Genomic DNA, 72,089 nt, shown 5'->3' with positions numbered 1-72,089 from the left:
TGGTGATTGCAGACTGAGCTTTGGAGAATTCTATGTACAAAAAAGATTATTTTATAATATTATAAAAATAAATTTGATAGTTACAGATAATGAGTGTAATATAAAAAGCCTTTGCCCCAAAGTGTTTGCTCTTCTGGCTTCCTTATCAGAAATCCTCAAATTTAAGTTGTGTATATGTATTATTTTTTTCTGTTTTATTAACTCATATCTTATTTATGAAGTTTTTGAGACATATAAATCTAGTCTAATTCAAACTAGGTACAGTTTGCCATTATATGAATAAATCTAATGTTTTTATTCTAAAATCCCTATTTTTTTTAATTGGAGTATAGCTGGTATACAATGTTGTGTTCGTTTCTGCTCTACAGCAAAGTGAGTCACCTATATATGTACCTATACCCTCTCTTTTTAGATTTCCTTCCCATTTAGGTCACCACAGAACACTGAGTAGAGCTCCCTATACTATACAGCAGGCCCTCATTGTATGCGTGCTCAGTCACGTTCAACTCTTTGCGACTCCATGGGCTGTAGCCCACCAGACTCCTCTGTCCATGGAATTTTCCAGGCAAGAATATTGGAGTGGGTTGCTATTTCCTACTCCAAGGTTCTCATTAGTTATCCATTTTATACACAGTAGTGCAAGACAGGAGACCTGGGTTTGATTCCTGGGCTGGGAAGATATCCGGGAGGAGGGCATGGCAATTCAACCCAGGGTTCTTGTCTGGCACAGCACAGTGTGTATATGCCAATTAATCCATGACTAGAAAATGAGAATAATAATCAATGACCAAATTGGGCGAGTGATAACAAGCCTTAGAGACGGATGATTTGCTCCTTCTGTAAAGGGACATTTCCTTCTAACCACCCAGATGAAGGCCTGGACTCCTCACGTTCCTGTTCTTTGGTCAAGACACTGAGCTGCGGCAGCACCATGATGATACGCTGGCTAACAGCACGTCTCCCCAGCCCAGGAAATTCCACCACCAGGTCTATGGAGGTGTGCAGGTCACCACACTTGAAGTACTGATGCTTAATGGAGTTTGGGTGTATTTCATTTAAGAATTGCTGTGAATTTTATTTTAGTCCTTTACATTCACTCCACATTGAATCTGAAAAGATTTTAAACAACAAAATACACCATGTGAACTTTATTTCAGGCTATCTGCAATACAGTTTTATTTTAACTTGGAGACTTACTCCCTTTACTCCACTTTATAATTTTTTCTTTGATAAAGTGTTATCATTTTCTAAAAACATCTCATATTTGCTGCTATTGTGGACTTAGGCCTGTCATTCTTTCTACTTAAATTGCTCATCCTCAATCTTCACCCATCACAAGTCTTCCAAGAACCCATTCATCTGCTAACTCCCCAATGATTACCCCACACAGACTGAAATTTCTTTCCACTCTGGATTCTTAGAGCAGCTGGGGCCACACTTGCAGCATGTTTTGTTTCCTGTATATATTTAGAGAGTTATTCTCAAGCTATTTATAGTAGGTGAGGTGGGAGGAAGAAGACGGGAGAAGGCCTATTTTCTCATCACCAGTAGGCCCTCAACACACACCTACTAGATGAAATAGTTTCCTGGCAATTAAGAGCAAGTCTCAGTGTTCATATATTTTTCTTACCAAATTCCATTTATTAACAACTGAAAATGTTTTCAAGAAAAATTCTAATAGTGACATTTCTTTTATGAATTTATTGTAAGCACAAAAGTGGTATGCTGCCTTTAAAATCACTATTAAACTTAACTAAAGTTCTATTAAAACTCTATGAGGACCAGAAACTACTGGCCAAATATGAAAACAAAAGGAAAAAATTCCATGACAAAGAAGAGGAGGAATCAGACAGAGTAGGACACCAAATGAAATCTACAACATGACAGGAAATGAGGCCTGAGTCTGCTGCTCTCAGCAAGCAGTGGATTTTACAATAGTGTCGGAGTAACAGATGTTGGCAAAATGAAAGGCAAACCAGTGGAAAAAACATCACACTAAAATGAATGGACTGACTCTCAGTGCTACTCATAAGTGGTTTGTAACCTACAAACCATCAGGACACACCTATACCCTCCACCAAATACAAAATGTGGCAGGTTTAAGCAAAAAACTTCAGTCATACAAAAACGCACGAGACAGGAGCCAGGTCAGACAGCACAGAGTGAGCTGGATGGCTGATGCTGCCCAGAGGAATCCTGCAGAAGAGAATGGATTTGAAGTCTTCAAGATGACAGCTAAGTCAAATGTCAGTCTACCCACAGTTTTCTTTCTGAGACATACCTATTTCTGCTGATACTCAGCTGTGCTGTGCAGACACGAATAATGAGTAGTTTTTTCAGATGGATTATTTGCTCTATTAGAATATCCCTATTTAGGACTAATCCAAGATGATTTTCACTTATAAATTTTGCCATTTTGTGATTTGAAACACTTCAAGTGTGTGGTTGCGTAGAATAATTATAAAGGGTTTTGTGCTGTGCTTAGTTGCTCAGTCATGTCTAACTCTTTGTGACCCCATGGACTGTATCCTGCCAGGCTCCTCTGTCCATGGGGATTCTTCAGGTAAGAATACTGGAGTGGGTTGCCATGCCCTCCTCCAGGGGATCTTCCTGACCCAGGAATCGAACGGGGGTCTCCTGCATTGCAGGAGGATTCTTTACCAGCCGAGCTACCAGGGAAGCTCATAAAGGGCTTTACCTTAGTGCAAATTAAAACCAGACTTTTCATAGACTAGTATTTTGATTTCATCTCCATTTATAGTTGGGTTTTCTTTCTTTTAATTTTCCTCTCCCCAAACCCACACCCAGCAGTACCAAGGCTGGAAATTCTCCTCTATGTCAATAAAGAAATTTTATTTGGACATTTGTGAATCAGTACCTTCAAGTTTAGCCTACTTAGCTGAGAAAGCTAGTTCTTGGTTCCCTTCCCCATTGCTCAAACCTGTGAGGCCTCCCAGCTGCACTCTAGGGTAGCTGCCTTATTCTTCTCGAGTTGGGATAAACTTCTACATAATAAGACCAAAAAGATCTAACAAAGAAACAGAGCTGTCCAAGTAGATGTTATCAAAGCCCAATTAGGAGGAACAGAGTATACCCGGTGATCTAATTCTCAAGAGATCAACTGGCAGAAAAACATGTTTTCTGCTAAATATAACCACTTGTAAAATCTTGTATATTAGCTTTTAAGATGTATTTCCGTTTAAAATAGCTTTCTGTAGAATTTAGTAGCTAAAAAATGTATAAATGAAGTCAATATCTCACTTTAGGCTCTGTATATCACCCATTATTTTGCTCCATTTTATGATTATAAAAATTGGGGTTAGGTATCAATGGCAGTAAAGTCTTGCATTTTACAGATCCTTCCAGGAGAAAGTAGACGATGACTATAAATACTTATTTACGGAACACAGTTCCTAAAGGGAGTTTTGCCCAAGTTCCTAGTACACACTAAATAAATTTTACACTAAACCTCTGGGGTCAAAAGTGAGGAAAGAAACAGTATTTATTGAGTTGTTACAGGAGCTGGGCCTGGAACTTGGGTGCGCCATGTATGTTTCAGCACTTGATTCCCTCTGCCCGGAAGGACGAGTTCATGGTCATCGTACAGACACTCAGCCATCGATTTTCCCAGGTCATCCAGCTACTCAGTGACACCACTGAGCCCGACGGCTCCAAAGTCTACATGCTTTCCTCCACAAAACACTCTTCTACTCATTAGAGTGGAGGATGAAAAAATATAAGCTTTGGGAACAAAAGGGCAAGAACAGGTTTGCTCCGCAACATGTATTTTGGCTCCAGACCTGAATCAAATACTCCTCCTCCGTCCTCTCCCCTTTCTGTGAGTCACTAAGCAGAACTTCCCTGTCCCTCCTAACACTGTTACTGTACCAAACAGTGACTGTACAAACTCCCTTCTTAGCGTCACCGCTTTTTACACTGGCTTCTCTAGTTTAATGGTCAGAATGTCAACTGATCAAGAGTCCAGGGGAGTCCCCTGGCCAGAGCTCGGTGGGAGTGAGAGCCCAGAATCCTTGGTAATGTCTCTACATTTTCTAACTACTGTCTCTAATCCTCTTTCTCCCTTCAAAAGGAAAAAGAAAAATGGAACTTTGAAGAGTTTGATCAAAATACTAAGAATAATTCGATAAATCTCATAGATACTTATGTTTCTGCGCTCTAAATTTGTCCCAGAGTTCCTCTTATCTACACATGCAAACTGTCAGATAGCTCTGTGGAGCCAGAGAATGCAAGAAGCCTGGGGTCCACACCCCAGGGAGAGTCCAGGGTGCTAGAAGGGTCAGGAGCCAAGGCCCAGAGAGCCTGGGCAGACGGGGCTGAGACAGCGCTGTGCTTTCTCTGTAACCAGGGCCAGGTGGGAAGTGGGCATATCGGACGTGGATCAGAAGTGAGCTGAATGGGGAAGCCCATGCAGGGTGACGACAGCTCATCTCGGCAGACAAGGGTGTGAGCAGAGACCCAGGGCCGGATCTGTGTCCCCAGCGCCCCTCCAAAGCCCTGTTATTCTCCGAGTTCCCAGAATATACACTCCACCCTTGGGTACAAGGCGGGAGGAGTTTCCGGTTTGATTGAATGTGTCTGCTAGGGAAAAGGACTGGCTCAAAGTATGCATCACTTCTGTTGAACAGGAAAATATAAACCCCCTGTTACATGTGTTGAGTTATAAATGCTGTATAGGAGTTAACTCAGTCTTCAGAAAAAGTTATTATTTTTACTGCCGATTTATTGTAAACACTTTACAGAAAGGAAAGACAAGTCAAATAATTTGCCTCAGTTCAGTTCAGTTCAGTTGCTCAGTCGTGTTTGACTCTTTGCGACCCCATGAATTGCAGCATGCCAGGCCTCCCTGTCCATAATCAACTCCCTAAAGTCACATATTAAATAAGTGGCAACGTTAAGACTTGACTCAGGCAGAGTCACTATTTACTGTCATCTCTTGCAAGTGTTAATTCATAGTGCTATTTACCAAACATTGACAATAAATTCCTAGTTCATAACACTAAAAAAAAAAAAAAAGTCATGGAAACGTTAGAAAAATTGGCTAATGAGGTCCATTTCCCCCTAAATAAATTAATCTAATTAGAAGCATGTTATATGTCATGCAGCATTCACTAGAAAGCAGCCAATAAAAATGCATATTATTGATATATTTAGTAGTATTTTACAATAACTACAATCTATCAGTTTTACTCTTTTAATGAATACAAAAAGGAAGTGTAGTAATATGCCAATCTTTATTACAGCCTCTCAACCCATTCATGTAAGACAGTATTTAAAGACATGGTATTATTTTCTTCCAGGACAAGAAAATAATGTTCTTTAACTAAAGCTCTAGTTTTCAGATTAAGATAGTTTAGCTCTTTCTTGCTACTGTCCAACTCTCTTTTAGAAAGCAACAGGAGAAGTAAGATACAGAGATTTCAATCTTACATATCTTTTAACTCTCCCTTCCCAGTTTCTCTTCCCTAACTTTTCCATAGTTAATGATGCACAAGAATCCTATTCCTTCAGTTCAGTTCAGGCGCTCAGTCGTGTCTGACTCTTTGCAACCCCTTGAGCTGTGGATTTGGTCATTATTTAAGTCATAGGCTCCATACTGAGTGGGGTGGATACCCCATCCCACTAACTATACCCCAGCCCTCTCATACAGGGCCTTGAATTTCTGATGAACACAAGGACTAAAGTTCTCCTAGGAGGCAAGAAAAGAGAGCAAGAAGGAGGAAGCCAGCTAATAAAAAACCAGCTACAAGCTAATGAAAACTATTATATAAAAGGAATACTGGAGGTTAGCAAAACACATTTTAAAAACTATTCAATCATCACAAAGTAAAACAGAGAAAATATATTAAGCTCTTAAATATGGAGGCTTTTTCCTAAATGGTGTGATAGTCACAATTAAATGAAGCAAATTAATAAATTGAATATAAACATTTTATGTGTTATTTGAATGATTGTAGTGGAGAAAAATGATTATTATGATGGGTAAAATGAGAACTCTGTTGGTATTATGAAAAAGAGGCCTCGCATTTTTAAAGAGTTATATGTTCTTTTTCCTATTTTAACACTTAGAAAATGTTCACCACGTGTGAGGTTCTTTGCAGGGTTTTGTAATAATACTAATCCTTAAGGAGCTCACAGTCTTGCTTAATAAGCATTTTCCCCCCAGAATAATACCAATAAGAATTTAGTTTTAGAATTAACTAACAAAATATCAAAAAGGTAACTTGGTTGCTCTAAATTCTTTTGTTCATAACTCCATAAAGGATTTAAGCTTACTTTCTTTGTGTTTCCCCCAATAATCCTCTGAAATCACCTTCTTTTGAAAGCATGCTATTCTACTTCAGTTTCTACTTCATAACTTTTCCCCAAAATAAACAAATATTATCTGAATTTAAAATGTGTTGATTGACATAAGCAGTGCCATTAACATTGGTTAACAGAGTTAGGGAAATTAAGTTGGGTGCATTTCTCAACTTTATACCATTCTGTTGTTTGATGTGATATCATGTGTATATGTCACTTTTGTGATTTTTTTTTAAAGGTATCTAATAGCAATGGCACCCCACTCCAGTACTCTTGCCTGGAAAATTGCATGGACGGAGGAGCCTGGTGAGCTGCAGTCCATGGGGTGGCTAAGAGTCAGACACGACTGAGCTACTTCACTTTCACTTTTCACTTTCATGTATTGGAGAAAGAAATGGCAACCCACTCCAGTGTTCTTGCCCGGAGAATCCCAGGGACGGGGGAGCCTGGTGGGCTGCCGTCTATGGGGTCGCACAGAGTTGGACACGACTGAAGTGACTTAGTAGCAGCAGTAGCAGCAAGGGAGGAAAAACAAAGAGAATCTGTTGAGGCAGGCACCACCAACCTTAACACCGTTCAGATGTTCTCAGAATCACACCAAATATGGATTCTGGTGACCTCCACAGTCAGCTGCCTTGCCACTGACTTGGACGGTGGAAGAACAGAATGCGTTTTGAAAAGAGTGAGCTCCCTGCAGCTTGCAACATAAATTTTGTTACTCGGCACCTTCAACATGATGGACAGTCTATGGTTTGTCTGAGCTAGTACTTACTGACTGCTCACTACATGCAGAAACTGTTCTAAGAACTTTATATGCATGACCTCATTTCATGCTGAGTTTCTATGCATGATACATGGTCAAGGTGTTCTTCTGTCTTTGTCTTTGTTATTTTCCTTTCTCAATCATTTTCCTGTTCTCTGTTGTTTATATGTCACTGAATTCACATTTTGTGTCTCAGAACCATTCTTACCAAAGAAGGATGTGCCAACATAAGCTCAGTACATCTCTGTTTTTCCTCACCACTTTCATTTTTTTTAAGAAAATTATTGTTCCCACTTTCTTTGTCATCATACCTATGTTCTTATGGTGGAGGTGGTGGTTTAGTCGCCCACTCATGTTTGACTCTTTGTGACCCCATGGATTGCAGCCCACCAGGTTCCTCTGTCCACAGAGTTTTCCAGAGAAAAATACTGGAGTAGGTTGCCATTTCCTTCTCCAGGGGATTTTCCTGACCCAGGGGTCAAATCTGCATCTTCTGCATTGACAGGGAAGTCCTTTATCACTGAGTCACCAGGGAAGCCTGATCTATGCCCTTATTAGCACTTAATTTACTATATTAAATACACTTCCCCTTAAAATAGACAGATTGGGTTCTCTTCACCAACCCAAAAGAAAATCTCTCCGCCTCTCTCTCTGCTTTTCATTCGTTTTTCATCTTGGTTTTGGAGTTTCTCCAAGTTCCTCTCAGCTCTCTCAGGCTCCCAGTATATTCTATCTCAGCCTTAGGAAAACAATGTAAAATACAGAGTGCACGGCTCTGTGGTCAGATAACAAGTACACGCTTCAGGCTTCTCCTGACAAGCCACACATCCCTGAAGGCTCTCATTCAGGTTCTGACTTGGGACAGAGACTGGAAGCGTCTGCCTTGGAGACGCAGCCAACATGAGACTGTGAGTGACCAGGACCCCAGACCCAGGTCAGGGGCTGCAGATGCAAGGAAGTTTCTGTCCCCTGTCTGGAGAAGCATCCCACTGCATCAGGGAGGGGACTGTTTCGTCAAAAGGTAAAAGGGGGACACGTGAATAAAGACAAAGCGTGTTGACACCTTCAGTATAAGAGCAGGGTTTCCCACCCGTAGCATCTCCTAAGAGGAGAGGTGGATCCCACGCCTTCAACAGAGAGGAATGGAGCCAAGACTCCCAATCCGGGAGTATCCAACTCACTGCGGAGTCCAGCCAGACAGTCTGTATGTCAGGAAGGAAGTGGAACATAAAAACCAAGCAACACAGTCAAGCAAATATGAACAACGGTCTCCTTGACTATTTCCAGAAGGAAAGTCTAAGACTGTACGTAGAACAACAGCATAAGTCTTCTGAATAAAGAATTCCACAAGCCACCGTTGCCTAGTTGTAGCAACTCTCGATCCCAGAATCCTGATTAATCCTTTTCTTCACTCAAAATGAAGGAATTAGAAAATCAGTACCAGGCATAATATATACTAAGTCTTCCCAGGTGGCTCAGTGGTAAAAGACTCTGCCTGCAAATGCAACCCACTCCAGACACTTTGGACAGTATTGTTGTCTGAAAAACCCCATGGACAGAGGAGGCTGGCGGGCTGCAGTCCATGGGGTCACAAAGGGTCAGACACAATTAAGCATGCATGCATAATATATACCAGGCTTAAGAGATTTTAGTAAATAAGACAGAGTGGCTCTCTTCCTGGAGCCTCTCCTATCATGAGGAACATCAGTCATAAACAGGAAAGGAAGAAAACAGCCATTTCCCATAAATGCTGAAAACACACAGGGTAAAGAAATAGGGGTGGTTAAGTAGGCTTGTCAAGGAAAACAGTTTTGTAAAGTTAGTATGTGAACAGAAATGGAAATCTGTGGAAGAACAGGTTAGCTGAAGATGAGGGAAGAGGAATCCATGCTTGGGGATAGAAATGAGCTGAGAATGTTTAAAAAAAAAAAAAAACTGCAACAAGGCACTTGGGGTTGAAGTGCAGAGAGACAGGGAAAGTGGACTGGGAGGAGGGACCGCAGAGAAGTAGAGTGATCCTAGCATGCCCAGAGGCCATCAGATTCCGCGGACGCAGCTCAGTTAGTATTCTTTTTATTTTTTTTATTTTTAAACTTTACAATATTGTATTAGTTTTGCCAAATACCGAAATGAATCTGCCACAGGTATACCTGTGTTCCCCATCCTGAACCCTCCTCCCTCCTCCCTCCCCATACCCTCCCTCTGGGTCGTCCCAGTGCACCAGCCCCAAGCATCCAGTATCGTGCATGGAACCTGGACTGGCAACTCGTTTCATACATGATATTATACATGTTTCAATGCCATTCTCCCAAATCTCCCCACCCTCTCCCTCTCCCACAGAGTCCATAAGACTGATCTATACATCAGTGTCTCTTTTGCTATCTCGTACACAGGGTTATTGTTACCATCTTTCTAAATTCCATATATAGGCGTTAGTATACTGTATTGGTGTTTTTCCTTCTGGCTTACTTCACTCTGTATAATAGGTTCCAGTTTCATCCACCTCATTAGAACTGATTCCAATGTATTCTTTTTAATGGCTGAGTAATACTCCATTGTGTATATGTACCACTGCTTTCTTATCCATTCATCTGCTGATGGGCATCTAGGTTGCTTCCATGTTCTGGCTATTATAAACAGTGCTGCGATGAACATTGGGGTACACATGTCTCTTTTCCTTCTGGTTTCCTCAGTGTGTATGCCCAGCAGTGGGATTGCTGGATCATAAGGCAGTTCTATTTCCAGTTTTTTAAGGAATCTCCACACTGTTCTCCATAGTGGCTGTACTAGTTTGCATTCCCACCAACAGTGTAAGAGGGTTCCCTTTTCTCCACACCCTCTCCAGCATTTATTGCTTGTAGACTTTTGGATCGCAGCCATTCTGACTGGCGTGAAATGGTACCTCATAGTGGTTTTGATTTGCATTTCTCTGATAATGAGTGATGTTGAGCATCTTTTCATGTGTTTGTTAGCCATCTGTATATCTTCTTTGAAGAAATGTCTATTTAGTTCTTTGGCCCATTTTTTGATTGGGTCATTTATTTTTCTGGAGTTGAGCTGTAGGAGTTGCTTGTATATTTTTGAGATTAGTTGTTTGTCAGTTGCTTCATTTGCTATTATTTTCTCCCATTCTGAAGGCTGCCTTTTCATCTTGCTAATAGTTTCCTTTGTTGTGCAGAAGCTTTTAAGTTTAATTAGGTCCCTTTGCTTATTTTTGCTTTTATTTCCAATATTCTGGGAGGTGGGTCATAGAGGATCCTGCTGTGATGTATGTCAGAGAGTGTTTTGCCTATGTTGTCCTCTAGGAGTTTTATAGTTTCTGGTCTTACGTTGAGATCTTTAATCCATTTTGAGTTTATTTTTGTGTATGGTGTTAGAAAGTGTTCTAGTTTCATTCTTTTACAAGTGGTTGACCAGTTTTCCCAGCACCACTTGTTAAAGAGATTGTCTTTAATCCATTGTATGTTCTTGCCTCCTTTGTCAAAGATAAGGTGTCCATATGTGCGTGGATTTATCTCTGGGCTTTCTATTTTGTTCCATTGATCTATATTTCTGTCTTTGTGCCATTACCATACTGTCTTGATAACTGTGGCTTTGTAATAGAGCCTGAAGTCAGGTAGGTTGATTCCTCCAGTTCCATTCTTCTTTCTCAGGATCGCTTTGGCTATTCAAGGTTTTTTGTATTTCCATACAAATTGTGAAATTATTTGTTCTTTTTTTTTTTTTTTTCTTCCTGAGGAAACTTGCTCTTTAGCTCCCCCACCACCACCCTTTTACCCCTCCCCCCCTTCATAGCAGGAAATAGGCTGATTAAATAACTAGGCAAACAACACAACAGAACAAAAGTTTAATTCTTAAATGTGGAAACCACGATATTACGAAGGGGGGTTGAGGGCTTGGTGGATTATTTTTGTGTTAAGGTCTATTTGTTCTAGTTCTGTGAAGAATACCGTTGGTAGCTTGACAGGGATTGCACTGAATCTATAAATTGCTTTGGGTAGTATACTCATTTTCACTATATTGATTCTTCCAATCCATGAACATGGTAAATTTCTCCATCTATTAGTGTCCCCTTTGATTTCTTTCACCAATGTTTTATAGTTTTCTATATATAGGTCTTTAGTTAGTATTCTTAACCTTTCCAGGTGCTTCTCAATGTGCGGTCAAGTTTAAGATTCTAGAGCTTTCTTGGCCAAAAAGGATTTTGGTCCAAGTGTTATGGGAAGCCAGAGGAAGTTCTTGTTTAGTTTTGTTTCTGTTCTTTTAACAGTGGAATGTCATTACCTGGCTTATATTTGTAAACAAACAAACAAAAACAAAAACCCAAACAAACAAAAATGCTATTTGCAGCAGGGACAGTAGACTGTAGGAATAGGTCAAAAGCAGCAAAGCCCGTGTGGACGCAGAGGTGCCCGAGGGTGGGCTGCTGTGGCCGAGCTGAGAGAGGGGCACTGGGAAGCAGAGAAGTGTTTGCACTTGGACAGTTTTATTAAGGCTCAGTAGGATTTGCTGATGATGGATTGGAGATGGACTTGAGGAAAGAAAATCAAGGGTGAATTCGAGGTTTCTAGTCTGAGCAGCTGCAGAAAGGTGGTGTCACAGAGTGGGGGTTCAGGGTCTTCTAAATGTTGAGCTAGATTAATTCTGAGTCTGAGACCAAACAGCAACAACAAAAAATGTTTCTACCTCATTATGCTCCCAGTGCAATTCCTGAGCTTATGGAGATGTAACTGACACTGTGTTTGCTTTCTCTGCCTGCAGATAAAGATCCTGAGACCCAGAACAGAGCTGGGGTCTCTCTCAGTGATCAGGGCTGTTGTATGACAAAGAAGATTTGCACACTGCTCAGGCTGGAATTTGCTGCAAGTTATGTCAGAGAGATTCTGAACTGTTTGTATTACATTTTTTGGAGCAGCATATTATGGCTGAGCTGGAAGCTTTGTGATTTTTTTTTTCATAATCTCTGTCAATAGCATAATACTGATAGTCGTCTTGAGTAAGTCTCACTGGAGACCAACTCATGGGCCATGTCTACAACTTGGTTTTGCTTTCTTGGTAAGATGGAGGCTTTATTGTGGAGATAAAGTAACATATCAGATGAACAAGGAAATAGAATTCCTACACAAAGAGACTTGAAGTGGATGATTTTCTAATGCTAGTTAATCTCCCTTCAGGCAGATATCTACACTGAGAAAGCTACTTCTTTGGCATACCTTGTTTAAGAGCAATAAAGTCACACTACAGAAATAAGTGCTGAAGTCTACCCAAGAACATATATAAGTATATAGGTTCCAAACTGGGCACAATGCATTCAATTAATGCTACAGTGGGTAAATAAATTGTAGAACAGTAGTCGGACACGATTGAAGCAACTTAGCAGCAGTAGCAGCAGCATGTTATACACCAGTGACAAAGAAAGAACCATGGTTCTATGCAAAGATGTAAATGAATGTGTTGGGGAAAAAAACAAGCTGGACATGAAAGATATAAACGGCATGGCTTCATTTGTATAAAGTTCAAGAACAGGCAAACTATTCTACAGTGATAAAGGTCACATTAGGGCTTATTTCTGGAATGGGATGGAAAACAGCTAAGTACAGCTGTTGGAAAAGTTCTGAATCTTGCTCTATGGGTGGTGGTGCTGTGGAAATATTTCTATATGCAAAAATCCATCAAGTTATTTAACTAATATTTGTGCATTTACACATACACACGCAAGATATACTTAAATATCTTCACCAGAAATAGCTGTAGATACAGAGTGCACTTTATATACCTCAATAAGAGTAAATAAACTGAAAATAATTATAATGGTCATGAGGAACCAAGTTCTTATTAGAAGAAAAGCTACTTATAAAGCCAGGGCCAGAAAGTTCTGGCTCCATGTACATTTTCCTGATAATATCTCATCATAGACATATATGAACCAAATCCAAATGCCTACACAATAGTCTTTAGCCCCAGGAGTTATACTCAAGCTATTTAATTTTGATACATCAGCACTCGTTAATCAGAATGGATACCTGGACTATTCAGAACGGACAGTAGCTATTATGAGAGAACTGGCTGCCCCGAGCGTCTACTCTGCCTTTCACGAAGATGATAAAAGGATCCACTAGAAAAGATGGAGTTCATCCGCAGAAATGTAAACTATCTACAATCAGTAATATGTAGTTTTACATAACAAACCACAAAGCTTGTACAGTGGGTTCATTTACATGTAGGCTGACTCCACAACACAAAATCTTAGCCACTCGGTTGTGCTTCTGATGCATCAAGACACCAGGAATAAGAATCTGGGTCACCCTTAGCCTCGGCTGGCACTTGCTCAAAATGGATTTTTTAAGCATGAATCTAAATCAACAAATATGCACAAAAGCTTTGTGTTTCTAATAGGCTCTGGGTGTGAGCATAGGGTTCTTCAGCTCTGTATTTCCAGCCTGAGTCCTGCATGCCTTCAATTTCTCAAGTGAAAAAGTGTTAGTCGCTCAGTCATGTCTGACTCTTTTGTGACTCCATGGACTGTAGCCTGCCAGGCTCACCTGTTCATGGGATTTTCAAGGCAAGGATACTGGAGTGGGTTGCCATTTCCTTCTCCAGAAGATCGTCCAGATTCAGGGACTGAACCTGGTCTGCAACACTGCAGGCAGATTCTTCACCATCTGAGCCACCAGGGAAGGCACTGCACTTTTCTGGGTAGAATGATGGGATATTTAGGCTGTTAAAATCACTCTGATAGGAAGCATCACCTACAACTCTTCCACTGGACAGACTCGGTATGTCATGACACTTCCTATTTGTCATCATTACACATTCTCTTCCACCCTGGGAATAGATACCATTTAATTACTTCATGCTCAATATCATACATGTCACACCTATATTCACGGAATGAGTTTTTAAGGTCATCTTTTCTGTTCCCAAGACTTCTGAAATTATTACATTTACTTCCTGTCAGATAAATGAGAATGTTTATAGCCAACAGACCAAAAAGGGTAATTTCTATTTTAATATCTAATAACCCTCATTGTCAAGAAATGTCTTCTGTTTAAATAACCTAATCCTTTAGGCCTCATCTTAACTGGATTTTCTTTCAATTTATCCTCAACAGTTACTGACCTTGAAATGTCACCAAAGCTGTTTAAAGGGGTGAAAGACTTTGGAAGATGGGATGAAATTTATTCCAATGACCTAGAATAAATTAGTGAAGATATGAGAACTTTTTAAAAAATTTGTTAAGACTGAACAAGTTGTATACATGTAAGATTATAACCTGACAGAACATAGATCATAGCGTTACTAATCCATATCTTTATATTTTTAAAAAATAAGCAGAATGGGGAACAAAAATCCTTTATGCTCCTTAGAGCCTTAGTTAACCAACAGTGGTGGTCTCACAACTAACAGTGGCCTAGAAAATGTGGCTAGTTCTGAGAACAGTATTATGATAACTGCTATTGTTTAGTCACTAAGTAATGCCCAACTCTCTGCAACCCCATGGACTGTAGTCCCCAGGCTCCTCTGTCCATGGGATTTTCCAGGCAAGAATGCTGAGTGGGTAGTCATTTTCATTTCCAGGGGATCTTCCCAACCCCAACATCAAATCTGTGTCTCCTGCTTTGCAGGCAGACTTTTCTACCAGTGAGCCACCTGGGAAGCCCAATTATGATACTTATAAGCTTAGTAAAACATATATTGTCACTTCTAAGTTTAATGAATGCTCCCTGAAACTTATTATTGGTAGTAAGGTCAAATAATTATTTAAGATAACTTAGTATTGCTCCAAAGAAAATTTTCTGTTGTTCTCTTTACAAAAAACTAACTCTAATGAAATGACTGCATGTATTTTGTATTAAAAATTCTTTTTTTTTTTTTTTTTTTTTTACATCTCAGTGACTTTATTTTATATCTGGACATTTACACCTTTAAATCCCTTTAACCTATTTTTCCTAGCATCCTACTCTGCCTCCTGTTTGGTGAACCCTTGTTTGTTCTCTGTATCTATAAATCTGTTTCTGTTTTGTTTATTCATTTTTTTAGATTACACATATAAGCGAAATCATACAGTATTTGTCTTTGTCTGACATTTCAATTGGGGCTTCCCTGGTGGCTCAGACAGTAAAGAATCTGCCTGTAATGCAGTAGACTGAAGTATAACTGCTGGGTATTTCATTTATCTTAATACCCTCCAAGTCCATCCATGTTGACCCAAATGGTAAAATTTCATTTCAAAATTTTCAGTGTCTGAGTAACACTCATCTATAGATGAACACTTAGATTGTTTCCATATCTTGTCTATTGTAAATAAAGCTACAGTGAATATAAGGGTGCACGTATCTTAAAAATTCTTAACTTAAAATCTTTACTTCATAGGAGATTATGTCTTTTCTTGGATTATAATCTTGGTGATTACAACCTTTCCTGGGAAGAATAAGTGTTTTTACTTAACCCAAATGACAAACTTGGCTAGAGGTTTCTAACTCATGAATAACTTAGCCCATAATTAATTAACCCATGTCTGGTTAGCATTTATTGAGTTCACCTCAGATATTAAGTAACTAAAAAATGTTTATAAAACACCACCATTGAGCGCTTATCAGTTCAGTTCAGTCACTATGTCTTTGCGACCCCATGAATCGCAGCACGACAGGCCTCCCTGTCCATCACCAACACCCGGAGTCTACCCAGACTCACGTCCATCGAGTCTGTAATGCCATCCAGCCATCCCATCCTCTGTCGTCCCCTTCTCCTCCTGCCCCCAATCCCTCCCAACATCAGAGTCTTTTCCAATGAGTCAACTCTTCTCATGAGGTGGCCAAAGTATTAGAGTTTCAGCCTCAGCATCAGTCCTTCCAATGACCACCCAGGACTGATGTCCTCTAGAATGGACTGGTTGGATCTCCTTGCAGTCCAAGGGACTCTCAAGAGTCTTCTCCAACACCCCAGTTCAAAAGCATCAATTCTTCGGTGCTCAGCCTTCTTCACAGTCCAACTCTCACATCCATACATGACCACTGGAAAAACCATAGCCTTGACTAGACGGACCTCTGTTGGCAAAGTAATGTCTCTGCTTTTCAATATGCTATCTAGGTTGGTCATAACTTTCCTTCCAAGGAGTAAGCATCTTTTAATTTCATGGCTGCAATCACCATCTGCAGTGATTTTGGAGCCCAAAAATATAAAGTCTGACACTGTTTCCACTGTTTCCCCATCTATTTCCCATGAAGTGATGGGACCGGATGTTATGATCTGAATATTGAGCTTTAAGCCAACTTTTTCACTCTTCGCTTTCACTTTCATCAAGAGGCTTTTTAGTTCCTCTTCACTTTCTGCCATAAGGGTGGTGTCATCTGCATATCTGAGGTTATTGATATTTCTTCTGGCAATCTTGATTCTAGCTTGTGCTTCTTCCAGTCCAGCGTTTCTCATGATGTACTCTGCATATAAGTTAAATAAGCAGAGTGACAATATACAATCTTGACGTACTCCTTTTCCTATTTGGAACTAGTCTGTTGTTCCACGTCCAGTTCTAACTGCTGCTTCCTGACCTACATACAGGTTTCTCAAGAGGCAGGTCAGGTTGTCTGGTATTCACATTTCTTTCAGAATTTTCCAGTTTATTGTGATCCACACAGTCAAAGACTTTGGCATAGTCAATAAAGCAGAAATAGATGTTTTTCTGGAACTCTCTTGCTTTTTCCATGATCCAGCGGATGTTGGCAATTTGATCTCTGGTTCCTCTGCCTTTTCTAAATTCAGCTTGAACATCTGAAAGTTCACAGTTGACGTACTGCTGAAGCCTGGCTTGGAGAATTTTGAGCATTACTTTACTAGCATGTGAGATGAGTGCAATTGTGCAGTAGTTTGAGCATTCTTTGGCATTGCCTTTCTTTGGGATTGGAATGAAAATTGACCTTTTCCAGTCCTGTGGCCACTACTGAGTTTTCCAAATTTGCTGGCATATTGACTGCAGCACTTTCACAGTGTCATCTTTCAGGATTTGAAATAGCTCAACTGGAATCCCATCACCTCCACTAGCTTTGTTCGTAGTGATGCTTTCTAAGGCCCACTTGGCTTCATATTCCAGGATGTCTGGCTCTAGGTGAATAATCGCACCATTGTGATTATCTGGGTCATGAAGATCTTTTTTGTACAGTTTTTCTGTGTATTCTTGCCACCTCTTCTTAATATCTTCTGCTTCTGTTAGGTCCATACCATTTCTGTCCTTTATCGAGCCCGTCTTTGCATGAAATGTTCCTTTGGTATCTCTGATTTTCTAGAAAATATCTCTAGTCTTTCCCATTCTATTGTTTTCCTCTATTTCTTTGCATTGATTGCTGAGGAAGGCTTTCTTATCTCTCCTTGCTATTCTTTGGAATTCTTATAGTTTGTTAATAATACTGTTATTCTTACATTTTCCCAATAACTATGCAGTAAACTTTAGTTTCTATTTATACATATCACAGCCATGTTCATACTGTTCATGGGGCTCTCAAGGCAAGAATAGTGGAGTGGGTTGCCATTTCCTCCTCCAGTGGACCATATTTTGTCAGAATTCTTCACTATCACCCAACCGTTTTGAGTGGCTGTGAACAGTATGTCTCATAGCTTCACTGAGTTACAAAAGCCCCTTTGCCCCAATAAGGCTGTGTCTTGATACTGGGAAAGATTCAAAGTAAATGGAGAAGACGGTGGCAGAGGATGAGATGGTTGGACGGCATCACCAACTCAATGCACATAAGTTTGAGCAAACTCTGGGAGACAGTGAAGGACAGGGGAGCCTGGCACACTACAGTCTATGCGATCAGAAAGAGGCAGACACAACTTAGCAACTGAAAAACAATAATCACAACCCTTATAATCAAGTTTGGGAGGTGGTAAAGAAATATGGCACTGCTGCTACTGCTAATTCACTTCAGTCGTGTCCAACTCTGTGCAGCCCCATAGACGGCAGCCCACCAGGCTCCCCTGTCCCTGGGATTCTCCAGGCAAGAACACTGGAGTGGGTTGCCATTTCCTTCTCCAGTGCATGAAAGTGAAAAGTGAAAGTGAAGTTGCTCAGTTGTGTCTGACTCTTCGCGACCCCATGGACTGCAGCCTACCAGGCTCCTCCATCCATGGGATTTTCCAGGCAAGAGTACTGGAGTGGGGTGCCATTGCCTACCCTTGGTCAACCTCCCAGTTTCCCCCTCATCAGTCACTCCCATCAGGAAGGTTCTTATCCTTATTCATCAGAGGGCCATCAGAATGAAAAACCACAAACTGATCATATGGATGACAGCCTTTTCTAACTCAATGAAACTCTGAGCCAAGCCATGGCCCTTGGATAGGGCCACCCAAGACAGATGGGTCATGGTAGAGAGTTCTGACAAAATGTGGTCCACTGGGAAAGGGAATGGCAAATCACTTCAGCATTCTTGCCTTGAGAACCCCATGAACAGTGTAAAAAGGCAAAAAGATAGGACACTGAAAGATGAACTCCCCAGGTCAGTAGGTGCACAATATGCTACTGGAGATCAGTGGAGAAATAACTCCAGAAAGAATGAAGAGACAGAGTCAAAGCAAAAACAACACCCAGTTGTGGATGTGACCGGTAATGGAAATAAAGTCCGATGCTGTAAAGAACAATATTGCACAGGAACCTGAAATGTTAGGTCCATGAATCAAGGCAAATTGGAAGTGGTCAAACAGGAGACGGCAAGAGTGAACCTCGACATTTTAGGAATCAGTGAACTAAAATGCACTGGAATGGGTGAATTTAACTCAGATGACCACTATATCTACTACTGTGGGCAAGAATCCCTTAGAAGAAATGGAGTAGCCATCATAGTCAAAAAAAGAGTCCAAAATGTGGTACTTGGATGCAATCTCAAAAATGACAGAATTGTTTATAACAGCCAGGACATGGAAGCAACCTAGATGTCCATCAGCAGATGAATGGATAAGAAAGCTGTGGTACATATACACAATGGAGTATTACTCGGCCATTAAAAAGAATACATTTGAATCAGTTCTAATGAGGTGGATGAAGCTGGAGCCTATTATACAGAGTGAAGTAAGCCAGAAGGAAAAACATAAATACAGTATACTAACGCATATATATGGAATTTAGAAAGATGGTAACAATAACTCGGTGTACGAGACAGCAAAAGAGACACTGATGTATAGAACAGTCTTATGGACTCTGTGGGAGAGGGAGAGGGTGGGAAGAATTGGGAGAATGGCAATGAAACATGTAAAATATCATGTAGGAAACGAGTTGCCAGTCCAGGTTCGATGCATGATGCTGGATGCTTGGGGCTGGTACACTGGGACGGCCCAGAGGGATGGTATGGGGAGGGAGGAGGGAGGAGGGTTCAGGATGGGGAACACATGTATACCTGTGGCGGATTCATTTTGATATTTGGCAAAACTAATACAATTATGTAAAGTTTAAAAATAAAATAAAATTAGAGGAAAAAAAAAAAAATGACAGAATTGTCTCTGTTCGTTTCCAAGGCAAACCATTCAATATTACAACAATCCAAGTCTATGCCCTGACCAATAATGCTGAAGAGGCCAAAGTTGAACAGCTCTATGAAGACCTATAAAACCTTCTAGAACTAATACCCAAAAAATATATCCTTTTCATTATAGGGGACTGGAATGCAAAAGTAGGAAGTCAAGAAATACCTGGAGTAACAAGAAAATTTGGCCTTGAAGTACAAAACGAAGCAGGTCAAACACTAACAGACTTTTGCCAAGAGAACACACTGGTCATAGCAAACACCCTCTTCCAACAACACAAGAGAAGACTCTACACATGGATATCACCAGATAATTAATACTGAAATCAGACTGATTATATTCTCTGCAGCCAAAGATGGAGAAGCTCTATACGGTCAGTAAAAACAAGACGGGGAGCTGACTGTGGCTCAGATCATGAACTCCTTACTGCTAAATTCAGACTTAATTTGAAGAAAGTAGAGAAAATCACTAGACCATTCAGGTACGACCAAAGTCAAATCCCTTATGATTATACAGTGGAAGTGACAAGTAGATTCAAGGGATTAGATCTGATAGAGAGCCTGAAGAACTACGGACTGAGGTTCATGACATTGTACAGGAGGCAGTGATCAAGACCATCCCCAAGAAGAACTGCAAAAAGGCAAAACGGTTGTCTGAGGAGGCCTTACAAATAGCTGAGAGAAGAGGAGAAGCAAAAGGCAAAGGAGAAAAGGAAAAATATACCCATTTGAATGCAGAGTTCTAAAGAATAGCAAGGAGAGATAAGAAAGGCTTCCTAAGTGATCAATGCAAAGAAATAGAGGAAAACAATAGAATGGGAAAGGCTAGAGATTTCTTCGAGAAAATTAGAGATACCAAGGGAACAATTCATGCATAGATGGGCACAATTAAGGACAGAAATGATATGGACCTAACAGAAGCAGAAGATATTAAGAAGAGGTGGCAAGTATACACAGAAGAACTATACAAAAAAACTTTTCATGACCCAGATAACCACGATGGTGTGATCACTCACCTAGAGCCAGACATCATGGAATGTGAAGTCAAGTGGGCCTTAGAAAGCATCACTAGAAACAAAGCTAGTGGAGGTGATGGAATTCCAGTTGAGCTATTTCAAATCCTAAAAGATGATGCTGTGAAAATGCTGCACTCAATATGTCAGCAAATTTGGAAAACTCAGCAGTGGCCACAGGACTGAAAAAGGTCAGTTTTCATTCCAATCCCAAAGAAAGGCAATGCCAAAGAGTGCTCAAACTACCGCACAATTGCACTCATCTCACATGCTAGGAAAGCAATGCTCAAATTTCTCCAAGCCAGCCTTTAATAGTATGTGTATCGTGAAGTTGTAGATGGTCAAAATGAATTTAGGAAAGGCAGAGGAACCAGAGATAAAATTGCCAACATCTGTTGGATCATCAAAAAAACACAAGAGTTCCAGAAAAACATCTACTTCTGCTTTATTGACTATGCCAAACCTTTGACTGTGTGGATCACAACAAACTGTGGAAAATTCTGAAAGAGATGGGAATAACAGACCACCTGACCTGCCTCTTAAGAAACCTGTATACAGGTCAGGAAGCAACAGTTAGAACTGGACATGGAACAACAGACTGGTTCCAAATAGGAAAAGGAGTACGTCAAGGCTGTACATTGTCACCTTGCTTATTTAACTTATATGCAAAGTACATCATGGAAAAACGGCAGGCTGGAGGAAGCACAAGCTGGAATCAAGATTGCTGGAAAAATATCAATAACCTCAGATATGCAGATGACACCACCCTTATGGCAGAAAGTGAAGAAGAACTAAAGAGCCTCTTGATGAAAGTGAAAGAGGACAGTGAAAAAGTTGGCTTAAAACACAACATTCAGAAAACTAAGTTCATGGATCTGGTCCCATCACTTCATGTCAAATAGATGAGGAAACAATAGAAACAGTAAGAGACTTTATTTTGGGGGGGCTCTAAAATCACTGCAGATGGTGACTGTAGCCATGCAATTAAAAGATGCTTACTCCTTGGAAGAAAAGCTATGACAAACCTAGACAGCATATTAAAAAGCAGAGTCATTACTTTGCCAACAAAAGTCTGTCTAGTCAAAGCTATGGTTTTTTTCAGCAGTCATGCATTGATGTGAGAGTTGGACTATAAAGAAAGCTGAGTGCCAAAGAACTGATGCTTTTGAACTGTGCTGTTGGAGAAGACTCTTTAGAGTCCCTTGGACTGCAAGGAGGTCCAACCAGTCCATCCTAAAGGAAATCAGTTCTGAATATTCATTGGAAGGACTGATGCTGAAGCTGAAACTCCAATATTTAGGCCACCTGATGCGAAGAACTGACTCCTTGGAAAAGCCCTGTTGCTGGGAATGATTGAAGGCAGGAGGAGATGGGGACGACAGAAGATGAGATGGTTTGATGGCATCACCATCTTGATGGACATGAGTTTGAGTCAGCTCTGGGAGTTGGTGATGGACAGGGAAGCCTGGCGTGCTGCAGTTCATGGGGTCACAAAGAGTCAGACACGACTGAGGACTGAACTGAACTGAACTTGGTCAAGTTCAACAGATTGATTCATAGAGATATAAGGAATTTTAGTAATCCAGTAACATATGTGCCTGAGTCATCATGAGCAGAACCAGGTTAGTCCCTATGACTTCAGTTTTTTTTCAAATCATCTTGCAAAGGTTTATTCAAGTCTAATCCAGGCCTGTCTTTCTGTGAGCAAAATCCATTTTCTTCTATCCTGTCTTCAGGGTATATAAAGATGTGGAGACTGTCCTTCTTTGTTCAGGAATTGTTTTTAATGTATTTGAGTTTCATTTAGGTAACCTTCCTCCAATCATAGCTACTTCTGTACTCTGAACTCCATTGCCCATGTTCGTAGCTAAGTGATTCTGTTATCTTTTTCTTCCAAATTGCTCTCCTCAAATTATTTGCAAAATGTGACAGGCTTTGATTTGAAAGCAACTAGAGAATTAATTATTTTAGCATATTTAACGTATTCTAAACAAACATTTCTTTGGTTGGTTGTTCGAGAGTAAAAGAGTGCACACATGTATGTGTTATGTGCTGGTTGTTTACATGATCACAATTAGGTATTATTATATAAAATGCCCTAACACAAGGTAATACTTTGGAGGCAGTATCATTTACCATAAAAGGCTGTGGTTTCTGTAGTCACATATTATGAATTTGGATTCTGGCTTTACCTTTTACAAGCTTCAAGGATTTGGCCAAGTTACTTAACGTCTCTGGTTAAACTCAGAACTTACCTATACAGTGTTTGGATAATAATAGTGTTGAGAAGATTCAATAAATTAGCACATGAAGTATTTATAACAGTGCTGGGCTAATAGGAAGTGTACAACAAATGGTAGCTGCTGATCATCATGGTCATTTTTGTGTACATAATGTGACATATCGATATATTTGGGCACCATTGTTGTCACAGCTCCTAGTCATTTCCTAATTGGAAACCACTCCCAGTGGCACTAGTGGTAAAGAATCCACCTGCAAATGCAGGAGATGTAAGAGACTTGGGTTCAATCCCTCAGTTGGGAAGATCCCCTGGAGGAGGCCATGACAACCCACTCCAGTATTCTTGCCTGGAGAATTCCTTGGACAGAGGAAACGGGTAGGCTACACAGTCTATAGGGTAGCAAAGAGTCGGACACAACTGAGCGACTTAGCATGCACACACAGGACAAACTGAAAACACCACTAATCCCTTCTTTGGTAGAAGGTCTGACTTTACAACCTGTCCCTTCATAGAAATATCAGATTTACTTGGGTAATTTTACCAATTCCTATGTTTCACAATATAACACAGGGATTATATAAATATCCATTATTATTGCAAGTATTTTTAAAATTCACTGATTAGGAGATGCCTGCCCATCTCTCATTTTCAAAAGAAATAATTCACATAAGGTAAAGAGCCAAAGTTACTGAAAGTGAGTTTCCCTTATACTCTTCCCACCCATCTGTCATCTTCTTGTTGTGAAGAAAGGATGCTTTCTACCACGGATGGGCAGTCTGGTGACTTCAATAAAATCAACTTTCTAAGTCAAATAATGGAACCTCTAACACCAAATAGAAGTATTTTTCAGTTTTTTGCTTGTCTACACTTTGAGGTACAAAAGCATGTAATAAAACTTTTAAGGTATTCAAAACGAAAAGAACAAAAAGTGAATTAGTCTAAAATTTAACAAGAGTCCAAAGTTTAAATCTGAAAATAAGAGGCGCAGTGCATGTTTCAAATCTTCATAAATTTAAAAACTTTGTTAACGTCTTTTGTTTTTCCTTGCTGTCTCTTAGTTTTGTCTCATGATTTCTATGACCTCAAGGCCTGCCCCTTCGTGCTCTGTGGAGTTACTCCAACTGTGACTATAGGCTCCAGTCAGTCCTGGGATTCGGGTGTAGGATATGGGCACCTATAAAGTGTAAGGGATGGACTTCTCTATTTTGTACTCAAAGTATTAGTGGGGTTCTAAAATATATATTTTGGAGAAATTACAGTGCATCTATAACCCTGGTATCAACTCTAAAAATCTTTTCTGTTTAAATTCTCTTTTAAACATACGCAAAGAGACTATAAATTGTCACAATACACTCACTGGTTTATTTTAGACCTCTCAGAAGCTGAGAAACAAGCCCCGAACTTAAACCCATAGTAATAAAAGTGAAAGTGTTCTTTAAGAATTTCTGCATTTAGAATCGAAAGGAAAACAAACCACCCAACTTGAATGTACTCTGTGGTGGTGAATTCTCTGTGTCACCTTGACTGGCCTCAGGGATGTCCAGATGCTGCTGGTAAAACATTACTTCTGGGCCTTCTGTGTGGGTGTGTCTGGAAGAGACCGGCATTTGATTCAGCAGACCCTCACCTATGCGGGTGGTACTGTCCCATCCCTTGAAGGCCCAGGTGGAACACAAAGGCGGGGGAAGGGCAAATTCTCTTCTTCATCTGGGATGCGCAACTTCTCCCACCTCTGACCTCAGAGCTCCTGGCTTTCACACCTTCAGATTTAGACTGAATTACACCACTGGCTTGTCTCATTCTCCAGCTTTCAGACAAGAGACTGTGGGACTCCTCAGCCCCCACAGCCTCATGAGACAATTCCTCTAATAAATCTCCTCTTATTTCTACCTATTTATACAGATGCTATTGACTCTGCTTCTCTGAGGAACCGTGATACACACGCATTGGAAGCTGCATTACTGTGCTTATCTGTGTTTTGGTTACTCATATAATCCCCATACAAGAGTTTCTCTAAACACTCCGAAAAGATAATAAAGAAAAGTGTCTTTACTGAATACTTTCTCTGCACGTATATTCACTTTTTGTGTGTTTAAATTAGCAATTGAAGCTCTCAAAAGAAGGTTCCATCTAGGGATAAATGGTTAGCTTTTTCAATCAGAAATCACAGAACAAAGTAAATTAATTTTAAGGAAAAAGAAAACTATTTTATTTCAGTCTCAGTCAGTGTATTTGACAGCTAACATACACTAATATATAGCATAACTCTATTCTCAGTAATTAATATATCCTAGGGCTGTTTGCTTAAGATAAAATTGTCTATACAGCATCACTAAGTGAAACATTGTAATAAGTTATAAGAATAGTCGGCTCCTTTGAAGACGTTAAAACATAATAAAGATTAAATCCATAGTTCCATATCCTTATGAAACAGGAAGGAAGGGTGCAGGGCACAACCTTTGAAAGAATAACACAGCCTGAGGACCAAACAGATCCAAGTTGACTGCCACTAGAACTTGAGCCTCAGCCTTCTCTCCTAACACATCAGCACACTAAATGACACACCCATGGTCGCCAGGACAGTTCCAAGGCCAAAAAGTGGGCTGTGGCCCAATTCTGGGAAATCCCCACCCCTTCCCCAAAATAGCTGGACTATTCCTCCACATGTTAGCCTAGGAAATGATCTATCCCTATAAAAACTGATGACCTCATACTCTGGGGTCGCTCTTGCCTCCTCAGATGGTCCACACTCTGTCTGTAAAGTGTGTTTCTAAATAAAAATCCTCTTCTTACCTATCACTTTGTCTCTCACTGAATTTTTTCTGCAGTGAGACATCAAGTGCTTGAGCCTCACTAAGTCCTGAGACCAGGTGTGTGATCTCAGTGAAAAGATGGTGGGTTCAAGTCCGAATCTGAGGTCCATGGTTTCAGTTATGCAACAGAAATGACGGAAACTGCTGAAATGTTAAGTCTAATTTTTCAAGGTCTTTTTCTTCCCGAGGACACCACGATTAGTCACACGTATAAAAACTTAAGGCAGCATTTTCAGATCCTTCCCTTGAAAACATTTGGTATGAAGGGAGAGGCGAGTCTGCCGTCTCACATACCTGTGGACAGAATGATTCTGGAAAGCAGGCTAATTATCGCCTTTGCTGTTTGAGCCTTTATGGAGCACCTGACTGTTCCTCTCAGAGAGATGAAGGAAGCCAGGCAGCTACACTGCAGGTTGCCCATGTACACAAATAATCTGCAGAAGGACCAAAAAGCTTCATTCTCTTTAACTGCTTTGTTTCACACAAAGACAGCAAAATGACTGAACGATTCTCTGTTTGGTTTTATTTTGGCAAATGCTCTCATTGAAAGTATAGAACCAATCAATGACACCTCTGGTGGAAATTTATTTCTGAGGAATGTCCCCAAGGAGTGATTTCTGAGGAATAATATGCAGCCTTCAATTGACTTTATCACAGCTGGATATGGAGTGAAATGCCCGGCTGGAATTTAAGCACCCAGAACCAAGCGCCAGATGGCTCATCGGTACCTCAGCCCAGCAGCTGGGCCCTGATGTGCACAGCTGGTCTTCACGTTGGAATGACAGTGTTTAAATGACAGCGTTATGTAATGCAGAAAAATGTGTTTGGGTGGCTCAGGTCTTGGAAACGAGATGGCACAGTTGCTCTTAGAAGTAAACGCACAGCCTCGGTGGTCGATTCCCACGTTTGTCCTATTTTTGCTGATGGTCTTGGCTGCAGATAAGAGTTACTGCCACCTGGAACCTGCCCAGCGCCATTCACATCGTGCTTTATCTGCCGTCATGACTCTCCTGGGCACACACCACGATAGATTTTCTTTCCCATAAAAATAAGTGCAACATAGTTTCCATTTTGAAGCTGGAGACTTTTAAGATTTTGCGATAATTAATAGATATTGCATTCTGCCAAGAAGATGGCATTCAGAGGTACTCAGGAGAAAGCAGCTATTATAGAAATTCTTCGACAGTTTGGGGATGTTATTATTCATTTCCCAATAGAGTCACAAATACCACCCGATCAAAAAACATAACAAAATTTATACCAAAATTCAGCACTTAAAAAAAAAAAAAAAAAAACTATGAAAGGCAACTCTCAAAGAAAATATATTTGGATACATTTCAGGCTCGAATGAAAAATTTGACATACTTCAAATGAGAGATGGATGAACGAATGTACAGGGTTTTGACTAATAAAATATATAGAGGAGAGTTTTCTATTTTCACGCTTTTTACAGAGGTTCTCCATGCTGCTGCTCAGACTTTGATGAATGTGCACATTACCCCCAAGGACTCAAAGAAAACTCACCCTTAATATATGTCCAAAGTCATCATGGACATAAGGGGGAAAACATTATGTTTAGTAGTGAGGAGACCTAAATATAGCATCTCACTGCTACTCTTGGTAACAATGAGTTTGGTTGTGTCAATGACCTGCTAAAAACTCCCATCCCTCCACCTGCACAATGGGAGCCACGGATGAGCTAACGTGCGTGGGACTACGTCTGTAAATCGCTGTGAAAAATAGAAGGCGATGTGACCAACGCTGCTGTATGTCCCCAGGGAACTTCACCCCCAGGACGCCTTTCCTGAGCCAGGGTTCTGAGTAAACCGCAAGACAGAATCCAGGAGAGACAAACCGAAGTCTGATGAGCACTTTCAGAAAAAAACCAAGGTCGAGGCAGAGGACAGCCCTTCACCACCAAGCAGATGGTCTTCAACCCGCGAGACCCAGAACCGGCCAGCTCCCCCTGGGTCAGGAACACAGAGCGCACGCAGGGCAGGGTGGCAAGCCCGTCCCTGCGGGGAGCTTCGGCTCCAGACGTCACGGTGAGTCCGCTCAGTGTCATCCTGACTTATCACACAGAACCCAGACTGGAAAGGCCAAGGGCTCACTACAAGCCTCAACAGGAGGAGTTAAAACAGGAGAGAGCCTCTCCTGCCTTTCCGAGCGGACTCCCCTCTTTGAGATAAGGCGCTACAGTCAGCAGGGAGTCCTGTGATGAATCGCCGGCGGAAGCGCCTCCCTTAAGCCTGGTGAGCGCTCCTGTGAGCCCCGCTGAGGCCGCTGCAAGAAACACAGACTCTGCCCTCCTAATACGCAGAAACCTGTCAGAGCAGGACACTACTGAAATCGTCGCCAAGGTCACTCCATTCCCAAAGCCGAAAATTTACTCTTTGTCCCACGTCTCGTCCTGGGTTGTGTCTGCTCACTTCCCGAGTTGTCTCCGGCACCTGGGCCTCTTAGACCCCGCGTCCTAGCCATCAGCGAGTCTACAGGCCTTTCCTTTAAAACCCAGCTAGAATCTCGCCATCTCTCATCACCGGCACCAGAAGCACCCGCGGCAGGCAGCCCCCTCCCGCCGCCTCACCTTCCTCCCAGGCTCCCACTACTCCCTAATATACTACCTATGTCAGAGGTTTAGATCAGTTCCATCAGGGTAGGCATTTCTCTGATTTGGTCACCGCTGTATCTATACCACATAAAAACATCCCTGACACGTAATGAGCAACCAACAAACTACTTTTGAAAAGAAAGGGAAGAAGGAGATGAGAGGACCAGGAGAGAAGACGGAGGGAAGGAACGAAGGAAAGAAGGGAGGGCAGGAAGAAGGTGGAGAAGGAAGGGACAGAGAGAGAGGAGGTAAGGGATGAAGAAAAGCAAAACGGCTCCTGCGGTTTCTAAGGCAAAGTCAGCCCACAGGGCAAGATTCCTCCTCCTCAATCTGAGGACAGACTCTGAAGCCTAGGATGCAGCAGTCCTCCTATGTGAAGAGGGCTGTTGCCATTTATCACAGCCGCCTCGCTCTCCAGCTCTCTATTCACCCAGTCTATTGACTCTTCATTAAACACACATACACACACACACAACATTCAGTCTGGATGTTGCCATTATCAGCAAAACCAACCCATTTCCCATCAACGGAGTACAGGATGATTATCACTTTTTACATTATAAGTCAGGCCACTTAAAATGATACTGAAGAAAAGCAAAGACAGTGATTATTTAGGATTTGGCAACATCAGGCAACTTGATGTCAAATGGGGATCTGCCTTCCTGCTCCACCATCTGTTCTGTTCAATTACTACCCACCTTTATGAATACTTGAAATAATGAATCTTCTAAAATCCCTCACCAGTTTCTAGTCACCATTTCAAACTCACTATAATCTTGGCAGGTGATTTTTATGACTCCCAGAGAAGATCAAGATTATCAGGTACAAAGTCCCCAGTTTTCCTTTAATCTCTTATTCTAAAGAATAATCATCTTTCTATTGCAGAGGGAGAATGGCCCTGTTCCTTTCCACCTGAGCACCATACTCATCATTCTGATTTTGAATCAGGTTCTTTTGATCCCTGAGATCTAAATAACAGTGGCTCAGACTCCAAGTTTATACTCTGCTGAAGTCCAAAAATCTTTCAAAAAGACGTTAGAAACTTAAAAAAGTCTTGAGTTCTCAGGGTCCCCTCAGTATCTGACCTCTTCCTGTACGTGTTCTTCCTATTATGTATTACACTGACACAGAAGTAACATCCAGACTCTTCCTTAAAATGAAGGAAAGAAAAAGAAAATGTTGTGAGTATGGAATGAAGGTTTTTACTGGAAAGGCCAAGTGACACCATTCTGGCCAATGAGAATGAAGTGGTTTTCTGCTGGGTGCATCTGAGAATGCTTTTGCCTTCCTGATACAAAGACAAAGACAGTGTGGCTAATACCAGATCCTTCTTCCACCCCATTGTTTGAATGCAGATGCAATATCTGGAGCAACAGTAGCTCTCTTGTGACTATAAGACAAGTAAAGTGAAAGTGAAGTTGCTCAGTCGTGTCCGACTCTGCGACCCCATGGAGTGTAGCTCGCCAGGCTCCTCTGCCCATGGTTTTTACCAGGCAAGAGTACTGGAGTGGGGTGCCATTACCTTTTCCAGAGGATCTTTCCCACCCAGGAATCGAATCCAGGTCTCCAGCATTATAAGCGGATGCTTTACCATCTTCCAGCTACTGAGCCAAGGCCAGCACCTTTCTGCTTCTTGTTTTGTGCAACAAAGTAAATTCCTTTTGCTTTAAACCTTCACTGAGTTTTCTGTTATTTGATACTGAGCACTTAAAGCCAATACAAAATTTCAAAATCACAGTCATCATAATCCTAAACCTGTGAAATTCAAACAGTTTAAAGATGTGTGACCTAAATGTTTACTCTTAAGGCTGCCTGGTAATTAGGGCACTTAAACTACTGAATACCATCAGGGCCTTGGGATGTAATTAAAATTATCCAGTTTACAGCTCCCTAAGATGGTGTGGAAAGAGATGAGAAAATGATAAAGATGGTAGGTGGGTAGAAAAGCCCCTTCCTCAGAATGAGAGCTCATTTCCTCTAGCCACCTGACTCTCTGAATCTGCCCTGAATTTGGAGAGCTGCCTAAACTCTAAATCTGTCCTGACTCTTCAGAAACCCATTAATAATAGATGCTGCCCACCCACCTGAGCCATGTAAGGGCCCTGAATTCCTGGTATTGACCTTCACCCATGAGCTAGCATGATACTATTTTAATTGCTACAGTCTATCATATAAATTCAGTGTACTACCTGACAGGCTAATTCTGAAAAATGACTTATATACAAATACCTATTAGGTTGAGCTTCCCTGATATCTCAGTTGGTAAAGAATCCACCTGCAATGCAGGAGACCCCAGTTTGATTCCTGGGTGAGGAAGATCTACTGGGAAAGGGATAGGCTACCCACTCCAGTATTCTTGGGCTTCCCTGGTGGCTCAGCTGGTAAAGAATCCGCCTGCAATGCGGGAGACCTGGGTTCGATCCCTGGGTTGGGAAGACCCCCTGGAGAAGGCAACAGCTAGAGACTCCAGTATTCCAGCCTGGAGAATTCCATGGACTGTATAGTCCATGGGGTCACGAAGAGTCGGACACAACTGAGTGACTTTCACTCTCACCTGTTAGGTTGGCCAAGAAGTTTGATCAAGGTTTTTGCATGTAGAAAAACCCTGAACAAACTCCTTGGTCAAATCTATACTATGTAAAAGACAGTCGAAAGCAGTAAATTTCTGTTCAGACATGAATGATTGTCATACCTCCAGTAAAAAAGTATGTTGTATGAATGGTTAAGGGTTTTCTAGGGTGCTCTAAATATTCTGTTTGTTGACATGGGTGGTGATTACATGGGTGTTCATTTTATGCAAAATTCTTTGTATCTTTTTGCTTTATGTCCTTTTCTATATTTGATTATATTTCACAATAAAAAAGACTAAAATGGTGTAAAGAATATTAGTGACATGCAAAGCGGCTAAAGATATCTTTAAAAGGCAGGTTACACACCAGTGCATGTACTGTCAAGATTTTTCACCTAACAGATGTGTACCAAAATATTAATGCCTTATCTTTAATAAGGGGTAGATTACTGATAACTGGAAGATTGTTGACCACATATGTGTTTCTAAAAAATGAACACTAAGTCACATGTATAATAACCCTTCCTTTTCAAAGTTTATATGAACCATTGGGAAAGAACAGACTATTTGGATACATTTGTTCATATTAGAATATTTTTCCCCTTAAATCATTGGATGAGCATTATTTTAAATGGTGAGCATAATCCTGTGAATCACTGATTTTTTTTATGATTTTGTTTTTATTGTTAAACTTCTTCATTAAAACCAACTGTGACACCAGTTAGTGGTGCCAGGTGATGTCTAAACTGACAGGAAGATACCACGAAGTCTGCTCTGCCGTGTCCTCCTTTATTAAAGAATCACATTCATGAAGACATCACAACACGGTAAACAACTGTCATAAAAGTAGATTCCACCACGTAAAGTCGTCTACTATATCCTTATTGTAATTTTATTGTAGCACATTCATATAACTTACCTTGAAATCATTTAATCGGGCCATCTTCTACTACACAATCGTGGTCCTGTACTTCACCAAGATGATTTTTAAAGGTTAAAAAGTTAAAAAAAAATAAAAGTTTGGGATTTGAATCTATGATTTGACAAATGGGTTCAAGGGCGTGAACCAGAAAAAATATTTCAGAAAGGAAGAATTCTTTGTTTTCTCATTTAGAGAATAATAAAACACATTTCTATATAATGACTCTAATTACATCTAGAATATTCAATCAGGTAGAACCATCAAGTGTCCCAGGATGAGCGTAAAATTGGACAGAAATGAGAAACGCAGTACCACAATGTTGTAACATGAGCCACCATCATTACTTACTGTCTGCAAATCTGACAAGAGCATATGCCAATCAAATAAACAACCTGTATGTAGATAACCCAGGTAATAGTTCAGAGGGGAGCTTTTGAAAAAAGAAATTATTATTTCAATGCCAAGTCACGCTTACAGCTTTGAACGAGTAGCAAAACACGAGCATGTTTCTCAAATGGATTTCACAGCATCAGTGCAAAAGCCGGAGGGGATGGCTTAGTTTTTTAAGCCTCAGATTTGAAATACCCAGACTCCCTGCAACTACAGCGTTAAATCCTCTGTGGAACCACAGCTTCAAATGCTATCAGAAGAGACTCAACTCTTCATCCTTTGGAGACTGATAAATTGAAAGCCATGAAGTTTAGAGCAAAAGAGGGAGCCTATAGCCAGCCACCTGTGCCCCCCTCCTCATCCAACACAGGAAGGCTCTATTGGTAACATCGTTTAAGTTTCCATTTGGGAAGGCTGGAGGATGCTGTTTTTAAGACATTCCAGAAATCTCACAACCCTGCCATGGACCATCTTTTTAAGAATTTAAACCAAATTTTAGAGAATGGAAAACATTCTTTTTAATTCTCATTTAAGACAGTCGAGAAAATCAAAGTGCTTACTTTACAGAATGCCTTCTAGGTATCCAGCCAACTTTTTATTAGTCCTATAGAAAATTCTGAATGGCGAAATTTCATTTTGCTGCTTTGTGTATTTCTGGGCTGCCTCCTCGCTGACATCAATTGCTTGGCAAATGCCAATTAAACAACCGAATTCTTGTAGTACTTTACCATTCTCTCACATCTCCTAACTTATTCCCCAAACTTTCTAAGATAAAGAATAACACTCTTTTTTCTCCATCTTACAGATGAAAAGTGTGCCAAGGGAAGATTATATGAATTAATCATGCCGATAGGTTGTCACCCCATGTTTTAAAAGGGGCTTCCCTGGTTACTCAGTGGTAGAGAATCCGCCTGTCAATGCAGGAATGAGGGTTCGATCCCTGGGTTTGAAAGATTCCCCTGGAGGAAGAAAATGGCAAACCACTCCAGTATTCTTGCCTGGGAAATTCTATAGACAGAGGAGCCTGGTGGGCTACAGTCCATGGGGTTGTAAAAGAGTCAGACACAACTGATCAACTAAACAACGTTTTAAAATCCAGAACTTGAGAACTCTCCCACAGTATTGCTAGTTACAAGTAAGTTCCATTTAGAAAAATAAGCTTTTGGCCAAAGAAAACTGTGTAATGCATTCTAAAGTTAAATAAAAATAATGTATAACTGTCTTGACTTATCGTTATATTACATAGGGAGATGTGGGTTTGATTCCTGGGTCATGAAGTTTCCCTGGAGGAGGAAATGGCAACCCACTCTAGTATTCTTGACTGGAGAATTCCATGGACAGAGGAGCCTGGTGGGCTACCGTCCATGGGGCTGCAAAGAGCTGGACATGACCGAAGCAGCTGAGCATGCACAACAAAGTTCAGTTCTTTTCGACAGAAGAACCAGAGATAGCTATAGAGGGCAATGAGCAGAGAGACCAGTCTTTTCATGTACTGTATCATACGTTTTCTTTTCCTGAAGGCTTGGCCTGGCCCCCAAGGGTATATCAAGAACACTAAGGCTCAGTGCAGGTGCTAACAAAAATTAATTGAAAAGACAGTGCACGTTTTCCTTGCTTTCTCAACCTGTTTCACCTCTTCTAAATTTCAGCTGGCATTAATTTATCCTGATTACCCCAGCACAAATGACTCATTCCTCCTCCAAAAACCCTGAGCAGAAATTTGTAACACTTGTCTTCAATGACACCTAACTTTTTAATAGCATTTCTTTATCTTAGGAGAATTCTTCCAGGCTATCTTAGGCTGTTTATACTTAATTTCATAGCAGTAAGAGCCTTGAAGTTTCTGTAAACCTTACAACTCCTACCAAGTTAATATTTTAAAAGTCTGGACAGATTGATAGACACTCCTCTATATCATTTGGTGATGTGGCTTCCCTTCGCAATCAGGCAGGCATTCCAGCCCCTGAAGGTTCATGCTCTGCCATCTCCCCAGACAACTGAGCTAAACAAACGAGCCATGCATATGGTTGAAAACAAGAGGACAGCCCCCCAGATGGAATCACTAAGCTCCACATCATCAAACTGAAACTTACAAGAATAGTTTTGGTTCTTCCAGAAATGGAAAGGTAAACCAGTCAATCAGTAACCATCTGATCAGTACTAGTTAGATAATTTGCTCATGAAGCCTTCTGTACTCCCCTAAAGCAGGGGTCTCTAAGCTGTGAGTGGCCGACTGGTATCTCCTGCTGGATCAGTGGCGGCATTAGATTAGACATAAACTGCACAGTAAATAAATGCACTTGACTCATCCCAAAACCAACCCCACCCACGGTCCATGGAAAGACTGTCTTGCACAAAAATGGTCCCTGTTGCCCTAAAGCAAAGTAAACTTGAACCAACCAATCTGCTTTTTTTTTTTTGGGGGGGGGGGGGGCGGGGGGTAGTGCTGGTGTAACCACCTTGTTTGCATTCCCTTCTGCCTGTCAAAATCTTTCATTTTGTACAGCTCCTCCGAGCTGCTACTTTCTACATAGGCTACTACCTGATTCAAATTAATTTCTGCTCAAATAAATAAAATAAATTTTAATATGACTCAGTTTATCCTTTAACAGTGCAGCATCAGAAAAGAGAATGAAATAAACCCCACTCCCCCACACACACAAACAACAGCAAAGAGCAAGCAAACACAGGTGCCTGCTGTGCCCCAAGCTCACAGTTTCTTGCCAGCTCCAGAGGTCATGGGTGAGTCACCCTGGAACCTGGTCTGAGCTTTCAGACTTCAACTGAGCATTCCTTTGTCTGTGCTGGGTCCTGAAACTGGCTGGAGTCCACCTGGATCTGGCACAGAAGCCAGCCTTGGTCTGGGGTGGATGGGGACTGCCGTGAGCTGGACCGGGCTCTGCCTGGCACCACAGGTGAATCAAGTTTTGTTATCAGGCTGAACAGGCAGGCTCAACTCACAAAGATAACCTGAACTACAGAGGCCATGGTGGAGGGCTTTTCACCTGCACTCAGGAAGTGCCCTAGAGAAGAGGGGTCTCAGACAAGCACTCACCAGAAAGGATAGAGGGAACGTTATCTTTCCTTCTCTACAGTCTCTGGGGACCTGGATGAGACCCGCTGGGACACCCCACCTGCTCCAGGGCCTGCAGCCGGGATCCTGGGGAAACTGGCAAAGCCGGCAAAGGATGGGGGTTTTGACCAAAGTCAGCTCTCCCAGCTGGAGAAGGCAATGGCAACCCATTCCAGTACTCTTGCCTGGAAAATCCCATGGGCAGAGGAGCCTGGAAGGCTGCAGTCCATGGGGTCGCTAAGAGTCGGACACAACTGAGCGCCTTTCATGCATTGGAGAAAGAAATGGCAACCCACTCCAGTGTTCTTGCCTGGAGAATCCCAGGGACGGGGGAGCCTGGTGGGCTGCCATCTATGGGGTCGCACAGAGTCGGACACGACTGAAGCGACTTAGCAGCAGCAGCAGCTCTCCCAGATCTCTACTGTGGAGCTTGGCCAAGAGGAATGAACAGTTTCCAAAACCCACTTGTGAGAATTAGATCTTTGGGTTGTGACTCATGACTTAGATTTCTAGATGCTCCCTGATGGTGACTCTCTCTCCCAGGGACAGCTATGCCTGCTGGTTTGTCTCATTTGTGAACTGAGAACTTGGCTTGACAGTTCTCATGTTGGGAGTCTGCAAACATAGCTTGGAAGACATGTGGGTTGCAACCCACTGAGACTGCCAGATCTTGGGAGAACTCTGAGTCTTTGCTTTGTCTGTCTTGCGGGTGATGCCAGATCTTGGGGGAGTGGGATCTTTTGTACCCTCCTGGGGAAATGCTCCTTGCATCCAGTGAAAATGGCTCAGTCATGTCTGACTCTTTGCAAGCCCATGGACTATACAGTCTACGGAATTCTCCAGGCCGGAATACTGGAGTGGGTAGCCTTTCCCTTCTCCAGAATATCTTCTCAAACCAGGGATCGAACCCAGGTCTCCCGCATTGCAGGCAGATTCTTTACCAGCTGAGACACAAGGGAAGCTGTGTCTTGGAGTTAATACAATCAGGAATATTTACTGTCCATTCCAGCTGAAACCTGACAAAGTATTTGAGAGGATGTTTCAAAACTTATATTAAAGTAGCTCTATTATCAGAAGTTGGCCAAATTGGAAGCTGATTTTAAAAGGCTGAGAGCAATGTGTTTTTTTAGCTTTTGTCCTCTAAACTAAAACTATGTACCCAGGAGGAGAGAAACACATTAGGAAGCCTTTGTGGAAGGATATGCTAAAACATTCCAAAGACACAGAACTCTAAATGTGAAACAATGAAATCTTCTGATTTTTACCTTAGTGGAAGATCTTCTCCCTGGCATAAAGGAACAAATTGAGGATAAGTGGTTGGATGGTTGGGTCAGTCTCTTAAAATTCAGGTTGCAGTCCAATTATTTGAGGAATTAAAAATATTTTATTTGTATTACAGATAGAGTCTTTACAAGAATGGAAATGCAACTCTAGAAACAATTCACAGCACACTCATTCCTTTGCTTTTTTTCCTTTTTCTTTCTTTAACCAATCCCCAAACCTCCCCAATTCATCTCAAAATGTTTTCAGATTTCGTAAATTATTTGGACTTACAAACAGGAGTCCTTCTTGGTGGAACTTGCACTCGTTCACTGTCTTTTGAGATGTAATTGTTCTACTTGGTCTTCTCTAGAAACCAAGGTAATTCTTATCAGGAGAGAGAGACAGAGAGAGAAAAGGCTATTTTGCAATCCAGGCCTATGAAAAAATCTTGTCTCTTTCATAAATATTAGTAAAAAGCTATCTGAAGAGGTAACCTTAACTTGTTCCGTCTGCCAGAAACACAATGATCTTTTATAAGCTAGTGGGTTTTGCATTATCATACCTGCCTCATGCCTAACATTTTAAAACAAAAGCTATAAAAACTGTTTGCATCCATCTGTACGTTTATAGTATCTATGTGTGTTATAGTCGTATGATTTGTTTAAGCTTCCCAGTAGTATTGGCACTATTAATTTGTAAAGAGCTCTATTTTAATTGGTTTAAAGGCAAACAGTATATAAAATATACTCACAGAAATATAGAAACCTGTTTTTCAAGTTCACGTGATCTAGGATAATCTTCATAAATAAAACCTAATTTGTCTACTTAATTAGAACAGGTCAATCTTTGAAGCTATTAGCATTAAACAGAGTATTTTTAATTCTACCTCGTCAAAGCAGCTCCTTCCCTCAGTTGCAGAATTTGTCAGCAAGAAACATAACTTAAAATGATTAGCTGTTTAATGTTTCATAAAATTTCCAAAAGCAAATCTAATTGTTAAGAACAAGTAAATTAGATACATATAAATAAAAGGTTTTAAATGAACACTCAACGAGAATTATGTTTTATGGTATGTCTACTTAGAAATAGTTCCCAGAATCTTTAATGCGCTTCAGTTCATCTTCCAACAAGGTAAAGTCTCCATTCTGCTTGTATTCAAACATGTATTAAGCACTTACTGTTGCCAGGCACAAGTAAAACACACTCAGAAATGAATGGAGGTAGCTTCTCGCCCTAGAGGTACAACAAAGCACACCTCAGCGAGCTGTGTAGACAGTTGTTAGATTCCCCTTCTCCAGTTTCTCCCATTTCTTTCAGCTCAGGGATTTATAACCAGAGGACGTCCTACAAAAACTGCAGCGGAGAGACGACTGCAGGTAGAGTGGGAGAAGTCTAATATAAACCTGGTTTATAGGTGAGCACTCAATAACCATCCCCGTATCTGCGTCAAGGAACCGCACGGAGCACACTGTAAATTTCACAAATTGACCAACTTCGACTAACGAAATCAAATTTAAAAGTTCCCAGGATCGCGTAAGCCAAAGCCGAACAATTTCGTACTAACTTTTGGTTGAATAGTTTACAAAAAGAAAAATAGACAACACCGTGGCGACCTGAAGACTTCAAGGGGCCACGGAAACCGCGTCTCGCGAGAATTAAGGAGCGGGGCCTCGCCCCAAGGGACTGGGCGGGGCGGGGCGATGGGCGGGGCGCCGGGACCGCGAGTTCCGGGTTCACGGGTCGCGGGTCCGCGGCGGCTGTGACCTCCGGCGGCGGTCTGGGCGCGCAGCTATGGCGTGGAAGCCGGGTCTTCTGCCGTTGCTGCTGTTGCTGCTCGGCCCAGCCCCGGCGCGCAGCTTCGGCCAGCTGCCCTTGGTCCTCAACACTTGGCCTTTCAGGAATGCAACCATGGCAGGTGCGGGGCCGAGCCGGGGGCTGCGCTGCGCGAGCTCGCGGGGCGGGCGGGCCGCCGCTGGGCCGGGGCCGGGGGCCGGAAGCCGGGAGCCGGCCTACCTTCCGCAACCGCCCCTCAGGGCTCTCCCGCACCCCCGCGCCGCAGCGTCTCCTGCGCCGCACCCTCCTCCCCGCCACAGCTGCATTTTAGGTCATCAGCGGCGGGGTGACTTCTATTCGGACTCCGGTCACTATTTTCCACCCTGACCTACGGCACTTACGGTCTCTGCTCAGACTTCCAGGGGCCCCTGCACCTTCTTTTGCTTTTTATTGTATTTTCTGGGCTTGTGTCTCTTGTCGGCCTCAGCACCTCTGCTTTCTAACCCCTGACCTATCTGCAGTAACTCTGTACTTAGGCTTGGCAAACGACCAAGTTCCCAAATAAAGCATCGTCTATTCACCTTTACTTTCTGAGCTGACATGCCGTATTTGTCACTAGAAATACGGGGTTCCAGTCTTGGTTATACATTATCATCATCCTCAGTTCAGTTCAGTCGCTCAGTCGTGTCCAACTCTTTGCGACTCCATGAACCGCAGCACCACAGGCCTCCCTGTCCATCACCAACTCCTGGAGTTCACCCAAACCCATGTCCATCGAGTTGGTGATGACATCCAACCATCTCATCCTCTGTCGTCCGTTTCTCCTCCTGCCTTCAATCTTTCCCAGCATCAGGGTCTTTTCAAAGGAGTCAGCTCTTCGCATCAGGTGGCCAAAGTATTGGAGTTTCAGCTTCAGCATCAGTCCTTCCAATGAACACCCAAGACTGGTCTCCTTTAGGATGGACTGGTTGGATCTCCTTGCAGTCCAAGGGACTCTCAAGAGTCTTCTCCAACAGCACAGTTCAAAACCATCAAGTCTTCGGCACTCAGCTTTCTTCACAGTCCAACACTCATATCCATACATGACCACTGGAGAAACTATAGCCTTGACTAGACGAACCTTTGTTGGCAAAGTAATGTCTCTGCTTTTGAATATGCTGTCTAGGATGGTCATAACTATTCTTCCAAGGAGTAAGCATCTTTTAATTTCATGGCTGCAATCACCATCTGCAGTGATTTTGGAGCCCAGAAGAATAAAGTCTCTCACTGTTTCTAGTGTTTCCCCATCTATTTGCCATGAAGTGATGGTACTTTGGCTACCTTATGTGAAGAGTTGACTCATTGGAAAAGACTCTGATGCTGGGAGGGATTGGGGGCAGGAGGAGAAGGGGACGACAGAGGATGAGATGGCTGGATGGCATCACTGACTTGACGAAGGTGAATCTGAGTGAACTCCGGGAGTTGGTGACGAACAGGGAGGCCTGGCGTGCTGCGATTCATGGGGTCGCAAAGAGTCGGACACAACTGAGCGACTGAACTGAACTGTACTGATGGGACCAGATGCCATGATCTTCGTTTTCTGAATGTTGAGCTTTAAGCCAACTTTTTCACTCTCAACTTTCATCAAGAGGCTCTTTAGTTCCTCTTCACTTTCTGCCATAAGGGTGGTGTCATCTGCACATCTGAGGTTATTGATATTTCTCCCGGCAATCTTGATTCCAGCTTGTGTTTCTTCCAGTCCAGCGTTTCTCTTGATGTACTCTGCATATAAGTTAAATAAGCAGGGTGACAGTATACAGCCTTGACGTATTCCTTTTCCTATTTGGAATCAGTCTGTTGTTCCATGTCCAGTTCTAACTGTTGCTTCCTGACCTGCATACAGGTTTCTCAAGAGGCAGGTCAGGTGGTCTGTTATTCCCATCTCTTTCAGAATGTTCCACAGTTTATTGTGATCCACACAGTCAAAGTCTTTGGCACAGTCAATAAAGCAGAAATAGATGTTTTTCTGGAACTCTCTTGCTTTTCGATGATCCAGCAGATGTTGGCAATTTGATCTCCAGTTCCTCTGCCTTTTCTAAAACCAGCTTGAACATCTGGAAGTTCACGGTTCACGTATTGCGGAAGCCTGGCTTGGAGAATTTTGAGCATTACTTTACTAGCGTGTAAGATGAGTGCAATTGCTGCAGTACTTCTCAAAAGATACATGTGCCTGGGCCCCACTCCTGAGGTGTTCATTCCACTGCTTGAACCAAAACTTTTTTTTTTTCCAAGCTGCTTAAGTAATGTTGATTTGCAGCCAGCTGGGACTGAGACTGACTAAACTAAGATATCACCTCCTCTAGGAAGCTTTCCCTCATTTAGCACCCTCAGACCCAGTCTGAGTCAGGTGCCTGTCTTATGTGCTTTGGTAACATCCTGTACATATCATGGTTCTGTCATTTTCTTACTGTGTTCCAGTCATTGCAACTCGTACTGCCCCAGGAGTTTCTTCTACTCCTCCTCTCCCCCATTTGAGGCTACTAATAGAATTTTCTGGTGCTGAACTGGCTTTAGCATTTGATGGCCTTAAGTTTGTATGTTACAGGCAGTGCGTATGATTCAGAGAATGCGTAAACAGGTTGCAAGAAATTGCCAGCGACAAGGAGACAGAAAAGAAAGTTCAGGGCCCCAGGCAGGAGACAGTTCTTCATGTTGCCTGAATTCAAGGGGGAAACTTCTCTAAATGTACTTTGAAGCCTGTTCTTTCAGTAGTAATACTTAAATTATTTACAAATAGTAGCACCAACCCATCAAGGAATTCTGTTTTTATTAATAAAGAAATTGACTACTGCAGACCTTTTTTCTTCCTCCCCTTTTCCATGTATGGGGCTCTGGAGAACATAGTTTAGTGTTAAAAGCATGGCCACTGGAGCCAAAATAAGTATTTAGTATGGTATTTCTCTCCTTCCGTTTTAAAACTTACAACTGAAGCTACTAAAAGGCAAATTGAAAATTAATGATATAGCATCATAAGATTTTTTCTACATAATCATTTAAATATATCTAATACTTTAAATAAAAATATACCTACTGAAGTAGCCTCTATCACAGCAAGTGTCCATAACAGTACCATAACAGCAGATAATTCCAATGTGTGCTCAGGTGGATTAATTCAGTTACTGTGTGATTCGTATCCCCATTTTAAATAGCAAGAAACAGATCTGGAGAGGTTGTTATTAGCTCAGGGTCACACGGCCCAGAATTACAGAAGTATTCTTTCTTCACACACGTAGTAGAAATGGGTACTTTTTCACTTTGCGTCAATAGCTGAAGCCTTTGGATTCTTCATGGTAAGTAGCTGTCTTATGTAATTCTGTCTGTATCATTCTGACTTCTTTGCAGCACTTGATAAATGAAAATTTCAACTTAACTGGAGTAAATGTGCAAACAGTTTTTAAAATAGGCGTTTCCGTGCCATGTTTGGTCTGTTGCCTTTGGCACGGAAAAGGAAATCACTATCTACACAAGCACTATTGGGATTTGATTCCCAGCGTGGAAGACGTTGGCGGCCGGAGGTTCCGCCCTGGACGCGGTTGAGAGTGGCTGCGCGACCTGCGAGCAGCAGCAGTGTGACGGCAGCGTGGGCTTCGGGGGCAGCCCGGACGAGTCGGGGGAGACCACGCTGGACGCCATGATCATGGACGGGTAGGGGCGCCCTGCGCGCAGAGCCGTGTTTCTCTCCGCGGCTTTGCTGCAGGTTGAGCTACATTTGCAGTTAGTCTTATACCCAGAGCAAGATGCACAAATATATACGGTGTTTATTCTTTTTTTAATTTTTTTATTGGAGTGTAGTTGATGTGCAGTGTAGTGTTAGTAGATGTGCCACAAAGCGAATCAGCAACACATATTCCTCTGTATTCTTTCCCCATTTAGGCCATTGCTGACTATCCAGTAGAGTTCCCTGTGCTATACAGTAGGTCCTTGCTCTTTATTTTATATGTAGTAGTGTATATTTGTCAGTCTCAATCTCCCAATTTATCCCTCCCCCCCACAATGTATAAGTTTTGATATATTTTGATATAACCTATACTCAGTATCTTGTAATAACCTATAATGGAAAAGAAGCCAAATCACTGCTGTACACTTGAAACTAACACAACATTGTAAATTAACTACACCTCAATTTAAAAATTTTTTGAAAGGAAAAGTCGTTATCATAATAGAAATATCACATGGAGGTAGGTAGGTCTCCTTAGAATAGAGAGAACCTTAAAGTACAAAAACGTGTACCTGGGAAACCATTGTTTACCTGCCAGCCACGAACCCTGTGGTTTCCCTGACCTGAAGCCTTAAAGGCCCTTTCAAAAGCCAGAGCGGTGGGCAACTGAGAAGGCCAGTGCTTTGGGAGTATATGGCTAATTGATTTTCTGGGTTTTTTCCCCTTAAATGTCTGAATGTGGGAATTTGTATGAACTTTGTGAATGTGTTGTCGCTTCTATGGTAAGACGGTGGAGTTTAATCCTACAAAACACTATAGGTTGAAGTAAAAAACTTGTGAACATATAGAAATACCTGAATGAATCTTACCGCGCTTGTTTCTGGCAGCACTACCATGAACGTGGGAGCAGTCGGAGACCTTAGACGAATTAAAAACGCCATTGGCGTGGCGCGCAAAGTCCTGGAACACACGACACACACGCTGTTGGCAGGAGAGGCAGGTGTGTTTCAACTGTGCTCCGTTATGGTGTCTTTTGGCTCTAGTCTTCACTCTGAAAAAAGGGCTCAGTATAAAATAGTGCATAAAAGCAGACCTAAGTTCAACATCCAGCTGTTTCACATAACATGTTTAACTTCGAGTAAGTTCCTTAACTTCTAAATCATACTTTCTTTATCTTTAATGGAGGGTATTTTAGGAATCAGTTTATTATCAGTAAATGAGTAATTACTGGAGGGGAACAAGGTTTCAGCATCATTTCCTGTCTTGTGTTACAGTTTTATGGGTATGAGACCTGAGAGACATGATGACAGAGGGTGGGAACAGAAGGAGTTTTGCTACCACAGTGCTACATCCTTGAACACCTTCCTAGGTATATACTAAAAATCATACTGCCATCTATAGTCAAAAATCACATTTGCTACATCGTTTAACGATGTAGTGAACAATTCCAGGAGGCATCCTTCAGTTTTGTTGATGTTCAGAATGGAAAGCTACCCGACAAAGCCAGGAGCCATTACTCTTTCGTGGAATCAGTGGTGCCTTTGTTGGGTGTCTCAGCATTTCTTTACATGCCAGGCACTGCACCCCAGTTAGAGCCACAGAGTCACTGTGGTTGCAGGGTGTCCCTTTCCTTTTGTAAAGCAGAAGGAGCAAGATCTGGAGGGAAAGGAGAACTGTCCTCACACACATCACCAGGGTGTCAGTAGATGAGCGTCAGGAAGGTGGTAGGGAAGTGGAGACCTGGAAACCGATGCCCACAGCACTCCTTGAGTCTGAATACTCCCTGGACCGTCTGTGTTTCCCCCTCCTTGTGCTCCATGAAGGAGACAGCTGACCCACAGCACTTCCTGTACATACATTTTATTTAAAAGAAGACACTTAACTCATGTACATTTTTGTTCCCAATCTCCAGCCACTAAGTTTGCCGAAAGCATGGGCTTTATCAATGAGGATTTATCCACCAACGTTTCTCAGGCTCTTCATTCAGACTGGCGTGCTCGAAATTGCCAACCAAATTACTGGAAAGTATGTATGCATGATTTTTTTAAGTTATTTGAAAATATTGAGTGACAGTCCTTCCGCTTTCAGTCATCTACCTGTTGCCTGCAGCGTGAGTTAACACCCCTGGTTGCTCGTTGGAACCAGTGATTGAAGCCGGCTCTGGGCACAGGTGGTCTCGAAAGCTCCCTAGCTGCATCCGATCCACATCCCCGTTGGGGAGCTCCTGGCCCCTGGCAGTGGCTTCGGACTTAAAAGGTTTCTGCTGTGGGGTAAGGGGCTGCCTCACTGCAACTGCTCTCTGTTCCTTTGTAGCAAAAGTTTCCATGTGTTAAAAACCCAAAGTTTGGAAACCATTAATCTAAAGTATTTCTTAACAGTTTATCTATGTGCAGTGTACTCTATATTTTACCCTTATTCACCTTGAAGATTTATACTATTAGGTGTCTGTTACTAGAAAGATAATTTGTCTGTAAATCAATGGGAAAGCAAAGAAAGTGTTAATCCTCAGTCGTGTCCAACTCCTAGTGACCCCATGGCGATATTGTAGCCCGCCGGGCTCCTCGTCCATGCAGTTCTCCAGGCAGAATTACTGGAGTGGGTAGCCATTCCCTTCTGTACGGGATCTTCCCGACCTAGTGATTGAACCTGGGTCTCCTGCTTTGCAGGTGGATTCTTTACGGTCTGAGCCACCAGGACTTTAGCCTAAATTGGTTTTTCTTTCCCAGCAGAATCCTTTAGAGTACCTTGATCTCTCGTCCATTTCTTCACCAAATTCTAATTACCTTTGAGTAACCAGGGAGTCTCTTGAAGAGACCGCTGCTTGACACCAGACCATGGGAGGCACCCTGTGCACAAACAGATAAGACACGAGTTGTAGGCTTCTTGCTTTAATACTAATCCAGGTCCACAAGCTGAATTTATGAATTTGGATTATTTTCTTGAGCCTCTAAGATTCATAAAAGAATCTGAGAGTACAACTTAGAATATGCTCACATGAACCTAGCTTTGAAAATTGGAAGGTTTTAAAATAGGTTTTGCTTTAAATCTCAGCATAAGTCTTCTTGGCCAGGGAACAGATTCTAAAATTGAAAAAATCAGGTTGTATATCTGATTTCTTTAAGGAATCCAAAAAAAAAGGAAATCTAATCTTAAAAATCATGTCTAATCTAAAAACGAGTATCTTTATATTTGCCATTGTGCTGAGACATTTTGGCATATACAGAGAAAAAGTGGGGATCTCTTCCAGATATTATAGCTGTCTAGTCCATATTGGGTAATTCTGAGATTTGACTACATATTTAGCAAAATTATATCCATCTGTTCACATAAGACTTAGGTAACCTTTGGCTTTTAATTCTTACCTTTCAGTTACCAGATGTCCTTTTGGTTTCTTGCTGATGTTTAGTGATTGTACATAACCACTTGCTGATTTCTAAAATCACCCCTTCTAAAAAATTAAAACTTAAATATTATTTACAGAATGTTATACCAGATTCTTCAAAATACTGTGGACCCTACAAACCACCTACTGTCTTAAAACGAGATGGTATCACCTACGAAGATACAGCACAGAGTTACGGTCATGATACTATTGGTAATTTGTCTTCTCTACAGTTTTTATGGTTATAGTCAGCCATTTTTAATTTCTTCCTTGTAGTTTTAAATTTCTTTATTCTTATTCATGAACCAGAAGGTGATTTTGATTAACTGCCAATTAAGGGAAAAAAAAATACATATACACATATGCATACACACACATTCTTTTTATATGTATACATTTTGGTCAGTTACCTTATACAAAAATCTGATGATCATTCACTTGATGATTTTTAAATCTTTGTTTGATATTTAGTTCTTTAATTATTTTATGTTTGCCACATTCAAATGGTCTCTCCAGTCATTTCCAGTAATGTTGGAAGTTTCCATTAGTGTCCAGCAGTGATTCTCTTTGGCATAATCGTTGAAGAGGCACTGAAAAGTGAGCAGTCTGAAGTGAGGAAATGGGATGCCTACAAAATGATGCCATGAAACCAGGTCATTAAAACACACAGATTATATACCACTGGTGTAATTTCGGAATCCCCAAGATTCCTATTGTCTTCTACCTGAAATTAATGGAAGAGGATGTTTATATTGCCAATTGCTCAATTATTTGGTTTTATTTGAGGTACACTGTAGAGTTGATACTACAATGATATATTCTTTTTTAAATTTCTAGGCATGGTCGTCATCCATAAGACAGGAAATATTGCTGCTGGTACATCTACAAATGGTATAAAATTCAAAATACCTGGGTTAGTGTTTCTAAAAGAACAGATCTCGAAAATATGTATTGATTGTCAGCCAATATGTCCTAGGTGCCTTGGGGGATGAAGAGCCTTAAGAGCACAGCCCTGCCCTCATAGCTGAGTTCACTGTGAAAGAAGATACATGAGTAGCTGCTAAGTGCAAAGGAGAAGGGGTCTCAGCCAGGGCTGCAGAGTTCAAGGGTGATCAGATTAGGCCGGGATAGTCAGGGAGACCAGAGAGAGAGGCCAGGCACTGACCCTGAGCCTGAGCCAGGGAACGGCAATGTCCAAGCCACGTCCGAAGCCAACCCGAAGCAGTGCACGCCTGGGTTCAGGGCTCAGGATGGCCAGAGCAGAACTGCACATCTATCAAGGGCAGGAAAGGAAGACCAGAGCCGGACTTGAGGCGGTCTTTAAGGATTCCTGGACTTTTTACTTCAAAGTAGCAGAAAAGCATGGAAGGTTTATTATTAACACAAGGAAAAGCTTGCTGAAATGCTGGCATGTGAGCTGGAAAGCAGGAACAGATTGTAGATGAGGAAAAGCGGTTGGGACCTGTTGAGACGATCCAGCGTGAGACAATGCAGGGTGGTGGTGGTGGCTGTGAACCCGTGTGGTCCCCCTGCGTGTGACGGGCTGCTGTCTGATCGCCGTGTAAGGAGTGCAGGGTTGTGAAAACCCAAGTGGAAAAACTAAGGGAAATCTTGCTTGTCTGTATTCTGATGAAGAATTTACTTGAAATGATAGTCAGTGACTAAGCAGAAACATCTAAGAGAGTTTTCTGCACCCTGAATGACCATGCTGTGCCCTCCCAAAGCCGAATAGGAGACTCACCGATCCCTGGGTCTGGGGCCTACGCTGACGACATGGTGGGAGCCGCGGCAGCCACGGGCGACGGGGACATCCTGATGCGCTTCGTCCCAAGGTGTGTCTCCCTCCTCCATCCGACTCCAGAGAGTCGCGTGGCAATGCCATGTGTCAGGATAGAACATAATCGTCTGTGCCACGTGACCCGAACCTGTGTGTGGCAGAACTTTTTAGAAACCCTGCCTACCAGCTCTTCACACTATCACTTTAACAGTCATAATCATTCAGATGAAGCAGTCATAGTCCTCTGAAATGGAATAATACCGCTCACTGCGCTACACAGATGAGCATACTTAGGATCTATTTAAATAAAGTGTAAGGCCGCTAAGAAAACGTGAAAACTGACAACAGAAGTAGAAAATGGAGTCACTACATACCGTTAATGACCGAAAGATAACCCTTACAGTTAGGTGTTCTCTTCATGCCTACTGTTTCTCCCCATTGACAGTAGCCTTGTTTCTTATTTAAAGAAACTACACTCTATACTTCCTGACTTTAGGCTGTTATTACTAAAAAACAGTTATTCAGCCAAAGCCAAATACATTACTGCTTATCTGAAATGAGTGGGTGGGTGAGCTGAAAAGACAGAAATGGTATCAACATTACTTCCTTTTCTGTTGGTATTGCCACAGAAGTTAGGGGCCTCTGTTCACCTATCTGCACTGTATTAAATTTGACAATTTTGTAAGTTTTACATGTGGAACCTCAAGTAACCAAACTTTGGAGTTTGTTTATTCTGTGATACTAAATTTTTGCCTCTGTTTAAATCAGCTATCAAGCTGTAGAATATATGAGAAGAGGAGAAAATCCAACCACAGCGTGTGAAAAAGTGATCTCAAGAATCCAGAAGTATTTTCCCAAATTCTTTGGGGCTGTGATATGTGCTAACGTGACCGGAAGTTATGGTGGGTTTGATTTGAAATTCATATTTGTGTGGACCTGCAAATGTTGATGAGGACAGAGACTTTTAAATGCTGTGAGGAATTTTATTCCTCTGCAGCAGAAACTGGGGCTATACTGAGTAGATAGATGTTCACTGCTGATGTGTCAAGAACCCCAAAGGGTTAAAAATGCACCTGAACCCTTCCTTGGTTGACTGGCAGTGGTTAGGATCCAGTCTTTGGTTTTTAGCTTTGTAGCCTTGACATCTGTCCAAAGGAAAGTTTAGCTTCAGCTCAAGTGCATGCTGAGATGGGCTAATCTAGTCAAATGCCTTTATTAGAAGTAGGTAGGGATAAATGATCTTCCCTGCTTCTTTTCCGTTCATTATTTAAAGGCCTCAGTCATTTAGATCTCAGGGTTCCCAGGTACAAAATGTATTGCCAATTAGTAAACTAAAGGCGTTGGCAGAATTATTTTTGCAGTGTATTTGAGGCATATCGTTTGCTTCATTTACTTTTCATGTGAACCTATCACAGTTTCAAAGCACTTCAAGATCAACCACGGCCGCTCCTCATTAGTGAGATTTCAGATGGGGAAGATACATGGCCTACTGATCAATACAACTTATTAGGTTAGACTGCTTATTATTGTGCTTTGATCTCTTACTTCCCACAGTTCGGTATTTGAAAACTTGGTGGAGGAATTCCTTACGCTTTTTTAAGTACTAAAATGCAAAAGTCAATATAAGTTATGGGGGAAAAGGCTTTATGTCTACAATAAGTCCGTTTCATCGATTCCCTCTTAGGAAATAAATCTTAGAAAGCTCAAAGTTGCATTTAACAGGATGTAAAAATGATAATTATATAATTGTAGATGAATTTAAAATTGACCAGCTCCTTATGCTGAAAGTAGTGGCATTAAAAGGATGCCCTCCAGGTGTCTGAGCCGGGGAAGAACTGTCTCTGTCTGACAGAGACCATCTTGACAAATTAGCCTCCCCACCCACGGGCATAGAAGAGTAGAAACGAACAGGGAGCCTGGGGAGGGGAGGATTATGGATGGATACAGGGAATGGCCCAGTGACTAGGAAATGTACCTGAAAATTTTCTTCTGCTACAAAAAGGGTAGGTATGAAACTTTAAAATAATGGTAGCAATGACCGCATATGTATAGGAGCAAAACATCAGCCTTTATGATGAGGTCTCGTGGGCTGTCAGCTGATGTGTGCTACACGCACACTTTATGGCCTGCCTGGACAGCAGGTACGCAGTGGCCGCTGTCCCAAGCGATGTCTGTGCTGGTTGTAAACATGTGCATTCTGCATTTAACCAAACAGCTTTCTCTCTTCTTGGCCCCAGGTGCTGCTTGCAATAAACTTTCAACATTTACTCAGTTTCCATTCATGGTTTATAATCCTCTAAAAAGTGCGCCAACTGAGGAAAAAGTAGACTGCATCTAATCCAGCTTTTCTGTCAGCATCTATATTTAAAGAAGAAACAGAAGCTGAAAAGGCTACTCACTGTCATTGAATAATGTGCCTCATGTATTCTAAACTCTGTAAAATAAGCACAACAATAAATTTTATGCTGAAACAGCATTTTCACTTTCTATATGTGAAAAAAAATTTTGTTTTTATTTAAGCTTTATATATCCCCTGAAAATGAATAGTATGTGTGTATTTTGTATATGTTTAATGTTAAGTGATCTCTGGATTTCTGCTCAGTGTTTCAAGAAATTTCTACTTTGGGGATTTATTTCCATAGTAATACAGTAAAGGCACAAAACGTAATCTGTATTCGGATACTTAAATAGGTAGAGTAGCCAAGATATTTAGACCCAAAGGAAGAGTAATGATGAGTCCCACCATGATATGCTCTAACTGAATTTCAGTACCTTTACAGTAGTAAGTCAATGACTTATCAATTTTAAATAATATGGTCTTCTAGCCTGAAGAGGAAAGAATGCTGTTAATATTAAAGGTGCATTGTGTTTTGCATGTATTAGAAAATGTGGGCATCTCATGAGCAGCCGTGTTGATTTTCTTGGACTTTTTCATCTAATGGAGCTCTCAACCTGTGAAGGTTTGTTAGCCACAAAAATCTCTAGACTTTTAGCTATAAGTATTTAGTATTGTTAATTTCTTCTGCAAGTTGATTTAGGGAACTTAATCTGTACTGTGGTTTTATGAATCTCCTGTCCAGAGGCTAGCAATGAGTCAGTGGCTCTTGTCCGCCTTGCTTTCCTGAGCACTCAGTCAGCCGTCTGTGGACAGCCATCCTGAACTGTACGTGCTCATTATCATCTCTGCCTTCATGACCTTGTACATCAGGAGTCATTAATAAAGCTGTATGTACAATATTGTCCCCACCTACAGGGTATCTGCTCTGTTTTTTTCCTACACTCGTCTTAATGTTTCACGGTCTTTGTAAGTTAGGGCTGGAAAGCTGTAGTTTTGAGAATGCTCTCAGGTCACCTGTGCTCAGACCTCACCACGTATCATGACTGGGGTGCCTCCTCACAGACACCCTCTCTGGCCTATCCATTCGGTCTTCACAAAGAGGAACTTGAAAGCTGGACTCAGCAGCTGCTGATGGAGGCCTGAAAACCAGTAAGGAAATAATCCTGCAGCCTCACACTCAGAGCAGCAGGGAAAATCTTAACTTTTGTGGGTTCCCATAAGGTGTGATGATTTGTTGAAATCTCCTACTTTGGGCCTTGGAACAGGGAGAAAGAAGCCAGATTGAAACTCAGAGTATATTTATTTTTATCAAGGTGAAATGCCTGTGTTTCTTGTTTGCCGTCCGTTAACATGTTAGGCAACCATGTACCACGAGAAAAATAAATTTGAAAATCTTCACAGCCTGTCGCTCCCTAGCAAATTAGTTGATCCTGATTTACTCTTGTAGAACTCTGACCTGAAGTTGTTAGACATGTACACTGCTGCGGCTACTGCTGCTAAGTCACTTCAGTCGTGTCCGACTCTGTGCGACCCCATAGACGGCAGCCCACCAGGCTCCCCCATCCCTGGGATTCTCCAGGCAAGAACACTGGAGCGGGTTGCCATTTCCTTCTCCAGTGCATGAAAGTGAAAAGTGAAAGTGAAGTCGCTCAGTCGTGTCCAACTCTTCGTGACCCCAGGGACTGCAGTCTGCCAGGCTCCTTTGTCCATGGGATTTTCCAGACAAGAGTACTGGAGTGGGGTGTCATTGCCTTCTCCGACATGTATACTATATGCACATAAAAAGGTATCTATTTCTTTTTTTTTTTTCCTAATTTTATTTTATTTTTAAACTTTACATAATTGTATTAGTTTTGCCAAATATCAAAATGAATCCGCCACAGGTATACATGTGTTCCCCATCCTGAACCCTCCTCCCTCCTCCCTCCCCATACCATCCCTCTGGGTCGTCCCAGTGCACTAGCCCCAAGCATCCAGTATCGTGCATCAAACCTGGACTGGCAACTCGTTTCTTACATGATATTTTACATGTTTCAATGCCATTCTCCCAAATCTTCCCACCCTCTCCCTCTCCCACAGAGTCCATAAGACTGATCTATACATCAGTGTCTCTTTTGCTGTCTCGTACACCGGGTTATTGTCACCATCTTTCTAAATTCCATATATATGCATTAGTATACTGTATTTATGTTTTTCCTTCTGGCTTACTTCACTCTGTATAATAGGCTCCAGTTTCATCCAACATCTATTTCTAATACCAGCAGTCAAATGATTCCTTTCGGTTTCAAGAGACAAATAATAAGCATAAGACATTTTTAATTGAGATATCATACATAGACTGTAACATACTTTTAAAGCTCATAATTTTTAATTGTTGAAGTTCCTTTTCAGTTTAGTCGCTCAGTCATGTCCTGCTCTGCGACCCCATGAACCGCAGCATGCCAGACCTCCCTGTCCATCACCAGTTCCCGGAGTTCACCCAAACCCATGTCAATTGAATCAGTGATGCCATCCAACCATCTCATCCTCTGTCGTCCCCTTCTCCTCCTGCCCTCAATCTTTCCCAGCATCAGGGTCTTTTCAAATGAGTCAGCTCTTCCCATCAGGTGGCCAAAGTATTGGAGATTCAGCTTCAGCATCAGTCCTTCCAATGAATATTCGGGACTGAGTTCCTTTAGGATGGACTGGTTGGATCTCCTTGCAGTCCAAGGAATTCAAGAGTCCTCTCCAACACCACAGTTCAAAAGCAGAAGTTCTTTTTATTAAAGTATCATTATATCTGATACTTGGTGACTGAATTTGGACCTGAGGACATAATTGAACTCAGTATCTTAATAGTTTAATTAACTTCATTTGAATAAAAACTGATGACATATCTTAATTGGATGCTAATTATGAAAACAGATTAAGACCTATTTATGTCATTTTATTGATCTTTTTAAAAAAGATTCCTAGACCTTTAAAAGTGCTTCTAAAAAGACATTTAAATGTTTTGCTTGTTTTCTTGAGTATTATGCTATTTATGTGTATATATATTTGACCCTTAGGAAGTTAAAAAGATGGCAAGGCCCATGAAAATTGCATGTCTACGAATTGCCTGTGCCCCATAGGTGCTATAAGATAAATCTTTTCTTACACAATCCAGGGTCAGCCAGTAAAGAAGTGCCATATTTCAGTATTTGAAAAAGCATAGCCACTTGAAGGATAAAATCACTGGCACATTCAACTTGGATATAATGGGGAAAGTTAAAGCTGCCATTATCAACCTATTTGCGTCTGAGTTAAAGGGACAGGAAGTCATACAATTCTAGTGCCTGGACAGTGCACTAAAGCATTGGTCAGCTGATTTAAACTTGTGACCTCTCTATGCTGTTCATTAGATGTGGTTGTTCATGTATTCTCTTTAATTAAAATTTGGTTTCTAGAATGTGGATGGCAACATATGATACTATGAGAAAATCAGATATTACAGTAGATGTGGAAAAAGTTCCTTTCAATTGCTAGCAATCTGTCTCCATTTCTTTCTAACTTGTGCAAAGTCCTTAAACACCTTAAATGTCAAAAGCCTTCTTTGCATTCCCAAATAAAACCAGTGTCACTTGTCTTGCTCTCTTGTTCCATTTATTGTAATAAAGGCTGATTAAAAATTAAACCAGAGTTCAGAATAAAAGCAATGTCAGACAATGATTCTAATGATGCTAAAGCAGTGTTGTACTGGAGACCCTTTCACCAGGAAGCCAAACCAATGCCATCAGCAGTGTCTGGGAGCTAATTAAAAATGCAGGTTCTCAGACCCCACCCCAGGCCTACTGATTCAGAATCCACATTCTCTCAAGACCTTCAATGATTCATATCAATTTAGAATTTAGCAGTGCTGAGCTAAGCCATCCTGAGTCAGAGGATGCCAAGTTTCCTCCCGGAGGAGTTAGCCTTGTGAATCAGAAAGAACACGACACTGGGCTTTGATAGCCCTAAATGCGACTGAACAACAACAGGAAAACTGGAATTGTTTTTCTGCCACCGCATTATCTATTGGAGAAATTCCTTGACGAGTCTTTTTCCCCATCTGTCAAATTACGTCGGTCAATACATGTGCTGTTCATAAATTATGACGCACCTACCACAGTGTCTGGCATACGACAGAAACAGCACATCGTTTAATTCCTGGCCCTTGCCCACTCTCTCCAGCAGCACCGATACCCTGTGATTCTATGGATCTCAATTCCTGTCACAGACCTCATCTCCTACTGCCACTGCCCCCAACTGAAGAAAATAAACATAAATGATCAAATCCTGCAAAAGTAACATCATATACTAAGAACTAAATAGTTATCAGTGGCAGCAAATGGAGTTACTCCAAGCTTTGATAGGCAATATCCCTCAGAAATAAATAAACTGGAGTCCTCCTCTACTAGAGTCAGGCTAGAAACAATCAAGCTAACATTTCTGTTTTTCAAATTATCAAAATGTTGCTGTTGCTTGGGGGCAAGACGTACAGATCCTTGGAGTGTTGTCTCAAAACAGGGCGACTGTCGACCCAATTACCTATTAAGTGCTTTCCGTCTTTCAAAGTAACCCTGAAGAAATCTGTTTATTCTAAAGAGTTGTTAGGGGAGAGAAATGTCTCCCAAGATATCTTTTTAAATGCTGTTCTATTGTATTTTGAAGTGATGTGTTTTGTCTTTTACTGAATAGGTTATTATTCAGAAATGCTCACTTATCTTTACACTTCATTTTGAATTCAACTACACTGTGACTTTTTGGTAAATCTTTTATGAACAAGGTCTCCGGTGGGTCCACTTTAATTGGTTAAGGATTATCAGCCGAGAACACTGTCAAAACTCTAGACGGTATTTCTTTTAAAAAATCATGCACAAAACTTTTCCTGGGATAAGTTGTCTGGATGCAGATAAAAACAAACCATGCTCTTGTGCCCACAAATACTATTTGAACCAGGCTTGTCAAAACAAGGATGGCTTTCAAGTGCTCCATTAGCAGTCGTATTCTTTAACAGCTTTGCTTTCTAAAACTGAATAATTTGTGTTATGATTCTGACAAAACTGGTTGAAAGAAGGAAAGGGATTGGAGGACTTCACTTGTTAAATATTCTTGTAGCTATTCTTTCATGGTAGACCAACAGAAGGCATCAAACACAAAAGCCCCTGAAGGGTTTCCTTCTGTGGTCTTACAGATCTAGACAATTCATTATCATTTCATTAGCCAGTGAGAAAGAATAAACAAAACACACACAGACACCTCCTGCCACATAGACGCCATCTCTTCCTCCTCTCCCTGTTGGATTATTGTCTGAGTATGTATTGGCCCAGTTCAAAATCTTCCCTCACCTTCTTCCCTTCTTTCTTACTCAAACCTTGTAAACATCTTCCCAGTCCTTTCCCTGTTCATATTACAACATACACAAATGTCTCACAGGCTTTTCTGTGTACATCTTTGCAAAGCCTGACTGGCTAAGATGACTATTACTATATTTGCAATTAAATGTATCAATATTTCTAAATACTGTATACAACTTAAAAGTGGTACTACAGTCAATGTTTAAGTTTAATTCTAAATTTTCTATGCTATCATACTTACACATTAGATGAGCTATTTCATTCACATCACTTTTTAAATCCCTTTAAAATAAAACTGACATTCAAAACCAAGATTAAACTAAAAATTAAAATGGGCAGTTTTCTGCCTGACACGGTAAGAATGAATTCAGGGAAACAAGCTGATTCTAACATCACTATACATTGAACATCATTAAGAAGATATAGTTCCTGCCAAGGTGAATCTAATACTACATCAGCAAATTTTTGATTATTATTTTTGGTTTACACTCTATTGGGTATAACTTCCATCTGCTATTAGGAGACGTGTAAAATTTTTACCAGCTTTGAGAAGTTGTTTTGCCTTGGCATAATTGACAATCAAAACTAAACTAAATTATATTCATCTTTAAGGCATATTATACCTTATCTTGGCTTTGCAATGAATTTCAAGATGTCCTTCTGTGCACTGTTCTTAGATTTTAGAAAACCCTTCCATAGCCATTTGTATATTCAAGAAGTTCATTAATCCCAGCACATCCAAGTTGAGTTTTCCTAAAACCTGCTTTTGCTCCAGCTACCCTCGGTCAGCAGTTAATAGGAAGGGCTTTCCCACACTCTTCTGGCATCAGAGAGAACTCTTCTGCAGGGCTGGGATGGGAGCCATCCACCCCAGACACACAGGCCTCCCCAGAGGCCCTTCTCCTCTTCTGAGATTCTGATCTACTTTGGGAGAAGGGCCCAAAGGGTCAGGGGTAGTTGAAAGTACTCACACAGGGCACAATTTTTATATTCTCTCTTTTACCTGGGAGATTTTTCATAAGCCTGCTCAGATCCTCTCTGCTTGGTATGCAATACAGAAATAACAGGGTAAGTCTCTCATAAATTGAATTGAACTGACCATGGATTTGAAGTGACTGCCTTTACCACTGAGTTGAAGCCCAACAGAGTTGCCTCCCCCGGCTAAGCTTTGATCAGCGGTTCAGCACTTCCCTCTCCCTGACTAAAATGCAACCAGTCCCCAGCCCTGGTCTTATTAAACGTTCTTGTTCACTTCCCTGGAAATGCTTTAACTCTGGCACCTGCTGGCTGGGAGAGTGATTAGGATTTCATGGGACCAGAGCGTTTCATTTCTGGTGAGCCACACCACAGCCCATAAATTAATACAGGATTATGCTTCAGCATTGACTCTGCAGGCTTGTTTTGAACTGAAAAGGAAAGGCAATTGAAGGATGGAGAAAAATAGCAAAGGATCAGATGAAAAGTAAACAGTTGTACAAAACCCAACAGTGTGTATTAGCATAAGCGCTTTCTTAGGAAACTAAGAAGTGGACACCATGTTACTCTGTTCCTGCTGATAAGCGTCATCCATCCTCTCAAAGCCTGACTCGCTTTACACATGGAACATGGCTTACCCTCCGCCAGGATGCATATGGCTCATCTTGAAGCTCTCTGGAAGCCAGTTCAGTGATTGCAGTCGCGATCCCAGCTGAGCCCAGCTCTCCCCAGGCATTCCCACCAAGGTGCCAGGTGTCTGAATAAGGCTAAGATCCTCCACGCCAGCACAGCCAAAGCCAAGTGCTACCAAGCAGCTTTCCTCAACACTGAGAGGGGCAGGAGAATCACCCCGCTGAGGTCTGTCTTAATTCTTTCCTTCTGCAAGTGGAAAAATCAAAGAGGAGTCAGTACTGCTTAGAGAGCTCTCTGGAATGGAGCTGGGAGCTCACTGAGAGACTATGACTCATGCCTCTCAGCCTGGAGGGAATCTGGCCTTTTGACCATTTACTATCCTAACGAAGGCATCTAGAACATCTGCCAGGAACTCAAGATACTTAGCGGACCCCTACCCTAAAGTGCCTGCTGATTCCCTAAGGACAAGTACTTCCTGACATGTCAATCATGATTTTTGCCAGGCATCTTTAACAACCTTGTGGCTTTTGTCTTTATAAGCCCCTGACTCTTCCCTTCCCTGGAAGCCTCTCTCGGTTTTTCCTGAGTTTGTGTCTCCAGAACTGCAATTCTTAAGACCCCAACTAAAGCTCCTTGTTCTTGTAGCCTGGCTCCTGACTACGGTTCCACTTCCCCAGATAAAGATAATATAAATGTTGCTGTTGGCCCTTGGGCCAAATCTAGCCCACTGTCTGTTTTTGTACGGTCTGTGAGCTAAGAAGGGATGTTACATTATTAAGTGGTGGAAGAAACTTAAAATGACAATAATGTTTTTCGACACAAGAAAATTCTATAATGTTGGGATGTCAGTGTCCATCAACAGAGTTTATGTGGGCACAAATGCATTCCCCTACTTGTGTGCTGTCGATAGCTGCTTTTGTACTACAAGGGCAGAGTGGGGTGATTGCAACAGAGATTTCTAAATTATTTATTATATGACCCTTTACAGAAAAAGTTTAACTTCTGTTTTTAAACAGCTAAGTTTTGCGTGGATTTCTTACACAGCAATAGATAAGCAACTGTCATGTAAGTTGAAAGATTCTGCAAATGGAAACTTAAGAAGACATCTGAATGCAATAGTTGATTTCTTAGCCATATACCATCAGAGTTAAAATCCAAAAGGAAGCTAACAACTGGAGAAAATGAACATTGAACTTGCTAAATGTTTTGTCACTTATTGCATACGAATGGCAGCATTTTATTCCCACAGGGAACAGGATGAATGGAACATGTCTTGAGCTCCGACCATCTACCAGGCACTGTGCTAGGTCAGGGGCATGCAATGGTGAGTCAGAACAGATCAAGATTCTGCTCTCTGAGAGCTTACTGTCGAATGGAGAAGAAAGCCAGCAATCAAAGAATTCCACAACACGACCTGGAATTGGTGTGTCACAGTGATTACATATTGTATTCTGCTAACATAGCAGGAAGCTCTGACGTGCCTCCTGGAAAGCTCCACTGGGATGGCCCGCAGTCATCTCAGACTCATCCGTTACAAACGGAACTCACTTTTCCCACCGAACATGTCCCTCCTACAATGTTTCCTATCTCAAGGGCTGACAACACCATCCACCCGGTTGCTCAAGACCTCGACACTTGTCTGTCATCACACAGAGCCAATCACATTTACCTCTTAAATATTTCAAATTTGTATGTTTCTCTCCATTTGCAGCAGCAGTTCCTTAGCTTGGCCATCACTTTCTTCCATGGAGATTATTCTAACAGGCACTGAACTGATTGATATTCTAAACTGGATTCAAGGCTCTTCTCTAATCCAGTCTCCAAACTCCAGAGCAAATTTTCACAAACCCAAATGTGACGGCATGTGTAAATCTCAAGTGATTACTTCAGTGCTAGGATAGAGGGCTAGCTAATCTGTACCGTGGTCCCTGCTCACACCACCAAGCCCAGGTTTCACAAGTCCCCACTCCTCACATTCTGTCTCCAGCCAGACCTTCTTCACCAGGATCACTCCTCTGCCTCCCCTCCTCCTACAGTAAAGGCCATCACTTCTTACAGAGTGCTTTCCCTCACTGCTATTGTTCAATTGCTAAGTCCTGTCTGACTCTGTGACCCCATGGACTGCAGCACGCTAGGCTTCCCTGTCCGTCACTATCTCCCGGAGTTTGCTCAAACTCATGTCCATTGGCTCGGTGATGCTACCTAACCATCTAATCCTCATCTAAACCATCATCTCCTTCTCCTCCTGTCCTCAGTCTTTCCCAGCATCAGCGTCTTTTCCAATGAGTCGGCTCTTCACATTAGGTAGTCAAATTACTGGAGCTTCAGCATCAGTCCTTCCACTGAATATTCAGGACTGATTTCCTTTAGGATTGACTGGTTTGATTTCCTTGCTGTCCAAGGGACTCTCAAGAGTCTTCACCAGCACACAGTTTGAAAGCATCAATTCTTTGGCGCTCAGCCTTCTTTATGGTCCAACTCTCAGATGTGTACACGACTACTGGAAAAACCACAGCTTTGACTATATGGACCTTTGTCGGCAAAGTGATGTTTTTGCTTTTTAATATGCTGTCTAGGTTTGTAGGTTTGTCATAGCTTTCCCTCAGGAGAAGGCAATGGCAACCCACTCCAGTACTCTTGCTTGGAGAATCCCATGGGCGGAGGAGCCTGGTAGGCTGCACTCCATGGGGTGGCTAAGAGTCGGACACGACTGAGCGACTTCACTTTCACTTTTCACTTTCATGCATTGGAGAAGGAAATGGCAACCCACTCCAGTGTTCTTGCCTGGAGAATCCCAGGGACTGGGAGCCTGGTGAGCTGCCGTCTATGGGGCTGCACAGAGTCTGACACTACTGAAGCAACTTAGCAACAGCGGCATAGCTTTCCCTCACTACTGTAGTCCAGTTAAGTGTCCTTCCTAAGGGTTCCTGAACAATCACATTAAACACAAATAATCACCCTAAATTATTATTGCCTATAATTGTCCCTCCTAGATGATAAGATGGAGAACTATTTCTGTCTTAAGTTTTCTCCCCAGTTTCAAGTGTAATGCTTTAATGTTAGTAGGAAATCAATAGATATCTTCATATAAAAGAAAAAAGGTAGGAAGCAATAAAACTCTTCCCTGGAACAACTTTAGAATTGATCATAAGAGAATTTTGCAAACATAAAGGATATTCCATAGCTAAGGTGGCTGATGAGGGTGGTTTAACGTGTAAAGGGCAAGGGAGGGCAGGCTTCTTAGCGGTCTCTATAGGCACAAAGACCTTGTTCTCTTAAGCCTGAGGTTAGAGGAAAAAATTAATTACACTAAAACTTGGACAGTAAAAACATTTTTTCATAGCAAAAACTGGTCTTTGTTGATATCGGTACATGACAGTTAAATAGTTAAGACATGGCAGGTTGTGAATGAGTCTGCAATAATCTGTGTTTGGGTGTTTTGCATACGTGTGATAACAGGGTGTCATCTTGACAGCAGGCAGGATCCTGAACCCAGTCTTCAAAATGTTCAACTTCAAAATTTCATTTAAAAATCTTTTTTCCTAGATTCTTTCCCTTTAAGTGCTTCAGAGTCAAAGTAGAAAACAAAATAAAGATACTTGAACATTAAAAAAATTTTCAACTTCTGGACTTTGATGAGCCAATTTTAGCATCTAGCTACATCCACCCACTTACTCAGCCAGGTCAGAGGCAGTTACAGTAGGTGGGACTAACCGAAAGTGCCCAGCAGCTGATAGCCACTGTGGCTTTCCGCTGCCTTTCAAGAAGTGACTGCTAGCTGGTGGATATCTGGATATTCTCCTCCCCATAAGAAAATACTCTTCAGCTTTTGGGACAGCATGTCATGCATCTTGGTAAGGTGGGAAGATGTGCCTAAGTCAGAGACTCAATATCCAGAAAGAGACAGACAGAAGGAGGAAGAGAAAACTTCTTGTGAGAACTGTCCTTAGAAAACTAATTATACCTTCAAAGATTCACTTTTTTGATATGATATAAACAGGAACAATATATTCATCGTCAAGGTTTTTTTTTTGTCTTCCACTCAGAGAGGTTTCTGTAATCAGCACGCTTGCTTCTGTGTGACGCTTAGGGATCTGTGTGCCACACCAGGAGGACGAGGGTGTGTGAATATCATGGAGTTAAGACCTGGACTGCACCCACGTGGCTCCCTGATTAGCTCTGTGGCCAAGCAACACAGCTTTCAACTAGATTTATTTGGAAGTCACTGTCCTTTCTTACACTTGAAATCACTTTCCTGAAACTTTTGCTCGATTAGACCGGAGTCCTCGATTTATGCTTTAACTCGGCTGGATTTATTGGACGCCAGACGGGCGTGCAGTGCCTTGCAGCCTTCCGTGGAGGTTGGGGCGAGGGGTCTGTCACATCACTCTTTCCTACGACTTCCATTCAAGTTAGCTATGAAAGCATATTATGCCACTGAACACCAGCTGTGGCAGGTTCTTACAGCTTTGTGAATAGATTTGCCATTTTTGTTTGGGCTGCTGAGTCAGGGAATTGACATTCCACTGTTGTGCTTTTAAAAGTATTTGCTGTGACTTCATTTTTTTTCCCTCTCTGACAGCTGAAGCAGAAAGGTGGATTAGCTTTCTTGATTCCAATTATCTTCCCTGTAGTATATTGCTGATACGCTAGTGTGTCAGATAAGTTATGAGAAGTAGAAGAAAGTGTCACCCGGTAAATGTGACAGTGTTTGAGGGAGGCCTTGAAAGATATTTCTTATCATTGATGGGTCTCTAAAAACTTTTTTTTAAGAGAGGTAGAATTCTTCTGAAATAACTAAGTTGGATTTTTTTCTGCCAAATTTGCTGAAAGACTACCATGCAAATGTCAATTTTTGTTTTTAAAAGAGACATAAATTGAGAAAGTCAGTGTGATGTCCTACCCGATTTCATTCCACACTTGAGTTATTGGAAGGTTTGCTTCATGACACTTGATCCCTTCTGTTTTTTCTTACTATCAGGCAGTCGATCATGTCTCAGAAAGACCAGGGTCTTACTGCCACATGGAGAGAGATTTGAGATAATGACTGGATAATATCTGCAGAAAATGCATGTCTTCATGTTTTGTTTTTTTGTGTTGTAAATTACTGGATGAAGTCTTAAGTACTCATGAATCTTTCAGAGTCATCTGGTGAAGTTGAGTTCAGTATTTGTTTCATAATAGCTTATTATTTTTTAAACATAAAGGTTTCCTGTGTTTCCTGGTAAACCACCTTTATCTTTTTACCACCCTGAGAGAATTTGAATCACCGTTAAAATGTAAAATGTTCAAATCTAGTTCAAATAACAAAAATTTTTTAAAAGTGTAAAATGCTATCCATATTTTTGAGGCAAGGATACATCCCTCTAAACTTTGTGAGATAAAGAACCTACTTACGGAGGTAAGATTTAACAGGAAACTTGATGATTATTTATAAGAACCAGGCAGAAAGGGATGGCTGGGTGTTAAATTTGAGTTCTTTGTGTAAGGAATTATATACCGTATCTTTGTATAATATTGGGATATCATGGTGATATAAAGCCTTGAGACAGGGTGTTGTGGTTTAAACTGGGCCCTTCAAATTCTTCACAGAACAGAAAACTAAAGACAACAAATGTTTCTGACCTGCTATAGTGGATCTGGAGTTTTCCTAGATAAGGACTGCTGGTTGCTAGATTTGTTCTTTTTTTTTTTTTTGTCAGAAATGACAACTTCTGAATTATTTTCAGCACCATATTGAATATACTTTTTGCTTTATTTACAGAAGAATTTCCACAAATATAAATAGTCTTGAGGCCTATTTAGTTGATTACTGGTATTTCAACACAAATGCAGCCTTCTCAGATGAGAATTCCTGGCTTGCCTTCCTCTTGGCATTCCCTTGGTCTATAACAATATCATCAGGCTCCAATTCGTCAATTTCCTGCAGCACACACCACTGTTTGCCCACCCAACAATCATTCTCAAGAGGCCTCCCTATTTGCAACGTAGCAGTCTCTTCAAATTAATGAGGCTTTATGAGAGCCAAGAAGAGACCAGACAGTCATCTTACTGCTTTAGGTTTAGAGAACAGAAATGGGAGATGAAACGAATGAGAAAGAAATGAGAAAACAGAGCAGGAAACCACTGGTAACTTCTCTGAGCATTAGAAACATACCTGAGGAAAAAAACAGCATAGATAAATAAGGAAAAGGAGGAAAGCTTGCCAAGCAGTGAAGAAAACTTGCCAATGCTAAGTAACTTTTTCTGTATGTGGGGCTGACACCTCTCCTAAACACATCCTTCTCTGTCCTTCACAATACACCTCAGGCTCCCAGGAACCAGTTTGATCTGCAAGATGAGTCAGGAAAACCCTGGGGACACAGAGGGAAGTAGACCTTGATCTACATGGAGATGGATTCCAGAACCAGTTGCAAAATGCGTGGCTCCGTCCTTGGTCAATTCCTGTGCTAACAGCACTTTGCTTGCCGCCTGATTTTTCCTTCAGGAAATCCACTTCTGCAGAAAATGTGAAAGGAGCAGGAACTTAGCAAGGGTGGAGGGAGACAGAAGGATGGGAGTACAATCTGTGCTAGAAATAATACCAGAAGCAAACAAAATACATGCATTCTCTGGAGTGCACCATGAGAGGGATGCATAGATATTTTTCCTGACTAGAATTCTGCCCAGGTCCAGAAAGACTGACCAATCCAAAACTTGATGTGGCTCAAATAATCTGAGATTTGATAGAGCTCAAATTTTATGGGACCTAACCCAAACACTGAATAGAAAAATTTGATTTATTTTCTGAAATTGCCCTTATAAAATTAATATTTGCTTTTGAAAAGTGAGAACCCATAGTCCTGCATTCTCTCCAGGCCCTTATCCCTCTTTTCTACGTACTTATCAGATCACAATATGTACAAGACATGTTACAGACACACCACGTGAGTGCACGTGTGGAGCACGTCTGGGAGCAAACACCACACACGAGTTGCTGGGGCCTGAGTGGTGGCAGCAGGAGGCAAGGCCGACAGGAAGGCGGTTTGTGAACTGGGTGAACTGCCAAGGTGTCCCAGGGCAGCCAGGAGTGACGCGCTCTACACTCAGGAAACAGTGAAAACCAAGGAACAAGTGAAGAGAAGGAAAATCACGAGAAAGAGAAAACTCCAGTCACTGTGACTGCACCTGTGAAAGGGCCTTCTTCCCCTTTTGCCAGACCAAGATGTCGCCTGTGGTCGATGGGTTTAGAGAAAACGCCCTCTGCCAGCACACTGCTGAGAAGAGTTGACAGCTACCAAGGATCCTATGGACGGAAAGAGGTCTGAAAGCGGGGCCCTAAAGAGTAAAACGAGGGACCCATTCGTCCTTTGGTTATTTCTTTAGCTTTATCTTTCTGGGCATCTCCTATGCCCAGGAGATGGAGCTATGAAGGGACCGGCATGGCTCAACCCCAGTGAAGCTCACAGAGTGTGTGGTGGGGGAGGGATGTGGGCAGGCTGCGGAGGGAGGAGTCATCAGTAAACCATCATAGCGGTGAGATCCCTCAGACTGACTGGTAGTGTCTAGTTGCAGGTTTAGGTTGGGGATCACAGGTCCACCCCAAGGTGGTAACTTTGAAATGATCTGAATGTTGAATGAAGTCGGGCGTGGAAACTGCAGGGTTTGATATTTTGCGGTGAATATGAATGACTAAAATGGGCCAATAATTGTCATAATCGTCTCTATACATATAAAGCTGCAAAATGACATGCTACTGAAAGCATTTCTGGGAATTGTGGCAACTTCCATGCAAATTTTATATTAAATATAATGTAGTATATGCCCTAGGCATTCTTTGATTTTTTTTTTTTAAATAAAATCCACCTAGTTACCTCTCATACTCAGGCATATTTCTCCTGTTAAAAGACAGTCATCTTCCTTTTTGGTCTCTAAGTAATAATTATGCTTCCTTTCAAACTCTCTTGACACTCTCAGTGTTCATTAAAAAAAAAAAATGTTTGTGGCTATGCAGAAAGTTTTCCTTAGAAAAAGATTATGCCAAATGTTTGTCTTGGCAGGAGCAAGTATTTTTTTCTTGTCTGTGATTCAAAACTATTTGGTGTTACTTTATACCTGCTTTCAAATGGAAAAGCTAAGGCTTATGTGATAGCCACAGTGCTGTATTTTTGCTCTTGACTATTTGAATATTAACTAATGTCCCTGTATCATTGGGATTCATTTCCCAAGCTTACTCCTACACACAGGAAGGGCAGATGTTCATCAGTGTAGTGTGAATGTACGATTTCAGGAACAACAGTCAACATTTCTATTAATTAGGGTAGCTAGCAACTGCTCACATTTACCCAACTTATATTTCCTTCTTGTTTAGCTTACTGTCAGTCTCAGATGGGTAACACTAAAGCTGTCATCAGTATTTACACCCTGGTGAAATGAACCTTCTTTGCCTGGGCTCTGGTCTTGATGAAGCTGGGAATAAGAAAGTAGGAGGCACTTTGCTTGTGGCAAGGATTGGATGAAATAGAATTTGGAAGCCCTAAGAGTAAATCGTCTCCAAAGAGAAAATCTAAGTATAATAGGGAGGCTGTATGCTCAACATTGAAATACATACTCACTGGTTTCCATTCTGCTATCAGCAAGGTAGATTCTTTTAAAATCTAGGGTGTAGACAGAGGAGATTCTTAACAGCCTTGCTCTATAACTCCATTTACTCAGAAGGCTGGATGAACTTTCTTTAAGAAACAATGTTTATTCTATTAAAAATATGAATAAGACATTCTTCCTAGGTTATAAGGCCATAATGAACAGACAGAAAGACTTATGAGCAAAATGGAGGAAACTTACATTGAGAGACTATTCCATGAATCAGCCACATTTCTTGGTGTCTGGAGAGCTGAGGTGCTGGTTGCCTTTCCTGGGAGGTTTGCACAGTGAATAGACTTGGAAGACAGCAGAGAGAGCTGTCTCTGCAGCAAGGGCATATCTGTGTACCATCCACTATAATAAAAATAATGTGTTCTTCTGGGCAAACGTCAGGTGGACTAACTGCTCATTATAAAGGACATGGTTTCCTTTCCATTATGCAACCTACTGCCTACGCAGGCAACACCTACCTTCTTCAAGGCACCTGGTGGGATTCAGGGTTCAGAGAAATGGTGCACATACAGATACTCTGGCTACTGCTCTATCTGTGGGTAATGAAGTCCTTTGTTTCTGACCCAGGAGTTTCATGTCTTCCAGCAAGTCATGAAACTGCTAAGGCACACTTGTTAGATTGTATTGAGACAAAATCTCAGATCTTTTACAATTCTTGGCAACCAACATATTAAGCATCTTTAATTTCAAACACAGAATATAATGAATGATAAAATACAGTTGACAAGAAACAACTGATAAGAAGTATAAACAGATTCCCCTGGAGGTATGTCTGAGGGACATAGAATTCTGGCTGGAGAACATTTCGGAAAATTTGGAAATTAGAGTTCAATGGAGTACTTAGAGAAGTTAGGGCTTTCTCAACTGTTGGAACCTCAGGAAAGTGCATTCCTAGCAGTGGTAGTAATTTGTGATAAGTCTCAGAGTGTGTTTGGCAATGAGAGACTGGTTACAGTGGGGGAGGGGCCAGCAGGAGAGAAGAAGGAGAAATAAGCCTGGGATAAATAACAAGCCTCCAAATTAGGGGGCCTCTGAATTCCTGTAATTTCGCTTTTCTTCTTCCTCAGAATCATGGAGGATTTTTTTTACAAGAAAGTTTCACACTTTGTACTTTGCATTGAAGAACTAGTTTTGGTACTGGAAAACAATAACACTTAATAAAATAATTTCTACTCTTCCAAAATGAGAGTTGGCACTGTCTTAAAGATTCTAGACAAAGGTTGATTTTGGCTTTTTTTTCCCTCTATCGCTTTCAAGAAAAAGGTGGCAAGCACACAAGCAGTATAGATAAACTGCATGATTCCCCACTCACACAAATGTAAGACAGCAGCACCATCAGGATGATGAGAAACCGGTATCTCCTCTTTATCCTGTGTAATCTATGACTATGCTGCTGCTGCTGCTGCTGCTGCTAAGATGCTTCAGTCATGTCCGACTCTGTTCGACCCCATAGACGGCAGCCCACCAGGCTCCCCCGTCCCTGGGATTCTCCAGGCAAGAACACTGGAGTGGGTTGCCATTTCCTTCTCCAATGCATGAAAGTGAAAAGTGAAAGTGAAGTCGCCCAGTCATGTCCAACTCTTCGCGACCCCATGGAGTGCAGCCTACCAGGCTCCTCCATCCATGGGATTTTCCAGGCAAGAGTACTGGAGTGGGGTGCCATCGCCTTCTCTGATCTATGACTTGGGAAATGGTAAATACCTGTAAGGACAGAGAAGCCCAACTTCCCTTGTGACCAGCAGGACTTCCTGGGACAGACCCTAGCCCCGTATCCTCTGCTGTAGTTCTTCTCTGAAGATAATAGTATCTCATGTGTATTTGCTGAGTTTTTCAGTTGCTAAAACCACCATCAAATGGAAGACATTACCTACCTGATGGTCATGAGTATGTAGCCCCTAGACCTTCTGGTGCCTAAGGATTGATAATGTTAACTGCCCTGTGACTTCAAAATCAGCCAGAGTACTGTGAGTGAGAACATCCTTCCTTTACCTGGCCTTTAAAAATGCTTTGCTAAAGCCCCTTGGGGAGTTCAGGGTTTTGGGGGTGAGGAGTGGAAGGGTGGACGCAGGCTCCTTGCTAAAATTCTCCCTGCTCAGCCCTGCTGTAAACCTTTTTCTCCTCCAAGCTCTCATGTTTGGGTCTGTTTGGCCTCACTATGTGTTGGACACCCTTTTGAAGCAGCCGTTCAGACCCATGAGGCTCATTCCAGGGGGCAACTCAGTTTCTTCACTCAGCAAGTCTCCTCCTTATACAGAAACGGAAGTCTGGCTCTCTCTTTACATATATAATTCCCAGAAACCCAGTCTGAAGATTGCAGCTTTTTGTCTCTTGAAAGACCTTAGCAAACGAAAGTACACTCCAATGTCACATCAAGGACCATGCTTGCGAGAAACAGCTCATTTACATTCCAAGGGAAATAGTCAGAAATAAAGTGTGGGGATGTAGCTCTTCAGATGTCGTAGCAGTTGATTCTCGATAGGATTGATGTTAAAAAGTTCTAGCGTTGGTGATATTTATCACAATAGCATGACATGAAAGCATCAAGGTCACTTCCTTCCCAAATGTTGTTTCACTATGTTGTTTTCCAGAAGTGTAAATGTGACAGTGGCTGGGAGCTGCCTAACCGTGGTTTCATCATACATTCTGAATGACGAATGACTTTCAGACAGTTCTAAGCATCCCACAATGGGCTCTAATAATACTGAAGGGAATTTTTATGATGAATACAAATCACTCCTAAAACCCATAATACATCATGCAGAGTAATATCACAATAAGAAGAGAGAAGAAAATGAAACTCTAAGTAGGCACATGCTTTCATGTACTTTGATTGAATTTGTATTCTTTCACTCCCTCAATCCAACAATAAATATCATTACAGAAAATAGGCAATAGCTTAAATATCTCTCTGAAAATTTGATCTGTAAGAAAAACTAACATCACATCTCTATTATAAGATATTTGCATTATAATTTCCACTTATCGGTTATGTCTAATAGGAGGATAATGCTTCTCATGCCCCCTTCTATAAGGATTTCTACATGGATTCTCACTTAAACTTTACAGTAACTCTAAAGAGATGGACATTTTATAGACAAAGGAACCAAGGCATTAAATGACACTTTGGCTAGATCACAAGTTTAATGAACGATGAAACCAAGAGCAGGAATTTTTGTAGCTTGAATATTGTATATTAGCCTTACCGTCTACTTAAGAGTCACATAAATTAACTTTAGGACTACTACTCCAGCAAATATTATTGTGTGAAAAATGATCCCCAAGCTTAGGGGCATTTCATTTTCCTTTGCTCATGGTTACGTGTCAGGGTCCTGGGAAGGGCTCGGCTGGCTGGGCAGGTCTCACCTGGGACTCGGATGCAGTTGCAGTCCAGATGTCAGGTGGGGCTAGCTGGCCAAGGCGCCCCAGAGGGTCACTCACGGGGCTGCGCTGGAGACTGGCTATGGCTGGGTGTTGCTTCTCCAGTGTGTGTTGTCTCAGGGTAGCAGGACCTCTTCCTTGATGTCTGACTTCCTCCAGAAAGAAAGAGACAGAAAGCATAACCTTTCATGATGTAGGTAGGAAACCACAGTATTTTGTCTACCATACTCTATTCATCAGAGCAGTCCCAAGCGCTTTTCAATGTCAGGAATGTCAAGTAATTTGTGGCCTTTTATTGTTAACTACCACTGTCTCTAAGGTCACTTTCCCCCTCTGATTTCATTAAAGGAATTTTTTTTTAAGTTTTTATTGAACTATGATTGATGTGCAACCCTCTGATTTCACTTGAGCCAAATATCACTCACGTATAAGTTTGTGATAAATTTTCTAATAAAACAATCAAAGAACCTCCCGCCCCTCCACTAAACAAATTCATTCCTTTAGAGATAAGATAAATTCTAGATGATTCCATCAAGTAATTTTAAGATAAGACATCTGCTTAATTTGCTTTTATGTTCAATGTTTATGTCCTTAATTTTGATTAAGAAGAGGCCATTCTAGAAGCAGTCAGGTTCACAAAGACTAACAACAGAAGACAGTGATAACTTCTCTAAAACAAGAAAAAGAAAAAAACAGGATCACAAAAGCTTGCTCTTAGTAACTCCTGTTGCTCTGTGGTCAACTTAGTGCTGTTTCATAAGTGAAACATGAGTTCTGCATAAATAACAAAAAAGATAATGGAGTAAACATCTGTGAAATTTATACAATAGCTATCAATTTTTTCTTAATGACAGTTCAATACCTTTTTCTAAAATTGAGTAGATAGAAAGTAGTCCATCTACTTGGATTTAAAGCATTCCCTCTACCTACTGGTGCTATGCCATGAATGATGTTACCTATCTCAGGATGGTCTGCAGCTGATTCAACATCTTCCAGACAATGGTACCCACACTTGACAGGTCGCTGCATATATCAGTTATTTCTTAAATTCAGTTGAGCTATTTAGAAATGATAGGTGGGAAAAGCCAAAGCAATTACATTAAAGATACATAATTTTAGCTATGCAAAAGTTTACATCTATGTTCTGTATAAATGTTTTGAAAAGTTTTTGATCAGATTTTCATAATATTCTGACAATTTTGTAAGGTACATAGGATCACCACTTGCAGTCACATTTTGATGCCAACTATTAATTTACAAGGTTTGTAAATCTGCACACAAACTCCTAAAAGTAGGTGAGGAGAGGATTAGAACTGAGGCCTTATTCGCTCTGTACTCTTTCCATCAAATTCCTAGCAGAGGAGGAACAACCGTGACAACATGAAAGGGAAATTTGCTGCTTTTATTTTTTAGCCAGAATAAGTCTGAACTATCTGAAAAAGCTCAGGTTATTTGGAAAACTCAAGGCATTTCAGGAAAAAAAAAAAGACATGTGGCAGTAAAATAATAAATAAGAGTGGAGGGAGCATCAGTCGAATAATTGATGAGCATTTGAATAGTATCATTTCTGTTATTCTCTAGTTTAGAAGATAATCTGCTGCATTAGCATTCATGGGCTCAGAAAAAAAAATGGGACAGTCAACAAGGCATGACTGCAAATGCATGAAATTATGCAAGTGAAAGATAATATGTAAAAATAGATATCATTGTGGTAGTTAGTACCTGGAAGAAAAGTTATGACCAACATAGAAAGCATATTAAAAAGCAGAGGCATTACTTTGCCAACAAAGGCCCATCTAGTCAAAGCTATGGTTTTTCTAGTTGTCACATATGGATGTGAGAGTTGGACTATAAAGAAAGCTGAGTGCCAAAGAATTCATGCTTTTGAACTGTGGAGTTGGAGAAGACTCTTGAGAGTCTCTTGGACTGCAAGGAGATCCAACCAGTTCATCCTAAAGGAAATCAGTCCTAAATATTCATTGGAAGGACCAATGCTGAAGCTGAAACTTCAATACTTTGGCCACCTGATGCGAAGAACTGACTCATGTGAAAAGACCCTGATGCTGGGGAAGATTGAAGGCGGGAAGAGAAGGGGACGACAGAGGATGAGATGGTTGGATGGCATCATCAACTTGAGGGACGTGAGTTTGATCAAGCTCCGGGAGTTGGTGATGGACAGGGAGGCCTGGCGTGCTGCAGTCTGTGGGGTCACAAAGAGTCGGGCACAGCTGAGCGACTGAACTGGACTGAACTGAGTTAGTACCCTTAGGAGATATACTGTTGCTTTTTCATGTTGTTAACTTATGGTGTTTTCTATTTAAAAATAAACCCGGTTGATTCTTGAAAGCCTAGCTTTTGAGGAAGATGATGATGTGGAAAAGCTGGGAAGGTGTAACACATGCACTGCTTCCCAAATACTTTTACGTTTGGCTGTGCCAGGTCTTAGTTTTGCCACTAGGGATCTTCAGCGGCGGCATGTGGGATCTAGTTCCCTGATCTAGTTCCAGGGGTTGAACCCGGGCACCTGATTTGGAGTCTTAGCCACTGGACCACCAGGGAGGTGCCCTCAAGAGCTATTTGTGATTGTTTTTGCTCTACTTGATACTTTTGATGACTTTTTACAAGCAGGTGGTGGAAAAGTGAATTGTTTGTGGCTCTAAAGTTGATTCTACTCAAATGAGGATAAGTCTGAATCCACAAACCCCTGTGGGCTAAACAGTGTTGCTTACTTGAAGACAAAATTAGTGAAGTCTCTGAGCCTCATTCTGACCACCTGGTGGCAAATTCCACCTCAAGAACTGTTGGCGGCCTTCTGCTCCAAGGTCCTCAAAATTCCTCGGTATGTGGAGACTCACCCAAAGCTGATCACATGGGGAGGCTCCACCAGTTACCGACCCTGGAGGCCTCTGTTCCTGTCCTAGATCCACCTGGTCCCCTAGAGATCAGCTTTGTTGCTTCTGAGGCCCTCAGAGACTTTGACAGAGCTGTGGACTCTGTGATCATAGCCGGGTCTCTCTGCAGCTCTTTTTTTTCCTGTTCAGAGGCACTGGTCTCCAACCCTGGCACGAATCGCTCAAGGAGCTCAGGATTCTTGAAAACAAATGCCAGGCTTTAACAATCTTGCTTCTGTCACTTCCCTTAGAAACATCACTTCACTTCTACAAGCTTCAGTTTCCTCATCTGGAAAATAGGGATAATAAAGTGGGGTTACTGTGAGGCTTAAAGGAGTTAATATGTTAAAAAGTATTTAGAATGGTCCCTGCTACCTAGTAAGTGTTAACTACTTTCATCATTCAAATAAGATAGTTCCTCGCATCTGAAGGCAGTGAAGCAGATCTGTAAGTTTTGAAATCTCTTTGTACAGCATGTGTATCTGTAATATGCTCAATACCTACATGTATACTTTGTTCCATTAAGCTTAGATGAATGAATGGAATGAAGCAGCAGTGTTTGAAGCAGCTCTGCACTCATGCCTGGTTTGGGAAGAACCAGCATAGAAGTGTTTCATCATGTCCTCCTCTCTGTCGGTGGAGATGGTAGCAATGAGTCTAGGGATATCATTATGTTTCCTGCCTATATTTAAATTGACGGGAAATAATAAGACAGCAAGCAGGTGACTATTAACCCCTCTTACCCAGTGAGGTATGTATCTGATAATGAGT

General features: G+C 41.5%; 1 protein-coding gene across 1 annotated transcript; it reads left to right on the top strand.

The window, feature by feature from the left end:
* Positions 1-38,175: 38,175 nt before the first annotated feature.
* On the top strand, positions 38,176-50,361 carry AGA (aspartylglucosaminidase). The gene is made up of 9 exons (XM_027529927.1): positions 38,176-38,401; positions 41,790-41,943; positions 42,844-42,956; positions 43,869-43,981; positions 45,437-45,551; positions 46,176-46,251; positions 47,063-47,170; positions 47,884-48,017; positions 49,353-50,361. Exons 1-9 carry the CDS (start codon positions 38,278-38,280, stop codon positions 49,451-49,453), a joined length of 1,038 nt encoding a protein of 345 aa, XP_027385728.1. The 5' UTR covers positions 38,176-38,277; the 3' UTR covers positions 49,454-50,361.
* The last annotated feature ends 21,728 nt before the right edge of the window (positions 50,362-72,089 follow it).

The sequence above is a fragment of the Bos indicus x Bos taurus genome, chromosome 27 (genome assembly GCF_003369695.1).
Source record: "Bos indicus x Bos taurus breed Angus x Brahman F1 hybrid chromosome 27, Bos_hybrid_MaternalHap_v2.0, whole genome shotgun sequence".
In the NCBI taxonomy this organism is placed as follows: Eukaryota; Metazoa; Chordata; class Mammalia; order Artiodactyla; family Bovidae; genus Bos; species Bos indicus x Bos taurus.
This window is presented reverse-complemented; position numbering and strand designations above follow the sequence as displayed.

What these genes read in the sequence shown, in the direction of transcription:
- AGA (XM_027529927.1), top strand. Translation starts at nt 38,278, where the DNA reads ATGGCGTGGAAGCCGGGTCTTCTGCCGTTGCTGCTGTTGCTGCTCGGC. An exon ending in GCTGTTGGCAGGAGAGGCAG is followed by an intron (nt 42,957 to 43,868) that starts GTGTGTTTCAAC and finishes CCCAATCTCCAG; the next exon opens with CCACTAAGTTTGCCGAAAGC. An exon ending in ATAAAATTCAAAATACCTGG is followed by an intron (nt 46,252 to 47,062) that starts GTTAGTGTTTCT and finishes GCCCTCCCAAAG; the next exon opens with CCGAATAGGAGACTCACCGA.